Here is a 72,089-nt window from a genome sequence, read left to right as displayed (position 1 = left end):
TTAGCTATGCCCGATGCGTGCGCCTGATGCTAGGGTCCGTGAGTTCCGTCTCGCCTGATCCCTAAACAGCCTCGGTTGCGCCCGACACATGCGTCCGACGCTAGGATCCACGAGCTCCGTCTCACCCGATCCCTAAACTGTCTTGGCTGCGCTCGACGCTAGGATCCACGAGCTCTATCTTGCCCGATCCCTAAACTGCCTCGGCTACGCCCGACGCGTGCACTCGATGCCAAGATCTGTGAGCTCCGTCTCGCCCGATCCCTAAACTGCCTCTGTTGCGCATGATGGGTCCATGAGTCCACCTCAACTGATCCCTTGGCTATGCCCGATGCTAGGATCCATGAGCTCCATCTCTCCTGATCCCTAAATTGCCTTAGCTATGCATGATGGGTCCACGAGTCTGCCTCGACCGATCCCTTAGCTATGCCCGACGCCAGGATTCGCGAGCTCTGTCTCGCCCGATCCATAAAAAACCACCTCGGCTGCGCACGACACCTTGGTTGACGGCTCTGTCTTGACTAAAATGCATGCACACACGCCCGCTGACAAAACCCCCCAGGTGATCCTACCCGAATCACCTGGGGGCTCAGGGGCTACACCCGCGGTTGCGCTCGTGCGCACCCGCTGACGAAACGAAACTTCTCCCACTGGCAACACGAAAAACCCCTAGACGATTCTACTCGAATCGCCCAGGGTTTTGGGGGCTACACCCATGGGTGCGCTCGTGTGCACCCACTGTTAAGACAAAAATCCCCTAGATGATTCTTCCTGAATCGCCTGGGGGCTTAGGAGCTCCTATCGGGTTCATAAACCTAGGGTCCCTTGTGGACCAGCTTCACCAGTAAAGGCTCGGCCCAGTAGACAATGTTGCAAACGACGAGCAACTCAAGGGCCGGCCTAAATACCTAAATGACAGACCAGAAGGGTGATCCAAATCTCCAACCGAAAGGCCTAGCCGAGGAGGAATGTCACCCGCTTCCGACTCCGATAGGAAGGTCTCACTAAGAGGAACAGCGCTCGCTTCTGACTCCGGCCCGCCTCCGGACGACCTCTATGACCGGAAAGCCTAGCCAAACACCACTTTCGACTCCAACCCATGTCTCCGACCAGGGATGCGTCGAACCCCTACTTATAGCTCCTCTTTGACTAGCGCAATTAGAGCCGACTGGGACCAACCGACTAGGGACGCCCGCTCAGTAAGGACCAGGAAACGTACGAAGCAAATAAGGTAAGGCACTCAAGTCAACCGCAAGACCGAGGACCATACCCTATACACCTATAGGACAGTACCGATAGGACATGTCGAAAGAGTGCCCTACAACCTTCCAGGCATGTCAGAATAGTGTTGTGGGCGTTGATATTTTGCCCTATAGTATTGTGGGTGCTCGCAACAACTGCCAGACCGGACGAGCATGGTAAAACCCCTTGCATGCCTCTGGGCATCAACAGTATGGCAGGCGCCAACATCTGCCATACCAGGAGAAGACGACGTAACTTCCCACGTGCATCTAACATTAAACAGTATTGTGGGAGCCTACCATTATCTGGTATCCACCGGTGTGGGCAACAAGACTTAGCATACGTACACACTCTCTCTCTTGTAAGGCCATCCCCTTCATCTATAAATGGGGATGCGCTCTCTCCCAATAGATAGATCGATCCGTTCACTTACATTGATTCACCCTCTGTAACTTTAGACACTCTAAAGTTATACAGAGCGCATGCTCAAACACTTAGCACATAGTAGAGCTCCCGTCACTCTCGGCCCTTCAGACTAGAGTCCGACCGGACCTCTTGTACCCCCCATTTTTCTCTCTTCCGTTTGTAACCCCACAGCAAACTTCGAGCACCTGGACTCAGGAATAAAGTCACCGACTGACTCAAAATGGATGTAGGGCACGTCGCCTGAACCGGTATAAACCCTATGTCATTGAGTGCTAGGCCACCTCCGATCACAACGTACAGCAAAATTACAAATATTTATGTGTTGGTCACTTTCTGCACCGACACTTTTTGTGAAATGATTAAACAATTATCTAATGAGAGTACAAGAATCAAATGAGACTGGTCTATGTCTGATCAGGCTGTATACTACTATTAATTTTGCTTTACTGAATAGGAGTACGCTATCATTTTATTTGGAGAAATTGAAATTTTCTAATACCATAGACGCAGGGGAAGAGTTTACTGCCTACAAGCCACATCAGCTACACCTACTGCTGTAGCTTCTAAACTACGAATATGATAAAAGAACTTTGTTGCAGCTACAACCACTACTACAAAATCCATTTTTAGAGCCATCTTTCTTTTTGGTAGAGGTAGCTTTATCAAAATCTATATCTGACAATGGTTTTTGAGCCGCTTCGCCTCTAGAAATCAGTTTGTAGAAGTGGCTCTAGCCATCTCTAGAAATGCCCATAATTTTTAGAGACAGTTGACAAGACGATCCACCTCTATAAATGTTATTTTCCGAGATGGCTCGGCTTCCTAGCCGTCTTTACTATGGTATTCAAAACCATAAAGTTTGTTAGTGGTTTAGAAAACTTTATCTGTCATTCATATGCAAATCAATTCTTCATCTTGATACACATAAGCAAGCTCAATGGTTTAGAATGAAGTTTTCAAAAACCATGGTGAAAGCATCTAGGCCCCTAGTTGAGTTTTGGTGATTAATGACAATACATGATTACTGTGACTAACATGTGTTTTGCAGAGGCAATTAAGTTAGGTCATGGTAATGGCAATTGATTGGACAATCATGGTTCTCATGCCCCTATGATGGAAATTGTTTCAGTTTTCAAAGGATGGACGACAAGGTTAAGGATGGACTAGTTCTAAGTGTCGTTTGGTGTTGAGGAGACACTTAGAGTAAGTTTAGGACTTTGTTTTTCCTTTGGCCGTACTATTAAGGGGGTATGGATGGGTAGCTTGACCTAGGTGAGTCTAGTGGGTTAGGTGTGGTACACACTTGTCAAAACTAGCACTAGGTTGCTCCTAAATAGCCCTTAGATCAATTGGAGCAAACTTCATTCACATATGATTGAGAGTTGGAAGTGAATGGAGGGTCAAATGTTGATCGAACGCTGGTTCTGGTGTGACCAGATGCTGGCGTAGAGTCCGGTCACTACATTTGATCAAGGTGAACTCGTCTGGATACGACCGGACGTTGAGTGAAATGCGACCGGACCCTGGGTGCCAGCGTCTAGTCAACTCCAGTAAGGTTCTAGAGAGGGAGAATCCTGATCGGACGTGTCCGGTCAGTGCTGACCGGATGCTGGTCAGGTTCTGGCTACTGACCGGACGCTGAGCAACAAAGTGACCGAACGCTGGGTGCCAGCATCCGGTCAACATCAGTAAGGTTCTAGAGGGTAGTTTTTGTGACTGAACGTGTCCAGTCAGTGCTGACCGAACACTGGTCAGAGTCCAATCGCAACTTAAATGCTCGATGGCAGGGAGAACTGACCAGAGCATCCAGTCACCTTGACAGGAGCGTCCGGTCATCCCGCAGTGGCACATAATGATTCGTTTTGAATGAGGGTGTATTAATACTTCCTCTATTCACTTGAGGGGTCACTTTTGCTCATTCCAACAGTTGAGAAACACCCTTGAGAGTGCCAAGAAGAGAAAGGTCCTAGTGAGGTGATTGAGATTTGAGAATCCAAGAGAGAGACCGCATTACTGAAAGCAAGAGTAGCAAAGTGTGCATCCACCCTTCTCTTTAGGCTTGTCGTGGTCAAGTGAGAGTTCGTGCTTGTTACTCTTGGTGATCGCTATCACCTAGATGGCTTGGTGGTGATTGGGAGCTTGGTGATCATCCGGCGGAGCTTGTGGATGACCCAACTTAAGTTGTGAGCGGTTGTGGGTGATTCACCGCGACAGAGTGTCAAAGAATCAACCCGTACAGAGCACTTGATCCTTGCGCGGATCAAGGGGGAGCTACACCCTTGCGTAGGTGCTCCAACGAGGACTAGTGGGGAGTGGCGACTCTCCGATACCTCGGCAAAACATCGTCGTGTTCCTCCTCTCTTTACTTTGAGCATTTACTTTGAGCAATTCAATTATTGTCTTTACATTAATAGAATTGCCATGCTAGAGTAGGATTGGAATATAGGGTGCAAAACTTTTGTGTGGAAACACTTTCTAGGCACAAGGGGTGAAGTGGGCTAACCGCAGGGTTTAATTATTGTAAAAGAATTTTAGAATTAGCCCAATTCACCCCTCCCCCCCTCTTGGGCATCTTGATCCTTTCAATTGGTATGAGAGCCTCGTGCTCACATATTTAGGCTTAACTGCCTAGAGAAAGATGTCTCACGGGGATGGACCTCCTCCTATCTTTGAAGGGGTGATTTTCCTTGTTGGAAAATCCGCATGGATGCGTATTTAGAAGCTCTATATGTCAGAATACTTAGAGCCGCCTCACAAGGATTTCCAAAACCTCGGGATCCCACGCACCTTCAAGGCGATGAGGTGAACTATGAGAAATGGAATGCAAAGGCTCAAAACACCATCTTTAAAGGCCTTTGCAAAGATATGTTTAACCGGATGAGAAACCACAAGGACACCCATGCACTATGGTCAGACATTTGTGCGCTCCATGAGGGTACTAAGAGCGAGCATGAGGAATGCTATCATCTCATTATGAAAAAGCTTAATTCTTTTGAGATGCTTCCTAAAGAGAGTGCTAATGAAATGTACTCATGCTTGAATGTTCTTATAGAGGAAGTCAATGGGATTGGACTCACTCAAATGCAACCATCCAATGTTGTAAGAAAGATCTTGAGTGTCCTCCCCATTGACAAATATGGGCATATTATGATCGTGCTTCATCAAGGTGATCTTTCCACCGCTACACCAACTCAAATCTTGGGAAAGATCAATGCTCATGAGATGTACATGCACATCACACCACAAGATGGCTCATCCTCTACCAAGAAGAAAGACAAAGACTAAGTATTCAAGGCTAGACAAGAGAAGGGCAAAGCAAGAATGCAGTATGAGAGCTCAAGTGATGATGAAGTTGATGATGCAAGTCTTGCTCTCATGGTGAGAAGAACCGCCAAGATGCTAAAGAAGCTCAACAAGAGTGGCATCAAGTTCGATGGCAAGAAAAAGAAGTTCTTCACTAGCACTAGAAGGAAGCCAATCTCTGAGATGAATTGCTACAATTGTGGAGAACTTGGTCATCTAGCACATCAATGCATCATGCCCAAGAAAGACAAGTACAAGAAGAAGAACAAGGGCAAGAAAGATGACTCAAGTGATGAAGATGAAGATGAGAAGAAGAAAAACAAGCCATACAAGAAGAAAGATGACAAGAAGGACTTCCACAAGAAGAAAAATGGGAAGGCATACATCGTCGGTGATTGGCTCATGGACATTGATTCATCTAGTTGCTCATCCGATGATGATAGTGATGATGAGAAGGTGGCCGTGTAACACCCTAAAATTTGCACTCTTTTAAAATAGCTAAATTGATTTATTTACGCAATTATGTGTGCATACAAATGTAGGAAAATAATAATTTTATAAAACTAAAATCAAATATAAGATTAGCTACAAGTGATGCATACATGCTGTTGCATACTATTTTGTGAATGTTTGGAATTTATTAAAGATTTCAAAGAGAATTGAAATTGGATTTAAAAATGGATTTGGAAAATTGTTAAAAAAAGAAATACTTTTCCCTCTCCTCCCTTCCTCGTTTCGGCCCGCAGGCCCTTTCCTCCCCGCAACCCGCTCGCTTTTCCCCTCTTCCCCTTCTTGGGCCAGCCCAGCCGAGCCGAGTTGTTTTCCTCCGCGCGGCCCATCTTCGGCCAGCAACCGTTGCTGCGCCCTCTCTCTCCCTGCAGCTGATGGCTCGAGCCCGCGTGTCAGCGCCACCCTCGACCTCCCGCCCCGCGCGCGCCTGGCGCAACCGCCGCCGCGCCCACGCCTTCGATCGTGGGAGCGCCCCTCCCCGCTCCTCGGCCTCGATTTAAAGGAGCCGACCCCCCCCCCCCCCGTGCGTTCCTCTGTTGCTCCCGGCTCCATTTTCGCACTCGCCGTGCACCAAGGAAGCCACAGCAACCGTCGCACCGAGGTCGCCGATTCCGCCGTCCGCGTCGCCGTCTTCCCCGAGCCATCTCCGACCCCGATTTTCCCCGCTGTGAGCCTCCCCATGCTCCCCTCTCTCTCCCCAACCTTTTCCCTTGGCATTTGGTGGCCTGTATGGCCATTATTGCTTGCGCCCGCGAGCTTCAGCCGCTGGCCATGGTGGCCACCGCGCCAACCGCGTCCACCGGCCCCGTTCTTGGCCTGTACGGGTTCGCGAGAACCCCCTCCATCTCCTGGTGCCTTCGGTTCTTCGAACCATGGCCCGTAGGCGTCTATCCATGCGTGCCAGTGACCTCCACACCGCCGGCCATGGAGTTTGCCACCGGCGTCACTGTGCCGGCCAGGTCTCCCTTCTCTTCTCTCCCCCAGATTTGATTCTAGCCGCCCATTTTCAGATCTGCGGTCAAGATTAGAAGTTACCCCTTCGCGGGTAAATTAGCTTAAGAGACCCTCGGTTTCGGATGAATAGAACCCGCAGTCCAAAGCGCATTTCCCTGATTATGCATTCTCGATTTGAAAGCGTATAGTTCACTGCTTTAGTCTAAAATACATTTTCAGTATTTACAGAAATGTCATTTGAACTGTTTTGCTTATAAAATTGTTGTTTTAGCTCCGAATTGATCCGTTCAAATCGCGTTAGCTTCGTAATTTCATAATCTACATGTTGGAACCACTGTTCGTCAAGTTTAGAACTTTTTAATTTCATGGTTAGATTTAATTAAATATGTTGCTATAGGAAATCCCATTTAAATCATAAGTTTTGCATTTTAGCTCCGTTTTTCGTGAACTTCGCGTTGACGTGATCGTAGCGGGACGTAGATTATTTTCACAAACATCTTATTTTGTTTTCTATACTGTTGGTGTACTGTTCTAATGATAGGAATGTTTGCTTTGCATGAATGCTTTTTGGAATGTTGTATGTTGTCGTGTTGGTCGCGTTCAGACGGTGAGGAGAACGTTGGAGACCAAGAATTCTTCGATGACCAGCAGGACCAGCAAGAGTTTGTGAACCAAGGCAAGTATAGCATGGGCCTACCTTGATGTCCTATTCACCATTATTAATTACTCATTTGCATGTGTCTAATTTTGAAACCCGTAAGGACATCCTAGTGATTGATTATCCTGTTCCTTGTCTCCTATGGGTTATTTGCATATGGGTAGACTGCTAGTGCTCTAACTGAACATGATCTACATGATGATGAATGATTCTATGGAACTAAAAGTATAACATGATTTATAACAACTGTTCTATAGGGCAAAGGTGCAAATGACCTTTGATCATGTTGCTCCCGGCCCTCCATAAGGACTTATCTGTCGGCAAAAGCTGGGACTGACAGTGCAACCAGGAGAGTCATATGGCTCTGACTTTAGCTCAGTAATAGGATCTTTTCTAGCTAGTTAGAGGTTACCTTTTTGGCGCAAATGGGGCTTGCCACATTGGGTATAGGGTTGCCTCTGTTCCTATGAGTATAGCCACGATGGATATGTGCCATAGGAAAGGGGGGTTCCTACATCTGCCTGCCAAGGAAACCTAGCGGCCCTAACTTGTTAGAGAAACCTATGAAATGGCTTCATAGTGTACCCTGCCCGCTCACATTGGCAGTGACATGGGAGTAATTAACCCGGGCATATGGGAATCACGACTCACGGTGAATGTGCACCACCTCTGCAGAGGGTAACAAACTGTTATAACAGTCGTGCTCACGGTCACGAGCGGCCTGGAAAACTCACAGAATTACTGGATACTTGTTGATGATCATTTAAGATGTTCTATGATGTTATATGATACACTTGACCCTGATATCTATTCATATGGGATTAAATGGGAGCTTAAGCATAATTTGATAATACCTGAGAATAAAAGCTTGACTTACTAAAAATGCTAACTGCAGTAAACCAGAGTCAACCTTTTTGAGCTTCATAACCCCATGTTAACTTGTTAAGTACGGGATGTACTTACGCTTGTTTATTTTCTTTATTTGGATAAAAATCTCGGATGGGTAACAGATGACAACGGGTATGAGAAATTCCTGAAGGATTTTTAGGCTTGTGATCAACCAGTTGACCTTCCCTGTGATGAAGCCCACGAGAGTTTTATTATCTTTTTATTTTTCCACTGTGTGATGTAAGACTAAGTTGTATTATGGATCTGATGTAAGGACACTGTGATGATACTTTATGTAATTTGTCAGCTTGTGTGTGTGATGGATCCCTGGGCACACACGAGTTTTGTGCATTCAATTTTATCCTTAAAATTGGGTGTGATAGGCCGCCATTGTGATTGACTCTTCATCATCTTCACCGACACCACCGCCATCATCCTCTACACACCTATGCCTTATGGCCAAGGGTGAACGGAAGGTACCAAATGATGATGATAGTAGTGGTGATGATCATGCTAACAATGATGATAGTGATAGTGATAGTGATGATGATGAATATGAATCGACTTCATATGATGATCTTGTTAAATTGCTAAATCAATATACTAAGATCATTAGAAAGACTAGAGCTAAGAATGACAAGCTAGAAGCTAAGAATGATTCTCTTTTAGCTAAATGTGATATAGCCGAAAAGGCTAGTGTTGAGCTTAGAGAAGCAAATGATGCTATGTCATCCAAACTCAAGGAGCTCAAATCTTCTAAGACAGAGCTTAAAGAAAAACATGATAAACTTGAGAGGATACATAATGAGCTCATCACTAGCCACAATATGCTAAAAGAAGAATATACAACTCTCAAGATCAATCATGATAATCTTGTTATTGCTCAAGAATTTTTATCCAATGAGCCACATGATGCTACTAACGATGTTGTTAAGATTGATATAGCTACATCATGTGATAATTTAATTGAGAGCATTGAGCAAGGATCTAGTGGCAAAGGCAAGAAAGTGGCTGAGTTCGATGACTATGATGAGTATGTCAAGATCAAGAATGAGAATGAGAAGCTAACGAAAGATCTTGAGAAGCTATCAACCACCAATACCATTATGTTAGAGAATCTTGATCATGATTGTGATTTGATACTTGAAAATGAGAGGCTCAAAGAAGAGAACAAGAAACTCAAGGAAGAGAAAAATGATGATGCACTCAAGAAAGAGAACAAGAAGCTCAAGATGGAGAAAGAACATCTCAAGATTGGATTGAGCAAGTTCACAAGAGGCAAGCATCTTTAAAGTGAGCTACTAATGAACACCATCATGAAGATGGATAGAAGTGGCATTGGGTATTTGGCAAACCAAGAGAAAAAGGCTCAAGCTCAACAACAACAACACAAGTCAAAGCCAAAGCCAAAGAGGTGTTTTGAGTGTGGATAAGAAGGTCACTTTGCCCATGAGTGTCAAACTCCACCACCACAACCCTTGCCCAAGCATGCTAGACCCTTTGCTTTCAATACTCATTACATGCTTAGAAATGACTCTAGTGGAAAGATGAAAGTTATGTTTTTAGGACCTCCCAACAAGAATAGGCCTAAGAAAATTTGGGTAGCAAAGTCACTTGTTGAGAAAGTCAAGGGCCATCAACAAGTTTGGGTTCCTAAAACTTGATCTCTTGTATGTAGGTGAACTACAAGATCGGTGGAAGTCATTGGGTAATTGATAGTGGTTGCACACAACATATGACCGGTGATCCTCGTATGTTCACCTCACTAGATGAAGAAGTAGATGGACAAGAAAGAATCACATTTGAAGATAATTCAAAGGGTAAAGTAAAAGGACTGGGCAAAGTGGCAATATCAAATGATCATTCAATCTCAAATGTGTTATATGTTGCTTCATTGAGCTTCAACTTGCTATCTGTTGGACAATTGTGTGATCTTGGCTTCCAATGCTTATTCACTAAGAAGGAAGTGGTTGTATCCAAGAAAGATGATGATCAAGTGATATTCAAGGGATTTAGATGAAACATATATCTAGTGGACTTCACCTCCAAAGATGCTAACTTGAAGACTTGCCTATTCACCAAAACAACACTTGGGTGGCTATGGCATAGAAGACTTACTCATGTTGGGATGAGCTCACTCAAGAAGCTAATGAAGAATGAATTGGTGAGAGGGTTGAAGGATGTGAAGTTTGAGAAGGACAAGCTTTGTAGTGCATATCAAGCCGGCAAACAAGTTGCAAACACTCATCCTATAAAAGCTTTCATGCCAACCACAAGAGTGCTAGAGCTCTTTCACATGGACTTATTTGGATCAACAACATACAAGAGTTTGGGAGGAAATCTTTATTGTCTTGTGATTGTTGATGACTACTCAAGATACACATGGGTGTTCTTCCTTCATGACAAATCTAAAGTTGCATCATGCTTCAAGAAGTTTATCAAGAGAGCACAAAATGAGTTTGAGGTGAAGCTTAAGAAGATTAGAAGCGACAATGGGAAAGAATTTGACAACATAAACATTGAAGCCTATTGTGATGAAGTTGGGATCAAGCATGAGGTCTCCACAACATATACTCCTCAACAAAATGGTGTAGTTGAGAGAAAGAACCAGACATTAATCATACTAGCAAGAACAATGCTTGATGAGTACAACATCCCCGAAGCTCTATGGGCAGAAGCTATCAACACCGCATGCTATGCATCCAACCGCCTATTCCTTCAAAAGTTTCTTGACAAGACACCTTATGAGTTGCTCAATGGGAAGAAGCCGGACATCTCCTTCTTTAGGGTGTTTGGTTGCAAATGGTACATCTACAAGAAGCAACAACACCTAGGGAAGTTTCAAAGATGTTGTGATATTGGTTTTCTTGTTGGTTACTCATCAAAGTCCAAAGCATATCGAGTATTTAATCATGTCACCGATTGGGTTGAAGAAACATATGATGTGGAATTTGATCAATCTAACAGCTCCCAAGGAGCACATGAGAATCTTGATGATGTAGGTGATGAACCATTGAGGGAGGCCATGAAGAACATTCCAGTTGGAGACATCAAGCCTAATGATGATGAAGATGATGTACAAGTGATCAATCCACCTTCTTCATCAAATGTGCCACAAGATGATGATAAAGATGGGAGAGTAGAAAATGAAGATACCCATGTCTCCCATGAGCAAATGGTGACACAAGCACAAGATGTTGATGCTCCACAACCTCCCTCTCAAGTGGTTGATAGAAGAAACTCACCTCTACTACAAGCTCATCCACAAGATCTCATCATAGGGAGTCCATCTAAGGGTGTAATGACTCGATCTCAAAAGCTTACTTCATTTATTGAACATCACTCTTTTGTCTCTTCCTTTGAGCCTACTAAGGTATAAGAAGCTCTTCAAGATCCAGATTAGATAAACACCATGCATGAAGAATTGAACAACTTCACCCGCAATGAAGTTTGAAAAACTTCACCATCTAAGGTGCAAGAGTCATTGAAACAAAGTGGGTGTTCCACAACAAGCAAGATGATCAAGGCATTGTTGTGAGGAACAAGGCAAGACTAGTTGTAAAGGGGTTCTCTCAAGTTGAAGAGTTGGACTTTGGAGAGACCTTTGCACCGGTTGCAAGACTAGAAGCCATTCGTATCCTCCTTGCATATGCATCAACTCATGAAATGAAACTATATCAAATGGATGTGAAAAGTGCATTTTTAAATGGCTTTATAAATGAACTAGTCTATGTTGATCAACCTCCCGGGTTTAAAGACCCTAGATATCCTAATCATGTTTATAGGTTGTCCAAGGCGCTATATGGGCTTAAGCAAGCCTCAAGAGCTTGGTATGAGCGCCTTTGGGATTTCCTTATTGAGAAGGGCTTCACCATTGATAAGGTCGATACCACACTATTCACCTAGAAGCTTGATGGAGAGATCTTCATTTGTCAAGTATATGTTGATGATATCATCTTTGGATCATCAAATGAAGATTCTTGCAAAGAGTTTGGTGAATTGATGTCGAAGTAGTTCGAGATGTCAATGATTGGAGAGCTTACATTCTTTCTTGGTTTTCAAGTCAAGCAAATGAGAGAAGGGATTTTCATCTCTCAAGAAAAGTACACCAAGGATCTTCTCAAGAGGTTCAATATGGATGAATGTAAGCCAATCAAGACACCAATGTTATCTAATGGACATCTCGACCTAGATGAGGGAGGTAAAATGGTTGATCAAACTTTCTACCGCTCTATAATTGGTAGCTTGTTATATTTAACCGCATCTAGACCCGACATCATGTTTAGTGTGTGTATGTGTGCTAGATTTCAAACTAATCCTAAGGAAGCTCATTTAATTACCATTAAAAGAATCCTTAGGTATCTTAAGCACACACCAAGCATTGGCCTTTGGTATCCCAAAGGAGCTATATTTGAATTGGTTGGCTATTCTGATTCGGATTATGCCGGTTGCAAAGTTGATAGAAAAAGCACATCCGGAGGGTGCCATTTGCTTGGTAGATCACTTGTGTCTTGGTCCTCCAAGAAGTAAAATAGTGTGGCTTTGTCCACTGCCAAAGCGGAATACATTGCCGCGGGTGCTTGTTGTGCATAAATACTTTACATGAAATAAACCTTGCTAGACTATGGTGTAGTTCTAGATAAAGTACCTCTTTTGTGTGACAATGAGAGTGCGGTAAAACTTGCTAATAATCCGGTTCAACACTCTCGCACCAAGCACATAGATATCCGTCATCGCTTTCTTAGAGATCATGTTGCTAAGAATGATATATCATTAGAAGGTGTAAGGACCGAGGATCAATTGGCGGATATCTTCACTAAATTGCTAGATGAGGCAACATTTTGTCGGTTGAGGAATGAGCTCAATGTGCTTGATTTTAGCAACTTCACTGAGCTTGTGTTGTCCCTTGCATTGCATTGTAATATACAACATGTTTACTTTGTGGTAATGCACTTAGGGCTTGTCTAACATGGTTAAGATAACCGCCGAAAAGCGTGTGAAGAAGCTTAACCTTGGATCAAGCTTGACAAGCAACTAGAATTACTTTCAAGTATTGCATTGAATATGCATGAATGTTGTTTTGTCATTTCTCTTCAATCACCCTTTTATTGCCTATTTTCTTAAAAAGGATTATAGCCTAAGGCAAAATATTTTGAAATTTTTGAGGGTTTGAGAGAGGTCACCCACATCAGTCCTAATTGGTGTTTATTTGGGTATTATTTAAGTTGGGACTTGATTGGGAATACGCAGCGCGAAGGAACTTTGAAGATTTGCTGAAGAAGAGTGACCGGACGCTGGACCAGACTCTGCTCCCCTATGTTCGGTCAGTTCACAGGAGGTGAACCACGCTGCGAAGGACTAACCAGACGCTAGAACAGTGTTCTCCATGCGTCCGGTCAGAAGGTGATCCTACGTCTGGTCAAGCGGAGAAGACGAAGTCAGGATCGACCGGACTCTAGCTGCGTCCGGTCAGTTATGATCGAACGCATCCGATAGCGACTCCAGAGGATTTGGACCTCTCTAGAGTCGACTGGACTCTAGGTGGCAGCGTCCGGTCATTGCCACCAGAGTGTCCAATCAGTAGAAATCATATGGGATTCCAACTCTTTTTCATTTCCTTTTCTATTCCATCACGGGGCCACCATATAACCCAAATCAAGCCGCGCCGTGACCTAATCCGCCTGCACTCGCGCTAACATCACCGCATCACCGCCGCGACCTCGCCATCTTGAGACGCCGTGCCGCACCCCGCGTCTCCCCGTGCCTACGCACCGCTGCTCACCCTGCGACGCTCTGCTTTCGCGCCCATGCATTAATGCCATCGCGCCATCCTCTGCCAAGCCCGCACATCGCCATGCCACTTCCATACCACCATGCCACTCCCGCACAGCCGCGTCCGCACCGCTCACGCGCAACCGTGTGCCCTAGCACCGCCCACAGCAACTCAGCGCTGTCGTGCCACCTTCCTGCACCGTCTCCCTGCACCAGCAACAGCCTCACCAGTGACTTAGCCGCAATCCATCATGCCCCCTCATCGTATTGCTCAGCCATAGCACCACCTTGCATCTAACCCTAATTGTCATCCCAGTGGCCCTCCGTGATTCGTTCCTCTGCTTTTTTGGATCGCCGGTTAGTCAGGTAGCAAGCCCTCGTTTTCAAATTCGTATCTATTGCTTGCTCTCTTAGGGTTTCGTATCTCTAGATGTATATTTAAATTATTCATATATACGATCTATTCTCACATGCAGTTAGTCGGTGTTGTTGAGGACTCATTAGCAGTTGTCAGTCAACTCGGGGCCAAGCCTCGGAAGTGTCAGTGACAGTTGTTTCTTGTCTATGCAGTAGATCATTCTAGATGGCATGTGTCAAGAACACCAGAGGTGGTCCAGGTGATGAGGATCTAAGGCCTCCACCTCGCTTGCCCACTGATGTGAAGGGCAAGGCGACAAAGAAGATCACGTTGAAGAAGCAAAAGTATGCAGATACAGATACAGCGAGAGCAGCCGCAGTTGTAGCCACCGCAAAGCATGCAGAGAGAGGAGGTGCTAGGAGTGGAGTCTAGATTGCAGATCAGCTTTCACCAGCACAGAGGATAGCTATAGAGCAGGTTGAGTGTTGTCATGGTAGTCGAGCTGGGACTGTCATACTTGAGGGACGCCGTGTTGCTTTTGAAGGAGACTTAGCCTCAGTGGGAGCCACAGCAGCAGATAGAGCAGACACAGGAGGCAGAGGAGATAGAGCAGGCACCTCAGCTTCACCGCTCTAGTCATACCCGTACCTAGGTGACATCGAGGGCAGAGACACAGCGGAGGGGTTCTCGTCCGCCTCCTAGACCATAGGGTCCGCCTCCAGTGACTCATCTAGATTTGAGGGCCACCACGGCCAAACAGGTGCAGCAGCTTAGATTTGTGCAATTTGAGGATTGGTTCCCACCTAGGAGGGATGAGCGTGCTTCTGAGGGGTTCTATACATCACTGCAGGAAGATTTTTATAATGCATATCTTAACAGTGGGGTTGCATTCAGGTCTCAGAGGGTTTGTTCTATAGAGGCCATAGTAGTAGCAGCTGGAGAACAGATTCATCCTCACCTTTCTTATCTACCAGGGCTGATAGATCTACTTAGATGAACAGGCAGATATGTCCCATCTTGGGTTCAAGAGTTCTATGCTACACTGTGGATTGACCTAGCTCATAGGTTCATTCACTTTGCATTTAGAGGCCAAGATTATAGGCTGATGAGCTTCAGGGTCAGGGAGATACTCAGACTATAGGATTCACCCATCTATATACACGAGGTTTGCTATGGACATATAGAGCCTCCTAGACACCCTCATGGCGGTCTTGTGCCTCCTACAAATCTGGTTCGCCCTTGCTTCATAGAGCCATTCGGCGAGGGGTCGAGTAGGACACCTAGGGATCTCACTCCTACAGCCAGACTACTAGATGCTATCATGAGAAGGACCCTGCTACTGAGTATGGGATATCGCGAGGGCTTGCCTCGCATTTAGTTTTGGCTACTGAATGCCCTAATGCAGTAGACAGTCTTTGATGTATGGGATGTCATCCTTTCTGAGATAGAGGATGCCCTTGCAGAGGGATTCAGATGACATAGACAGCTGCCTTATATTCACTAGATTACATTTCTGATTCACAGGGCAGTTACAGTGAGACCTCCAAAGATGTTGGCAGAGTATTCTGGTGCTACTACCGAGTTCCCTGCATATAACTTGACCTAGATGCTCCGTCACAGTAGGCTGAGTGCACCTAGCTAGCCGCGCCGTCGCCTAGAGGTGCTAGAGACTGCAGCCTAGTATGATAAGATTATCAGGTGCATTGCAACTATAGAGGAGGAGCAGTTAGATGCTCAGCAGGAGGGTATGGTAGAGAGTGACCCCAGTGATAGTTTAGATGATGACTACCAGGATATCCCTCATATGCCTCCTCGATGACATGATCATGAGGCCGATAGCTCTAGTTTAGCTCCACCTGCACTGTAGATAGACCCCACTCTCCTTACTATACTTGAGCGGATGAGACAGGATTAGGCTCGCTAGGCCCAGGAGACAGCAACTGCTCTAGCATAGGTTTAGGCTAGACATGATGAGTTCCAGCGATAGCAGCAGGCTATACAGCAGCAGCAGCAGGTGAAAGCTCTAGTTTGGTTTTGGTGAATTGATGAAACCCTAAGTGCTAACCTAGTTTATCAAGTGATCATGACATAGGTAGCACATTCCAAGTGGTGAAGCAAATGAAGATCATGACATGATGATGGTGATGCCATGGTGATGATCAAGTGCTTGGACTTGAAAAGAAGAAAGAGAAAAACAAAAGGCTCAAGGCAAAGGTATAAATGGTAGGAGCTAATTTTTTTTGGTGATCAAGACACTTAGAGAGTGTGATCACATTTAGGTTTGATAGCCGTACTATTAAGAGGGGTGAAACTCATATCAAAATGTGGTTATCAAAGTGCCACTAAATGCTCTAACTCAATGCATATGCATTTAGGATCTAGTGGAGTGCTAACACCCTTGAAAATGTTTGTGAAAATATGCTAACACATGTGCACAAGGTGATACACTTGGTGGTTTGCACATTTGAGCAAGGGTTAGGAACTTCACTGGCAGAGTGTTCGCCCGTAGAGTGCGGACAGTTCGACGGTGCCATTGGCGCCCTAGACAGAAAAGATGGAGGTCACTATAAGTGATCGGACGCTAGTCTCTATAGGACCGGCGCTTCCAATCAGTAGCAGCTGAAGAAGCATAGCGTCGGTTATCGACCGAACACTGGCACTGAAATGACCGGACGCTGGCTGGCTGTATCCGGTCACACTGACATGGTCATGCACAGAGGAGTCGCTGAGTAACCGGACGCTGGGTGTATCCGGTCGAGCATGACCGGACGCAACCGGTCGAAGAAATTCGTTTCTGGAACCTTACTGGAAATGGCTCAGCGTCTGGTCACTTATGACGCAGCGTCTGGTCGACTGTTGACCGTTGAGATCAAGCGAACAGTATTCAAAGAGAGGGGACACGTGACGTGTATCACGTGACCAGACGCTGAGGGCCAGCGTCCGGTCGATCCGATCGGAGCGTCCGGTCACCCCGAGTTGTGACCAGTGAAGGGGTATAACGGCTTTATTTTGTGGGGGCTTCTATTTAAGCCCCATAGCCGGCTCAAGCTCACTCTCTTGGCCATTTGCATTGACATAGCAACCTTTTGAGCTTAGCCAAAGCCCTACCACTCATCTCCATCATTGATTCATCATCTTTGTGATATTGGGAGAGAATCCAAGTGCATTGCTTGAGTGTTTGCATCTAGGGGCACTTGGTGTTCGTGTTTTGCTGCAGGATTCGCTTGTTACTCTTGGTGGTTGCCACCACCTAGATGGCTTGGAGCAGCGAGGATCGTTGAGCGGAGGGTAGTGATTGTCTCTGGCTCCGATCGTGATGATTGTGAGGGGTTCTTGACCTTTCCCTAGCGGAGAGCCAAAAGGTACTGTAGTGGATTGCTCGTGGCTTGTGTGATCCTCATCTTATGTTGGTTGTGTGGCACCCTATCGAGGGTTTGGCGTGTGATGCCAATTTGCGCGTGAACCTCCAAGTGAGTGAATCGCCACAACGAGGAGTAGCTTGCCCATAAGCAAGTGAACCTCGGTAAAAAATTATTGTGTTCATCATTTGATTCCGAGGTGATTGGTCTTTATTGGTATTCATTCTTGTGATTGATTGGCTCCTTCCTTGACATTGCAGTATAAACAAATTGCTCACTCTCTTTACTTTACCGCCAACTAGTTGTCAAGCTCTTTAGTGTATCTAGTTGTGAGAGCTTGTTAGTTTGGTTAGTGTGGCTCTTTAGTTAGCCTTTGAGAGCACATTAACTTAGTGTAGTGTTATAGCTTTTGTGTGGATAGAAACTATATAAACTAGAATTGTGGTAGGTGGCTTGCTTTTTTAGTAGGCTAGCGCAACACTTGCTTCGCCTCATAATTATCTAACCGGTTTATTAAGTGTTGTTGTAGAAATTTTTAATAGGCTATTCATCCCCCCTCTAGCCATTAGGACCTTTCAAGTGGTATTAGAGATGAGGTTACCGTGATTTGAGGCTTAACAACCTTCGGTGTAAAAATAGCTCAAATCAACATCACCAAGAAGTCACCCCAATTTGATGGCTCAAATTATCCCTATTGGAAAGCTAAGATGACAACTTATATCAAGTCAATCAATAGGAAGGTTTGGAAGGTGGTAGAGACAAAGATTGAGATTAAAGATGAAGAGGCTCCCACCGCCGCCGAAGAAATACTACTTCAAAATAATGACATTGCTCTTAGTGCCATCCATGATGCTTTGGATGAGAGAATATTTGAGTAAATCAAGAACATTGAGAGAGCTCATGAGGCATGGAAGAAGTTGGAGGAATCATTTGAGGGCACTCAAGCCGTGAAGGGTGCAAAGGCATACATTCTTAAAGAGAAGTTTGCAAGCTTCAAGATGAAGGAGGATGAGAGTGTGCCGGACATGTTCCATCGGATGGAAGTGCTTGTCAATGATCTTAAAGCACTTGGTGAGAAGATAGAGGACAAGGACTTCTCTAATAAGTTCTTGAGATGCTTACCCGCAAGATTTGGAATGTTGGTCACCTTGCTAGTGAGGACCGGTTTGGACACAATGACACCAAACCAAATCTTGGGAGATATTATGACCGATGATGCTTATAGAGATAATGATGATAAGAAGGAAGAAAAGAGAGAGAAGAAGGATGAGAAGAGGGATGACAAGAAGAAGAGCATGGCATTCAAGGCCACATCATCCAAGGGCAAAGCTAAGCAAGAAACAACAAGTGAAGATGATGATTCATGGGATGATGATAATGATGAGAAGATGGCTCTCTTTGTCAAGAGATTTGGCAAGTTCATGGTGAAGAAGGGCTACCGTGCTAGAAGAAAGAAGTCTTCATCCAAGAATAAAGAAGAGTCAAGAAGGTGCTTCAAGTGTGGAAGCAAAGATCATCTTGTTGCTCAACGTCCATACAATAGCGACAATGATGATGATAACAAGAAAAACAAGAAGGACAAGAAGGAAAAGAAAGAGAAGAAGGACAAGATGACCTTCAAGAAGAAGAATGGTGGTTCATATGTGGTCACTTGGGATAGTGATGCTTCCTCAAGTGATGATGATGATAGTGATGATGACAAGACCACCAAGAAGAAGGCATTTGCTAGCATTGCAATCAATGAAAAGCCTTCTCTCTTTGACACTCCATCATGCTTCATGGCTAAGGCCACTAAGGTACAAACTTGTGATGATGGAAGTGAAAATGAACATGATAGTGAAAATGATAGTGATAGTGATAATGATGAACCTACTAAAGATGAATTATTTGACATGCTAGAGGATGCTAAAGAACATTTTGATATTAAGAGAAGGGAATGCAAGAGCTTGAATAAGGAGGTAAAAGCCCTTAAGGAAGCCCTTGATGAGCTCAAAGCAACTCATGAGAGGCTAGAGGAAGCCCATGAGAAGCTTGGCAAGGCTCACAAAAAGCTTGAGAAGGCTCATTCCTCTTTGCTTAATGAGCAAATTAAAAAGAAGCATGTTGAGACTTGTGATGTAGGTTTAACTTGTGATATAATTGATGAATCACTATCTTTCCCTATCATTGTTCCTCCCACTAACCCTTCTTCTAGTATTTCAACTTTCACCTCATCTAGTAGTGATGGTCTCACTTGTGATGCCTCACTAGTGGTTGAGAATGAGAATCTCAAGAAGGAGGTTAACAAGCTCACTCACACTTTGGCTAAGGCCTATGGTGGTGAGGACCGCTTGCTTATGTGCTTGGGTAGCCAAAGAGCTTCTCTCTATAAAGAGGGATTGGGCTATACCCCCAAGAAAGGCAAGGCAGCCTTTGCTCCTCACAAGACTAGTTTTGTGAAGAACAATGGTCGATTTTGCACTAGTTGCAAGCAAATTGGTCATAAAGAGCATGAATGCAAAAATAAGAGCAAAAATGCTAATGTATCCTCAATTAAGCTTGATTCTTTCTATATGCTTACCAAGGGTGTAAATGGTGTAAAGGCTAAGTTCATTGGTAAACCATGGATGAGCTCAAAGAAGAAAGCCATTTGGGTACCAAAGAGCTTAGTAACTAACCTTCAAGGACCCAAGCAAGTTTGGGTACCTAAAAAGAATTGATCTTCTTTTGTAGGTCAATTATAAAGCCGGAGGAAGGCATTGGGTTCTTGATAGTGGGTGCACTCAACACATGACCTGTGATGCAAAAATGTTCAACTCAATCAACACCAATGGCAATGATGGTTATGATAGTATTACATTTGGTGATAATGGCAAAGGCAAGTTCAAAGGACTTGGTAAGATTGCAATATTCAATGACATGAGCATATCCAATGTGTTGCTAGTAGAGAGCTTGAACTTCAATTTGCTATACGTGGCTCAATTGTGTGATCTTGAATTCAAATGCATATTTGGGGTAGATGATGTAGAGATTATAAGTGTAGATGGCTCTAACTTGATCTTCAAAGGCTTTAGATATGAGAATCTATACTTGGTTGATTTCAATGCTAGTGAAGCTAAATTATCTACATGCTTGTTCACTAAGTCTAGCATGGGTTGGTTATGGCATAGAAGGCTTGGTCATGTTGGAATGAAACAATTAGATTGGTTAAGCATGACTTGGTTAGAGGCTTGAAAGATGTTGTGTTTGAAAAAGATAAGCTTTGTAGCTCTTGTCAAGCCAGAAAACAAGTTGGAAACACCCATCCCAAGAAAAGCATGATGAGCACTAGTAAAGCATTTGAGTTATTGCACATGGATTTGTTTGGGCCAACACAATACACTAGCATCGGTAGTAACAAATATGGCTTTGTGATAGTGGATGATTACACTAGATATACATGGGTATTCTGTCTAGTGGATAAAAGTGATGTGTTTGCAACATTCAAATCATTTGTCAAGGGCATTCACAATGAGTTTGAAACAACCATCAAGAGAGTTAGAAGTGACAATGGTAGTGAGTTCAAGAACACTAGAATTGATGAGTTGTGTGATGAATTTGAAATTAGACATCAATTCTCGGCCAAGTACACTCCATAATCAAATGGCCTTGTTGAAAGGAAGAATAGAACACTCATTGATATGGCAAGGTCTATGCTTAGTGAGTACAATGTGAGTCAATCTTTTTGGGCCGAAGCTATCAACACGGCTTGCTATTGTAGCAACCGCCTCTATTGTCACCGATTGAAAGAGAAGACACCATATGAGCTCTTGAAGGGTAGAAAGCCCAACATTGCATATTTTTGAGTCTTTGGTTGCAAATGCTATATCTTGAAGAAAGGCACTAGATTGGGCAAGTTTGATAAGAAATGTGATGAAGGATTCCTACTTAGTTATTCCACTACAAGCAAAGCTTATAGAGTTTGGAATTTAGATAGTGGTACTCTTGAGGAAGTTCATGATGTTGAATTTGATGAAACCAAGGGTTCACAAGAAGAGAATGAGAACTTAGAAGATGTTGAAGGCATTCAACTTTCAAATGCCATGAAGAACATGGATGTTGGTGAATTGAGGCCTAGGCAAGTGAATGATGAAGAAGATGATCAAGTGCAAGTGCTCTCTAACTCAAATGTCCCAGATGATACAAATTAAGTTAGTGCAAGTGGATCTCATGATAATGAACAAGATCAAGTGGCTAGTACATCATCTCAATCAAATGATCAAGCAAGTGCAAGCAATCAAGTTCCAATGCTCCAACCAACCAATAATGCAAGAGATCATCCTTTGGACACTATCATTGGTGATATTTCAAGAGGTGTACAAACAAGATCAAGATTGGCTTCATTTTGTGAGCATTTCTCATTTGTGTCATCCATTGAACCAAAGAAGATAGATGAAGCATTGAAGGATGTTGATTGGGTGAATGTTATGCATGAAGAATTGAATAATTTCACAAGAAATCAAGTATGGGAATTAGTAGAGAGACCAAAGGGACACAATGTGATTGGAACCAAACAGGTCTTTAGAAACAAGCAAGATCAAGATGGGATAGTAGTAAGGAACAAAGCAAGATTGGTAGCACAAGGCTATATACAACTTGAAGGTCTTGACTTTGGAGAAACATATGCCCCGGTTGCTAGATTGGAAGCAATTAGAATCTTGCTAGCCTATGCTTGTGCCCACAACATCAAGCTCTATCAAATGGATGTTAAGAGTGCATTTCTCAATGGCTACATCAATGAAGAAGTATATGTTGAGCAACCTCTCAGTTTTAAAGATGATAAGAAACCCAACCATGTATACAAGTTGAAGAAAGCATTGTATGGCTTGAGGCAAGCACCTAGAGCATGGTATGAGAGATTGAGGGACTTCCTACTCTCTAAAGGGTTCACAATGGGCAAGGTTGACACCACTCTTTTCATCAAGAAGATTGGAAAAGATCTATTTGTATTGCAAATATATGTTGATGATATCATATTTGGATTAACCAATCAAGACTTTTGTGATGAGTTTGGAAAGATGATGGCTAATGAGTTTGAAATGTCTATGATTGGAGAGTTGAGTTACTTCCTTGGTCTTTAAATCAAGCAATTGAAGAATGGTACATTTGTAAGTCAAGGTAAGTACATCAAGGACATGATCAAGAAGTTTGGCATGAATGATAGCAAAGCCATTAGTACACCAATGGAAACAAATGTCAACTTGGATAGTGATGCAAGTGGCAATATGGTGGATCAAAAATTGTATCGGTCTATGATTGGAAGCCTACTCTATGTGACCGCATCAAGGCCGGATGTCATGTTTAGTGTATGCATGTGTGCAAGAATTCAAGCCTCACCAAGAGAAAGTTATTTGAAGGCTACAAAGAGAATATTGAGGTACTTGAAGCATACACCAAATATTGGTTTGTGGTATCCCAAATGAGCAAAGTTTGAGCTAGTTGGTTACTCTGACTCGGATTATGCGGGATGCAAGGTTGAAAGGAAGAGCACCTCAGGCACATATCAATTGTTTGGAAGATCACTTGTTTCATGGTCATCAAAGAAGCAAAATAGTGTTGCATTATCAACCACCGAAGCCGAATACATATCCACCGGTAGTTATTGTGCACAAGTACTTTGGATGAAGGCCACTTTGAGTGATTTTGGAATCAAGTTCAAGAAAGTGCCATTGCTATGTGACAATGAGAGTGCAATCAAGTTGACCAACAATCCGGTTCAACATACAAGAACAAAGCACATTGATGTCCGCCACCATTTCATAAGAGATCACCAACAAAAAGGGGACATTTGCATTGAGAGTGTTGGCACCGAAGATCAACTTACCGATATATTCACCAAGCCATTGGATGAGAAAAGGTTTTGCAAGCTAAGGAATGAGTTGAACATATTGGATTTCTCAAATATGTGTTGATGCACCCCCCCCCACTCATATGACATGCCTCTCCTTTGAGCAATCCAAGGTAAAAGTTGATTGGCATGGCATACATCCTTGCTAAGGACATAATTAGTGCATCTAGTCATCTCTCAATTTAATAGGCTCATTCATGAAAATCAAATAAATTTGATGATTATATGGTACCACTATTGCTTCTATGCTTATTTTGATCTAGTGATAGTATATGACATGTTTATGGGCTTGTAAACCTAGTGTTTAATCTAGAAAATGAGCTCTAAGTGTTTAACTCAATATGATACAAGATAACCCTTATTTGGAGGTGTGAAGAAGCTTGTCCTTGGATCAAACCGAGTTAAATATCTTTAACAAATGATCTAGAATGGACCAAATTTGGAAATATGATCATCACACCATTGATTGACATTGATAATCTCAACCTATCTATAATTTAAGCCTTTGTGGTCATTGATGACAAAGGGGGAGAAATAGTGCACAAAGATAGTGAAAAGACAACACAAAGGGGAAGAGAAATAAAGATACAAGTGATAGGGGGAGAACTTGACATAAGGGGAGGAATATGACAAAGGAAAGGGATCAATTAAAATTTTGAGCACACAAGTAGGGGGAGCAAGCTCATGAACTTGTATGGTGCATTTCATATGTTTGCTTGCATGGCACAAGTTTTAAATTTCAATATCCATGCTTGTGTGGTGTATGGTAGTTGTAGGTTTGAATGATAAAATGAAAAACTAGCATGCATAGGATATCTAATGATTTCATTTCCAAGTATTTCCAAGTGGTATCAAGCTAACCATGGTGCTAAGGATGGTATAATGGTGCACTCCGATTGGTATCATGCTTCAAAGGTCCATCTTTTATACCTTAGCATCATTTGGTAGACATTGTCTCCTATATTTCCTATCTAAGCATATGTGCAAGCTACAATCCAAGCTCTTAGCACATAGGTAGGGGGAGCAATTGCTACCATATGGGGTTCATGAAACTTGTCCATATCATTTTACACATGGTAAATATGCTTGGGCAAGCAACATAGATTCAATTGAATTTTAATTCATATCTTTGTGAAATGGTTGTCATCAATTACCAAAAAGGGGGAGATTGAAAGCTCTAGTTTGGTTTTGGTGAATTGATGAAACCCTAAGTGCTAACCTAGTTTATCAAGTGATCATGACATAGGTAGCACATTCCAAGTGGTGAAGCAAATAAAGATCATGACATGATGATGGTGATGCCATGGTGATGATCAAGTGTTTGGACTTGAAAAGAAGAAAGAGAAAAACAAAAGGCTCAAGGCAAAGGTATAAATGGTAGGAGCTATTTTGTTTTGGTGATCAAGACACTTAGAGAGTGTAATCACATTTAGGTTTAATAGACGTACTATTAAGAGGGGTGAAACTCGTATCGAAATGCGGTTATCAAAGTGCCACTAGATGCTCTAACTCATTGCATATGCATTTAGGATATAGTGGAGTGCTAACACCCTTGAAAATGTTTGTGAAAATATGCTAACACATGTGCACAAGGTGATACATTTGGTGGTTGGCACATTTGAGCAAGGGTTAGGAACTTCACCGGTGGAGTGTCCGCCTGTAGAGTGTGGACAGTCCGACGGTGCCATCGGCGCCCTAGACAGAAAAGATGGAGGTCACTGTAAGTGACCGGACGCTGGTCTCTATAGGACCGGCGTGTCCGGTCAGTAGCAGCTGAAGAAGCGCTGCATCGGTCATCGACCGGATGCTGGCGCTGAAGCAATCGGATGTTGGCTGGCTGTGTCCGGTCACACTGACATGGTCATAAACAGAGCAGTCGCTGAGTGACCGAACGCTGGGTGTGTCCGGTCGAGCATGACCAGACATGTCCGGTCGAAGAAATTTGTTTCTAGAACCTTACTGGAAATGATCGGACGCTAGAAGCTCAGCGTCCGGTCACTTATGCCGCAGCGTCCGGTCGACTGTTGACCGTTGAGATCGAGCAAATAGTATTCAAAGAGAGGGGACACATGGCGTGTATCATGTGACCGGACGCTGAGGGCCAGCGTCTAGTCGATCCGACCAGAGCGTCCGATCACCCCGAGTTGTGCCTAGTGAAGGGGTATAACGGCTCTATTTCGTGGGGGCTTCTATTTAAGCCCTATAGCTGGCTCAAGCTCACTCTCTTGGCCATTTGCATTGACATAGCAATCTTGTGAGCTTAGCCAAAGCCCTCCCACTCATCTCCATCATTGATTCATCATCTTTGTGAGATTGGGAGAGAATCCAAGTGCATTGCTTGAGTGTTTGCATCTAGAGGCACTTGGTGTTCGTGTTTCGCTGCGGGGTTCGCTTGTTACTCTTGGTGGTTGCCACCACCTCGATGGCTTGGAGCAGCGAGGATCGTCGAGCGGAGGGTGGTGATTGTCTCCAGCTCCGATCATGGTGATTGTGAGGGGTTCTTGACCTTTCCCCGGCAAAGAGCCAAAAGGTACTCTAGTGGATTGCTCGTGGCTTGTGTGATCCTCATCTTGTGTTGGTTGTGCGGCACCCTATCGAGGGTTTGGCGTGTGATGCCAATTAGCGCGTGAACCTCCATGTGAGTGAATCGCCACAACGAGGAGTAGCTTGTCGGTAAGCAAGTGAACCTCGGTAAAAAATCATTGTGTTCATCATTTGATTCCGAGGTGATTGGTCTTCATTGGTATTCATTCTTGTGATTGATTGGCTTCTTTCTTGACACGGCGGTATAAACAAATTGCTCACTCTCTTTACTTTACCGCAAACTAGTTGTCAAGCTCTTTAGTGTATCTAGTTGTGAGAGCTTGTTAGTTTGGTTAGTGTGGCTGTTTAGTTAGCCTTTGAGAGCACATTAACTTAGTGTAGTGTCATAGCTTTTGTGTGGATGGAAACTATATAAACTAGAATTGTGGTAGGTGGCTTGCTTTTTTAGTAGGCTAGCGTAACACTTGCTTCGCCTCATAATTATCTAACCGGTTTATTAAGTGTTGTTGTAGAAATTTTTAATAGGCTATTCACCCCCCTCTAGCCATTAGGACCTTTTAGCAGGTCATGCCGCAGCAGTAGCTTCTCATGCAGTAGTAGTTACTTGTATTCATGCAACATGTAGTCACTGCCATTGGGGCTCCTCCGCCACAGCCTTCACCCTAGATCAGCTAGCCTGCCACCACTTTTATGACTCTAGCTTTACAGCCTAGTGGGCTTTAGAGTCAGGGATAGCCAGCAGCACAGTTCCTTCACCTATAGAGCAGGAGTCCTAGTGGTTTGCCTCGCCAGTGCTAGCCCCACAGTACACACCTCTTCAGACGGGCTTCACATCGGCTCATACTTCCTTGCTGCTTGTGCCAGATACCTCAGTATCCAGGAGCCTTGGTGCTACATTCAGTGAGTTGATAGGGCAGTCTACTCCGCCATATCTACATGTCCCTAGTCCTTCCACAGTTACTCATATTACTGGGACTATAGAGACGCTCCCTTCTTCAGTTGTATCATCAGAGCCGCCTGCTACAGTCATACCTATAGAGTCACAGGCCGCACCAGTCCCTGATCCGACCCAGATCGCTTCAATGTCGCTTCCAGCCACAGAGAGGTCATACTGCTTAGAGCTCAGGATCAGATGATGATGGCACACAGTTTTAGATCGCTCAACGCACCTCAGCGCCCGACTCGTCTGCTGCAGCCCTACCGACCGACCCTTAGGTTTTGGTGTTTGATGCTAAAGGGGGAGAGGGATCGAGTATGATAGACTTAGGGAGGGGCGATACATTTAGGGGGAGCTAAGCTTATCTATTACATTTGGATCTTTATGTGTGATACATTTTTATGCATTCATGTTTACTATTATGCATTGAACTACATAAGTGTGATCGTAATCGTGATATCTATATGATATGTGACATGTGTGCTCTCTACTTGAATTATTTATATGTCATGTCACTTGGTTATGCTCATTTGCTTTGCTTCCACGCTTTACTCCGATGCAAATGAGCTTTGTCTTGTACTCATGCTTATTTCATATCTATTGAGTACATCATGTAGGCTTGGGTCATATAAGCTTGTCTAACTCTTTTGTTCTTATTGTCAAAAGCTTATATGACTCAAACATGTTGAAAACCTCATGTCTTTTACATACTCGAGATTGTATTGTCATCAATCACCAAAAAGGGGGAGATTAAAAGCATCTAGGCTCCTAGTTGAGTTTCGGTGATTAATGACAATACGTGATTACTGTGACTAACGTGTGTTTTGCAGAGGCAATTAAGTTAGGCCACGATAATGGCAATTGATTGGACAATCATGGTTGTCATGCCCCTACGATGGAAATCATTTCGGTTTTCAAAGGATGGACGACAAGGTCAAGGACGAACTAGTTCTAAGTGTCGTTTGGTGTTGAGGAGACACTTAGAGTAAGTTTAGGACTTTGTTTTCCTTTGGCCGTACTATTAAGGGGGTATGGACAGGTAGCTTGACTTAGGTGAGTCTTGTGGGTTAGGTGTGGTGCACACTTGTCAAATCCAGCACTAGGTTGCTCCTAAATAGCCCTTAGATCAATTGAAGCAAACTTCATTCACATATGATTGAGAGTTGGAAGTGAATGGAGGGTCAAATGTTGACCGGACGCTGGTTCCAGTGTGACCGGACGCTGGCGCAGAGTCCGGTCAGTACATTTGATCAAGGTGAAGTCGTCTGGATATGACCGGACGTTGAGTGAAATGCGACCGGATGCTGGGTGCCAGCGTTCGGTCAACTCCAGTAAGGTTCCAGAGAGGAAGAATCCTGATCGGACGTGTCCGGTCAGTGCTGACCGGACGCTGGTCAGGTTCCGGCTACTGACTGGACGCTGAGCAGCAAAGTGGCCGGACGTTGGGTGCCAGCGTCCGGTCAACAACAGTAAGGTTTCAGAGGGCAATTTTTGTGACCGAACGTGTCCGGTCAGTGCTGATTGGATGCTGGTCAGAGTCTGGTCATAATTTAACTGCTCGGTGGTGGGGAGAACTGACTGGAGCGTCCGGTCATCCCGCAGTGGCACATAACGGTTCGTTTTGAATGAGGGTGTATTAATAGTTCCTCTATTCACTTGAGGGATCACTTTTGCTCATTCCAACAGCTGAGAAACACCCTTGCGAGTGCCAAGAAGAGAAATGTCCTAGTGAGGTGATTGAGGTTTGAGAATCTAAGAGAGAGACCTCATTAGTGAAAGCAAGAGTAGCAAAGTATGCATCCACCCTTCTCTTTAGGCTTGTCGTGGTCAAGTGAGAGTTCATGCTTGTTACTCTTGGTGATCGCTATCACCTAGACGGCTTGGTGGTGATTGAGAGCTTGGTGATCATCCGGTGGAGCTTGTGGATGACCCAACTCAAGTTGTAAGCGGTTGTGGGTGATTCACCGCGACGGAGTGTCAAAGAATCAACCCGTACAGAACACTTGATCCTTGCGCGGATCAAGGGGGAGCTACACCCTTGCGCGGGTGCTTCAACGAGGACTAGTGGGGAGTGGCGACTCTCCGATATCTCGGCAAAACATCGTCGCGTTCCTCCTTCTCTCTTTACTTTGAGCATTTACTTTGAGCAATTCAATTATTGTCTTTACATTCGTAGAATTGCCATGCTAGAGTAGGATTGAAACATAGAGTGCAAAACTTTTGTGCGGTAGAATAATAGAAACACTTTCTAGACACAAGGGGTGAAGTAGGCTAATCGTAGGGTTTAATTAGGGCTCGTTTGGATTGAAGGAATTTCACAGGAAAATTGAAGGAATTATAAACGGAGGAAAAGAAACCGATTCGAGCGTTTGGAACGAAGGATTCGCTCAAACCCTTTCCTTCGGAATACTGTAGCCAGCAAGCAACTTCACAGGAAAGAAAAAAATCTAATCCGATCCATTGTTTTGTTTTCCTTTGCGGAAGCCCGAGGCAGCGCGAGTGAGAAGAGGAGGAAAAAAACGAGTTGTTAAGGCGAGAAGACCTTCGACCATCGCTGCCGCCATGGCTCTCTCGTCGATCTCCCGCCATAGCTCCTCGTCGGTGCTTCTCTGCGACGGACGGAGGTACGCGCTGCCATCCCCTGTGCTCGCCGCGTGCTCGCTCACCTGTTCTTGATGCTCAGATTCACTTCCACTTGCGAGCATAACGAGGATACGATAGAGATGAGAACGAGCAGAAAGGAGCGACTGGATAAGAACGTTGAGAGAAGAAAGAAGAACCATATATTGCAATAATTATGGGACCCACAGCTTGTGTGCCATGTTATCCTAAAATAGTACTAGTTATTAATACACGTATACGGAATGGATGAGAGTAAAATATACTAGTTAACATAGGATTGCAATAATTATCTCACCTTTAATTGTTGATCATCTTAATTTGACATTACTAATATATAGTCAGTACTCATATTTGCCTAAATCTTATGATTCCTATGTTATGAATTCCTGCGTTCCAAACAGTCTAAACTTTTTAATCCTGTGTTTTGAAATCATGTAGTTTTTCGCTTTTCATTCTATCTTATTCCTGTGTTTTTTCCTATTCCTCTATTTTGAATTCATTTGTTCCAAACAGGCCCTTATTACAAAAAAAAAAAATAGAATTAGCCCAATTCACCCTCCTCTTGAGCATCTTGATCCTTTCACATGGTTTAGAAATCGTAGCGTTTTCAAAACCATAGTGTTTTAATCAAGAAAAAGAAGTTTAGAGTGAAGTTTTCAAAAACCATGGTTTAGAACCCACTTGGTTTTGAAGTCTTTTTTAGTTTTCAGAAGTTCAATCTACACCTTTTCTTTTTCTAAACCATGGTTTCGCATATTAATGGGTTCTAAAACTGTAGTTTCTTAGTACTACCACATACAAAGCAAGGTCTTGGTGTTGTGGCTAATCTATAAACTTCGGAAAAGTTTGCACTCTCTTGAGAGTAAATGTAGTGATCACCTGAGAGTAATAATAATAATAATAATAATAACAATATATAAAAGGGAATTGCTATATATCCGTTTGACAGATTTTAGGATTCTGAACCGCTAGATGTAAAAGCAACCATCGGATTTCCTTCTCCAACCTCTCTTCCATCTTCCCCCAGGAATCGTGCTCCCAATCCGCCCCATCCGCCGCCGGCACCACCATGCTCCTTCTTCACCAAGTGGGAGGCGACAGATCCGTCTTCTAGCTCTTGCGGCACCGTGCAAGGAGCCGGCCGGCGAGGAGCGCGGCTCCGGTGGCCCCAGAAGTGGAAGGGGCGCGGGCTCCGGCGGTCCGACGTGTGGAAGGCGAGCGCGTCTCCGGGCTGAGGACACCGAAGGCCGAGCGCACCGGAGGCCAGTAACCTGCAGCGGCGTACGGAGCTCTTATCTCGGCACAATCCACCCCTCCCGACGGGATAGAATCCGTGGGATAAGAGGTCCGAATTTCCCTTTCCCCTAAGTATGGTCGCAAATTCTTTCCATTGCTGTTTCTGATCTAATTAATTTGATCAACCGTAGGAGCAATACCCTTTTGTTTGTCTGCTAAATTTGAGTACACAAGTACTTAAGCTGCTGGATTTGTAGTGGTAAACACGGTGGATTAGAGGTGTGGGGAAATGTACCGTGGGGGCCTTGACCGCTTCAAGAAGGCACAGACCTTGGAGCCCTTCTCAGTGAAGGAGTCAGGCACCAAGAACGCAGCTGCAGCTGCAGGAACAGCTAAAGCACCACCGGCTCCGTTGACACTGCCACATAATTCTAATTTTGTGCCGGGTCAGAATCACCAAAGTCCGCAAGGCACCAGCTCAAGGGTGGCTGGGCAAGATGGTGTTGCTCCTGGCCATGTTGGGACACAGGTCGGTGGAGGGCAGTCGACGTGGCAACCTCCGGACTGGGCGATTGAGCCGCGCCCTGGTGTCTACTATCTTGATGTGGTGAAAGATGGGGAGGCCATTGACAGGATCAATCTGGACAACAAGAGGCATCTATTCGGGAGGCAGGTTCCTGCTTGTGACTTCGTGTTGGACCACCAGTCTGTGTCGCGTCAGCATGCTGCTGTTATCCCACACAGGAATGGAAGGTTAGGACCCTCATGTCTGATCACTTGCAATTCTATTCTATGTTCTTATGTATCCCATGTTTAGTAAGGCACATTTCTTTAGACTTTATTTATTCCCTGAATGACAAATTTTCTAGCATCTCATGATTAACTTCTTTTGTGAGTACCACCAGGCTGATAGATGTGCCTGCTTTTTATAGTTTGACGGGTTCGTGCATCATACCACATATGAAGATACCTTGTTATCATAGGCAAAATCATTTTCAGTGGAGTACCACTGAATGCACACATGTAAAATGAAATGCATCTTAGTAGTCTGATCATTGCCCGTGTGTTGCAACGGGAGAAAAAAAATCAACATGGAAACATGCTGGTTTGAGATCACCAAACACTATAACCCACCTAATGCGTTAGCAACATGCTATTTCTAGATACATTGAAATACATGAGCATCATCTTACATATCGATATCTAATCAAGCATAAATAAAGAACACTAAAATACATAATTCTAGTCAAAGGAAGCAAGTATTTTCAGCAGGGTCGAGGACCAATGTTTTTCTTGTTAAGTGACGTATGATGTATCACACCCCATACACAAACTTCTCTCAGGTATGGTTTATTTGAGAACAAGCAATGGCAATGTATATTCCAGTGTAGAAGCAACAGTGTTGTGTAATTTACAAGGAACTAAGAAAGGGAACAATATCTACAAGCCTGACATACCCACATTGCCAAAAATCTAAGTTTGCTGGTTTTGCTTAATGCTTACTACTACTAATGGCAAAACTGGCTGTGCTTACCACCCAGCCTCATGTGTTTATTGAGCTGATCAAATTCACATCAATTTGCATGTACACCCGCCTGCTTGCCATCTAACTTGCCATTAATTATGCTGCATTGCTTCTTGTCTCCCCGCAAAATGTTATGGTAACCACCAGTATCGCCATCTGCTCAACCACCCTAATCTCTTCAGATAAGATGATAGAGCTAAATCTGCAAGTTTATCTATACATGCTTATTACCATCCGTTAATTTGGCAATTCCATTTCCTTGGAACTCTGAACTCAGCAAGGATAATCAACAAAAGATGCATCACTGAATCAAAGCACATCAGAGCAGCAGCATCCCATCTCCTCACTGAATTGTCCTTGTGAGTCTGGACTTGGAGATGAAGAGGGTGTCAGTGCAGTTGAGGTGGCACAGCTTGAGCAGCTCCCACGCTTTCTGCTTCAGCTCTGGTGCACAGCCACTTTGGATGACAAGTAGAAGCTTCATGGTCAACCCAGCCTCCACGGCAGCAGGTGCACACTCTTCAGGAGCCATCCGACACACCGTCCACAACATTGACAGCGCCCGTCGCATTCATGCCTCTGAAACTCTCATCAGCATGCGGACAACATTGGGTATCGTCTGTGGACAATCCTTAAGAGCCGTCCTCCCCTCTGGAACTGCAGACAGGGCATCCAAGATGTCCAAGGCCGGCTCGACACACTCCGTTGCTGACTCCGGCAATAATTCCACCAGCTGCGGTACCACACCTACGCTAACAATCATACTCCTTGCTGGCCTGTGGACCGCACAGATTGAATTCAGCAGCTCAAGCCCCGCGACCACACCATCTGGATGCTGCTTGTCCCGGATGAGGCGCTTGAAACAAACCAAGACTCTCGAGCTCGCGGTGCTGTGGGGGGCCACCTATACGGATCCGTCCTCCACCTCTGCAAACGCCGCGGCAGCCATGTCTGGGGCAGGAGGGGTGCCAACTGGGTAAAGCGGGGAGGGGTGGGGAGGTAATGGGGCAAAGGTGGGACGGTGTGGTTTTTCTTTCGTTTGTGGGGAAAAAAACGGGTGTGGAGGGGCGGACGAGCCAGAGAGGCACGCCGAAGGGGTGTGTGGACGTAAGCGCTCTGCGGTTTTTAGGACTAGAGATATCTTTGTTCTCTTGCCTTCGGTTATTTTATAGACACAGGCGTGTTTCCTTGGAACTTTTCTGCCAAAGAAATGCATGTCACGCTGGAAGATGGTTTCTATTGTCTTTCTTTACCATTGTGACTTAGGTGTATAATTATCTGCTACTCTATACTTGCATTTATGTCTCAGAAACATTTTCCAGTTATTGTTGGTTCTTATATCACTTTATCAGCTTTTTTTAACCAAAAACTCATTCCATGAAAATTAACTAACAAAGAGGGTATTATATTCTGTATTCTTTTTTTTAATCTGTAATGAACTATGGTGCTCCTAGATGTTCATGACATTGGTTCTGTATCCCATGAAGTTTTAATTATTTGTAAAATTAATTTACTTTAGGTTGAAATTTGGAATGAATTCCATAATTCCTGTGCTCCATTTGAATAACTTCGTTGGTTTGTGCATTTGTAGACCCATAAGGAATACCATGTGAACTTTTTTTTGTCAGAAATCATCCCCTGAACTTCTTTTTGTCTTACTGTACATTATTGTATTAGACTGCTAGGTTTACTACTAACCGCATGTCCTTGCTTTTCTATTTTAGCATCTATGTTATCGACTTGGGATCAGTTCATGGCACGTTTGTTGCGAATGAGAGATTAACAAAAGACAACCCTGTTGAACTTGAGGTTGGACAGTCACTTCGCTTTGCTGCATCAACCAGAACCTATATCCTGCGAAAGAACACAGCTACTCTATTCCCAACTCCTAGCCTTCCATCAGATGTCAGTTTGCCATCTCCTCCAGATCCCAATGATGAAGATGGTGTTGTGGCATACAATACAGTACTTAACCGCTATGGTATTAGTAAATCTGACATATTATCCAGTTCCAAAGATTCTTCAGGAGGTGCCTCTAGAGCAAATGATGATAAACATGCAGTTGAAAGGCCCTTGAAGAGAAGTAAAAAGCACAGAGTGTCATTTAGAGATCAGGTTGGAGGAGAACTTATCCAAGTGGTTGGGATTTCAGATGGTGCAGATGTTGGAACTGAACCGGGCCCTATAGGTGTGAAGGAAGGTAGTCTTGTTGGGAAGTATGAATCTCTTGTACAGGTTACTGTCATACCGAAGGGAAAGGAGCAAGCATCACCAAAAGAATGTACCTCTACCTCAACGAGTGGGGTAACGGATAAGCTACAAGAGGTGCTTAAAAAAATAAAGAGCACAACAAGACCTGGAATTTACGATGACCTTTATGGGGATTCTGTTCCAGCAAAAGTGGGCTCATCTTGGGCATACAAATCAGATGATCTGTCAGATAAAGCCCAACCTGTTGAGGAGAAGACACATAGCATGAATTTAAACACGAATTCAGCCGATGACAGTGATGACTTGTTTGGTGACTCGTGATTCAGAATTGTCAGTGGATACAAGAAAATGTATTCTTCAGAATTTCATGGCAGAGTTTCATTTGTTAGAGGCCTTTTTTTTGCTTAGTTACACATGATTGTACCCTGCTGCAAATCAAGGTATGTTCTTTTGCCTAATGTTAGCAACTTAAGGACATGCTTTCTTATAGTGATGCTCATGGTGAGTTTAACCTTCCCCCACCCTTCCCTTTTTTTTTCCTATTAATCACGGGCCTAGTGCAAGCGGTAGAGTCTTACCGCCTGTGACCAGAAGGTCCCGGGTTCGAGTCGCGGTCTCCTCGTATTGCACAAGCGAGGGTAAGGCTTGCCACTGACGCCCTTCCCCATACCCCGCACAGAGTGGGAGCTCTCTGCACTGGGTACGCCCTTAATCACTTTGGTGAATTTTGTCCTCCGCTGTTTCTTTTACCCAACCTGCTGTTATAAGTCCTTAGTGTTGTCCATGATACATTTTGAGTTGGTCTGATGTGCTTCCGTCTTTGTGGTGATATCCTTGGCTTGACACGAATTTAAAGCTGAACATGAAGCGCAGGGGATCTACATTTGCATCCTGGGCATTTCCTGTGTTGTTTCTTAATATAGGGAAACTCTCTTGCCTTGTTCATGAGAAAAAGTTGTATGCTTGCATCATGTTCTCGTTGAGTCTTTGGCCAGCCAGGCTTTTGATGGGACTTTTTCACTGGCTTAATCAAAAGCCCTATCAATTTGCCAAATGTGTACACACATGACGACTACTTGCACCATAGGTATCCTCAGACCATATGAGGAAGCTGCAACAAACGCTCACTCCTCACTCAATTGGGCTAACTCGGGCCGCAACACGGTGGCTATACCCATCAGGTGCACTATGGAGGTGCATTGTCTTTTTTTTTTTGAAAACTCCTAAGTATGTATTAGGGGGCTTATCATGAATCCATTAAAGATAAGTTTTGTATAATTAATATTTTTCTTAGATGCTGATGCATTTGTATAAACTTGATCATTAAGAAGTTTGACTTAGGGCAAACTAAAACAAAACACTCTCTCACACACACTGTCTCTCTCTCACATAAACACGTGTAGAGTGAGTATTTTCTGGCTTAGATACATAAGCCGGCTGAAGCTGTTTTGTTGTGAGAGAAAATACTGTAGATTCTAGCTGATAAGCCGGCTGATAAGTTCAAGCGAACAGGGCCTCTATTCCCATGTATCGGGGTCATCGTACTTCGGGTATCTCAAGACACCGAATAGCTAGCCGCATGGGCGGTCCACATAGGCCCAATTAGCGCAGGCCTAGCAGCCGTGGTTCACCAAAGCTACAAACGCCCTGGGCCAAGCACCAAGCCATGAGGTCCATCACGACCTCTCCCACCTCCTTTCGCCACGTGCTGTGCAGCATCGCACGATCTCTCCTCCGTCTCGACCCCTGAAAGGGAGCAGAGAGAGGTCGAGCTTTGATAAGTACAACAGCCCTGACAGGGGCAGGCATGCTCCACTCACTCCGCTAGGACTAAGGGGACAGCTATCCCTCATCTCAGGACAGACGCCATCCCTGTGTCATCCCACACGGACAAGACAAATATGGCCTGACAAGACGGGTGTACGGCCCCACTCGCTACGGGATGGGGCACATAACCCCGCCCTTGACTTTCGAGACCAACAAGCCACCGGGGACCTCGACCTCGCAATCCGAGATTGAGGCCATTGGCACTACGACCAGCAAAGGCGACCGACGACCTGGGGGAGGCTACCTGCTCCCACACTGTCGCCACGACGCCACCAGGAGAACTGGAGATGATGACAAAGGCCACGGCAAGATCACGTCGCACAAGATAGTTGTTGAACCACCACCATGCCAACTGTGCCATCATGGTCGGCTCTGTAGCATCACACCATGCCACGCCGTGACGTGAGAGCAAGACCCCAGCGGAGACCACACCCGAACGTGCGTCGACGCTAAGATAAGACAGGCTTGCTTGCGAGCCAAGCTTACTAGCTTCTCCCTTCCTTAGGCTCACGACCACTCGGGTGGGAGAACCCCTCTCTCTGTATGTAACCTGGCCCTCGGACACTATATAAGGGCGGCCAGGCCTCTCATCCAAGGGGATGGACTCTCGAGACTTCATTCAGGCAGTCGTTCACCTCACTCCTCCTACCTCTTTCCCTTAGGCCGTGTTTAGTTCGCGAAAATTTGGGAATTTGGCTATCGTAGCATTTTTATTTTTATTTGGCAATTAGTGTTCAATCATGGACTAATTAGGCTCAAAACGTTCGTCTCGCGATTTCCAACCAAAATGTGCAATTAGTTTTTTTCGTCTACATTTAATGCTCCATGCACGTATCGCAACATTCAATGTGATGGCTACTGTAGCACTTTTTTAGAAAACTTTTTGGAACTAAACGTGGCCTTAGCTTACACACCTCATTGTAAGAGCATTCAACCGAGGAACATGAACTCGAGCTCTCTCTGAGACTGGACGTAGGGTTTCGGCTTAAACCAATATAATTTCTTGTGTCTTTGGATGTTACCATCGTCTTCCTAGAGCAGCGCGACACACGTATAAATTCACTAGTCGGTTGAGAAAACACCAACACCATGTTTAATATATCACCTTGCGTATAGGCGCATACTTATTTATCAGTTTCGATTATGCTTATATACTCATTTAAAGATACTCTAAATCTTGCTCGAAAGGAGCTCGTATTTTTCAGTATATTGTTATAATGTTATAATACCATAATACTAATATATAAGTATAATCATATACACTATTTTTACTTACATACTTGGCATTTTTATTAATTAATATAATAATATACTCTTTCTTCTTGCGAGTATTTAATTTTGTACATATAATTCGTTGGTCTATATTGTTTCAAAAAAAATCGTTGGTCTATACACCCTTTAAACCTTGAGATACAAGTATACAGTACAACGCTACATCCCTCCGCAAAACGTGGAGTCCAGCACATGGCCTCAGGGTGTTTAGTTCGTGAAATGAAAATTTCTGGATGTCACATCGGATGTTTCGGGGATGTTGGAAGGGGTTTTCGGATACTAATAAAAAAAACTAATTACATAGCTCGTCTGGAAACAGCGAGACGAATTTATTAAGCCTAATTAATCCATCATTAACGAATGTTAGTTACTGTAGCACTTATATCTAATCATGGACTAATTAGTCTTAAAACATTCGTCTCGTGATTTTCAACCAAACTATGTAATTAGTTTTTTTCATCTATATTTAATACTCCATGCACATGCTAAGTTTGGAGTGAAAATTTTTAGGAACTAAGGTCTTGTTTAGATTGTGGTTAGAAATCAGTATTTGGCACTGTAGCATTTTTGTTTGTATTTGATAATTATTGTCCAATCATGGCCTAACTAGACTCAAAAGATTCGTCTCGTAATTTATAATCAAACTGTGTAATTAGTTATTTTTTTATCTACATTTAATACTCCATACATATATCAAAGATTTGATACGATGAAGAGAGAGCGAAAAAACTTACCATCTAAACCAGGCCTAAGCCCGGCCTCAGCCTCACGAGCGGATCTTCACCGTGCCACATGCAGGGCACAGTTCTCCAGAGAGAGACAAAACACAGAGCGTGTTTAGCCTGTGTTTAGCTGCCCTTAAAATTTTCAAAAAGTGCTACAGTATTCATCACATCGAATCTTGCAATACGTACATGGAGCATTAAATGTAGACGAAAAAAACTAATTGCACAGTTTGGTGGGAAATTGCGAGACGAACATTTTGAGCCTAATTAGTCCATGATTGAACACTAATTGCCAAATAAAAACGAAAATGCTACAGTAGCCAAAATTCCAAACTTCTCTCAACTAAACACGCTTGTTCCCACCCCAAAATCCAAAAAAGTGCTACAGTACCCATCACATTGAATCTTGCGATACATGTATGGAGCATTAAATGTAGACGAAAAAAAACTAATTGCACAGTTTGGTTGGAAATTGCGAGACGAACGTTTTGAGCCTAATTAGTCAACGATTGAATACTATTTGCCAAATAAAAACGAAAGTGCTACAGTAGCCCAAATTCCCAAATTTGGACAACTAAACATGCTCACAGAACATGATTGATACATATACACATGATGTGACCGGATAAAGTGAAAGTGTTGTTTAGGCTGTGTTTAGTTTATGAATTTTGGGAATTTGGCTACTGTAGTATTTGCGTTTTTATTTGACAATTAATGTTCAATCATGGACTAATTAGGCTCAAAATGTTTGTCTCGCAATTTCCAACCAAACTATGTAATTGGTTTTTTCGTTTACATTTAATGCTCCATGCACGTATCGCAAGATTTGATGTAATGACTATTGTAGCACTTTCTGAGAAACTTTTTGGAACTAAACAAGCACTTAGTGGAGTGAAAGCGTTTTTAATCCAGGTGCAGATCAAGTTTGAGACCTGTGCTTAACTGAAATATCTCATGATAATAGGTAAACCACAGAAGTTGACAGGCTAGCTAACAGAGGGAGAGACAAAATGTTGTCTTGGAGGAACGCAGGGCAGGGCACACCGCACGGCATATTGGAGATTTGGAGTGTACTCCTATATACTAGTAATCTAGTATATGTTAACATCAACTCATCGTGATCTCCGCAATATATATATTGTTACTACATTCGCAAATCGATTGAGCTCCAAACAGCCAGGTGTGGCCAAATGGATGCCGTGACACTCTCCCTAATCCTCATCTTCCTCCTCGTCATCCGCAAGCTCACCAGGAGCTACTACACCGCCTCACCACCATCGCCCACGCCCGCCAGGTCGAAGGCGGCGGCGGCACTGCGGCTGCCACCGGGGCCATGGCAGCTGCCGCTCATCGGCAGCCTGCACCACCTCCTGCTGTCGCGCTTCAGCGACCTGCCGCACCAGGCGCTGCGCGAGATGTCTGGCACCTACGGCCCGCTCATGCTGCTCCGCTTCGGCTCCGTGCCCACGCTGGTGGCGTCCTCCGCCGAGGCCGCCAGGGAGGTGATGCGGACCCACGACGTGGCCTTCTGCAGCCGGTACCTGAGCGCCACCCTGGACATCATCAGCTGCGGCGGCAGGGACATCCTCTTCTCCCCCTACAACGACCGCTGGCGCGACCTCCGCAAGGTGTGCATGCTGGAGCTCTTCAACCCGCGCCGCGTGCTCTCGTTCCGGACCGTCCGGGAGGAGGAGGTGGCGCGCCTCCTCCGCTCCATCTCGGACCAGTGTGGTGGCCATCATACCGGCGGCGGCGGCGGCATCAACCTCAGCGACGGCATCTGCCGCATGGTGAACGACGTCGTCGTGCGGACCGCCATCGGCGACCGGTGCAAGCACCGTGACGAGTTCCTGCACGAGCTCGACGAGGCCGTGCGGCTCACCGGCGGGTTCAGCCTGGCTGACCTGTACCCGTCGTCGCGGCTCGTGCGCCGGTTCAGCGTTGCCGCCCGAGACATGGGAAGGTGCCAGAAGAACGTGTACCGCATCATCGAGAGCATCATCCATGAGCGCAAGGTGGCCGCCACGCGTGTGCCGGCGGAGCGAGACGACGACGACGACCTCCTCGGCGTCCTCCTCAGGCTGCAGAGGGAAGGTGGCCTGCAGTTCCCTCTCACCAACGAGATAGTCAGCACCGTCATTTTCGTAAGATCGTCAGATCGATGTCATCACCTTGCATTATATTCTTCGCTTTATAATTTCATCAGTCACCTTCTCCTTCATCAACATGACCATATTATACATATATACAAATTAACTGTAGGATATTTTTGCTGCCGGGAGTGAGACGTCATCAACAGTGCTAGCGTGGGCCATGTCAGAGCTTGTGAAGAACCCATGGGTGCTGCACAAGGCGCAATCAGAGGTGAGGGAGACGTTCAAGGGACAGGAGAAGTTAACCGAAGACGACATGTCCAGGTTAAGCTACCTGCACCTGGTGATCAAGGAGGCGTTACGGCTGCACGCGCCGGTGCCATTCCTGCTGCCCCGGCAGTGCCGAGAGGCGTGCCAGGTCATGGGCTACGACGTGCCGAAGGGCACCAAGGTGTTCGTGAACGTCTGGGCGATCGCGAGGGACGACAAGTTTTGGGGCGACGGCGAGGTGTTCAGGCCAGAACGATTTGAAAGTAGCAGTGTCGATTTCAGGGGTAATGACTTCGAGTTCACCCCGTTCGGGGCAGGCAGGAGGATCTGCCCTGGCATCACACACGGGCTGGCCAACATGGAGCTCGTGCTCGCTAGCCTTCTCTATCACTTCGACTGGGAGCAGCCCGGTGGCGCCGGCTCTGGAGACCTTGACATGACAGAGGCCTTTGGTATAACGTTGAGAAGGAAGTCCAAGCTCATGCTCAAGGCCATACCTCATGTTAATTAGTTCATTCATGTCAAAACTAAGTAGTTGTTCTGTGCTATGATGCATGGATAAAAAATAAATGCATTTTTTTCCCACTTGCGCTTCTAGCCGATGGATCAAACATCAAAGTCACTGTCTAGTTGAGTGCAATTGTAGTTTCCACCAATTTGGAACCACCACATGTGTATCGTTTGATATTTCAGTTTTGATGTAATCCATTTTGCTGCAAATGTTCGCCACCTATTTAGTTCGGTTACAAAAACCAGCCTACAGAGTGCATTCTTAACACCAATTCGACATGTTTCGATCTATTTGGACCACAAATGTAGTTTTTTGTCAAAATTATTATATGCTTCTAATAAGACTATAAGGGCCGATGGAAGTGTAAACACGTTGAATTGCAATACAGCCAGCGGTGTGGGTCGTTGATGTGTCTTTGTTGGGTGGGCTGTGTTGATCCGCTTCTTTTTTCATTCGGAACAGTATTTTTCTCTCACAAATTCCTTCAGCATTCCTCCAAACCATCCAAATTCCTCCAAGCGAACAGTCCGATGTCTCAATCTAATCGGTTGGTATAGTCTTTGTAGCTTTTAGTTCTTAGCTCTATTGTTGTTTTGGTTGTTGGAGTTACTTTGACCCCTGGAGATCTCGTCGCTCTATTATATATATTTCTATTGTTTAATCTAATGTGGTTTCATCTTTTTTTAAATGTAGTCGTCACCTGTCCTGCATAATCTGTATTAAAAAAAACTTGACTCGACTAGCTTGGCCTATTATGGCTCTACATCGGTGAAAATAAGCAAAATCAGTTGAGTCATATAGTTGAGGTGTTTTTGTAACAAAACAACCTAGGAGGTCTCTAACTCCAAGTGTCACAAGAGGTGGTTTTTGTAATTTTTTTCTATTTTTTAAACCTTTAAAAATCTTTTTTAATCTTTAAAAGTTTATAACTGATTTATTTTAAACCAGGAAACTACGAAACCAATAAAAACTTGTTCCTAAAAATGTATCTATCTATTGGTGATCAACATAAAGTAGAGTGCAAAAATGATAGTTTAAATACATAACATGGGTGAGTGCAACTAATGAAACACTAGGAACATGGACAAATAAGATCAAAATAACTTCAAATAAAACACCAAGAGATAGATAACCTTTTTCTTTTAAAAAAAATGGTACTAGTTCTGTATAAATTTATTTAAAATAAATTACTTATGAATTTTTAGAGAACGACCTTGAAACCGGTCGTGAGTACCAAATTTGTTTGGTTTTCGATAGTCGGAGGGTGTAAGTTTGAAAATTGAACAAACATACAAGTTAAGAAAGAGGTTGGAAAATATACTTTCATGTTCGGCTGATGGTTTATACGGCTGATAAGCCGGCTAAAGCTAATTTATTGTGAGAGAAACACTATATTATAGCTGATAAGTCAAAGCGAATAAGGTATGTCGATCGATGTCTACAAATCATGCATCTGATTTGTTCCCTGTGTCGATCGATGTCTACTCTGACATGTCGTAATTTAGCCTAATTAATTTATTATCCCCTCCTGGTCCCTGGCTCCTCCACAACCACAACGACAATGCATAAAACAACCGAAACCAAAATATCAAGATTCGCATGCTGATACTCCGGGCAAGGACAAGTGTACTGTTACATACGACCACCACGTCAGCGTCGTCCTTGCACGCAACAGACATGATGCAACAGCGCTGCACGTACGCACTAGTGGGCACTAGCCAACAATTTTTTTTTAAAATAGAATTAGTATTAACTAAATTTCAGCGAAACGAACATGGCCAAAACAGCGAGAAGGACGAGGCATCAGCATTTCTGCTTAATACCTTGGCTTCTATTTTATATATATATATATATATATATATATATATATATATATATATATATAGTGTTCTACAGTCAACTGTTCACGACTTGACGTGCCGATCGACGTCCGCCCCTGCTCGCGCTACAGCCTGCTGGGCTGGCAACAGTCCACATTCAGCAACCGTCTGTGTCATCTTCGTGGTCTCGTGGATTATTGGAACGAGATGGGCTTCTAATCCATGCAGGCCTGGTATATACGGTAACAGGCCTAGGGCCGAATTAGAGTCCATTTTACATACTTGAACTTGAATTATCGCTAGAGTTAAGGTTTTCTTCTTTTCAAATTCTAACAACTTGCCTCCCTCGACACATAAAATCGCTCCTCTTATAAGCACACTCTGAAAAAAAAATCATTTATATTAGCTACCTAGCTTCCCGCCCAGGTTACACAGGTGGTTTTCATGACGATTTCATCCTCTTTAGTTCAATATAACAATTTCATTAAATACCCGATAAGTTTTTACAAATATATATATATATATATATATATATATATATATATATATATATATATATATATATATATATATATATATATATATATTCACTTTTTGGAAAGTTACAAAATCATACTCATAAGTCATGACTTTTGTGCATAACATTTTACTGTAGAAAACCTATCACCGCAACTTCTTATCATAACTTTTAATATAGTTTTCTTATGTAATTTGATAGACAATTTTTTTATGAAAACTTTTCTAAATTACCTTTGCATCCCATTTGTTCATAATTGTCAACGGGCAAACACAATTTCTCAACATAAATTTTCTAATAAACTTTTATATAATAAAATTTACAAATAACGTAATATATGCATGTAAAAAAATATAGATAACTTATCCAACATATTTTTTATGTAATTTGTTCCAAACAATGTTCTCGATTATATAGAATAAAAATTGGATATGTTAATATAAAAAATAAAAATAAATAAAAGACAAATTAAAGAAAACAATATAAAAACAAAAAATAAATTTGTTTGGTTTCGATAGTTGGAAGGCATCTGAACTGATTCATAGTTTATGGTTAAAAATCAAACCGACGGGTAAGCTGCAGATTGAAAAATGGGTATAAATAAATCATACATTTCATCTGTTCTCCATATGACACTGTGTACTTTGCCATGTCCTAATTTGATGTAATTAATTAAAACGGGTCTAGGTTCTTTGATTCTTGGACACGGCGAGAAGGGTAATGTGAGTGGCCGCAACCGTCCAAGGGCTGGGTACCACCATGACACAAGCTGACAGACGTATTGTTCCTGTACATTGTTGTTGAGCCAATTCGCATGGTGCCAATTTATCCTCTGCTGAGGAGGCCAGGCCCTTGGGCCTTGCAAAGAGTGTCTACCGCCTACTGTTCACGCGCCGACGTGCTGCAGCCTGCTCGGCTGGCAGGAGGCTACATTCCCACAGCAACCGTCTCCGTGTCATCTTCGTGGAAAATCACGAGCGATGCTAGGAAATCTTGGAGGAGCGCATGAGAACTCGCACAGGTGGCCAGACAATCTCTCATCTCTCACGACTAGGATGGACATCGTTTTCATGCGACAATTGTCTCGCATCGTCGGTCTGCCTCATCCTGCGATACCGCGAGTCATTCCCTCGCACCCCCACACGCTGTCATTCCATCAATCACGCACCCGGCGTCCCGGCCTCCACCGCGTGACCGTTTCCTAGAAAGACGACGATCTCCTCCGCGATCCCGGCGATCCGTACAATCGATCGATCCATCATTCTCGCGGAAATCCTCACTCTGCTCTCGCTCTAAGCCTCGCGAAAAACCACGAGCCGTCCCTACGTCGCCGCACGACTCCAACGCCGCCATGTGCGACATCCCTATGCCGCCGCAACCGCGTCGACCGGTGACGTCGCCACAAGGCCGCGCCGTCGCCGGAAACATTTTAATCTAGATCTCTAGCTCAAGACGTGGGGGAGCCACTGGATCCTGCGCTGTACTGACATCAACCGCGCCGGCCAAGCCATCGCTACCGCCAGACGCTCCCTGGGGAAGCTCGTCGTGGTATTATTTGTTCCCGTTGCAACGCACGGGCATAATCCTAGATGGCTGAAGCGTCCACGAAAAAGAGCAAACATTCTAAGGAGGCTGAATGCTTAGTGGTTCAAACAGGCACACCTCAACACATACAAACTCAGAACAAATCCTCGCAAGTCCATGCCAATCAAGAGCCTGAAGAGTTTTGGACAGTTGAGGTCATGAAAGACATGCCAATGAACAAGAAAGAGATGCCTAAGTTACCGTGTGATTATGATGATAACCATCATCTATGTCTAATGCTTTGCAGGAGGCCTTGCGTTAAAGGTTTTCATCCCTCCATGATTGCGCTAAGTGTCAAGAACCTGCAAGAGTTGTTAATGAACCATCGAGGTATCTCTGAGAACTATTTCAACTTAGATGTCTGCTTTCAGGCAGTTCGAGAGTACAGAACACTGAAAAAATACAATAGTAGCATCACATGGACCTGAGCTTCTGTGTAAGCACATTTTTATAATTATTATCATGATATATTATATTGTCTTATTTCTTATTCTAATTATATAAAACAGGCCAAGTTATACTAATCCTGACTCTCGATATCCTTCTCTCCCAGAAAATATGTGCTTTAATAAAAAGCTCATAATACCATAAAAGATACAGTGCGAAAGAAATGGCTGCTATGATTGGTGTATGTAAGAATATGGAATACAACTTACCACAATGTAGATACATAAGTTGCTTGTTCCTGCTTTTATTACTTGCTTCCTATATATTATTCTAATTGTTATCATATTTGCAGTTTCTTTTGTTATGGCTACACATTAGAAAATAATGCTTTATATTTTTTACCAGCAGAAGAAGACGCTTATCATGATTGACTCTAGACCTGTTGAAAAGTGGTGTAAAGACACACCAGCGCTGATATGCCAGGCAAACTCTTGGACTTAACTTGCAATACACGGCCACATTCAATGTACATATTCCTGGATGGAACGATGATATCTTCAAATGAAAATTCATCCATGAAAAAAACATTACAGATGACATAGATGGGTAACTAACTCAGAGTCACCGTGGCTTGCAATAATAATATCTCTGATTTAACTATTTCTATATATTACTTACGGTGAATCTTGCCACATACACTTAAGTGAATACCTTATTCTATAGTATATGCCTACGTGGAATAGACCTAAAGATACATATATTTATACGATGAGTATAACATACTTTGTTTTAAGATTTTGTGAGAGATTTTTCAAGACACACGGTATCACCCATATGACAGGCACTAATATTTACATATATATTCGAACTTGTGTACAGGATGGTATGGAGACGCGGCGAAACTTATTAGTGAATTTATTGGCGCACGAAAGAAATGGATATCGGAGATTTCTTCCTGCCGATATAAAATATATCTTAACCGCATCACGGAAAGGTCTATACAGTAGAGTTTGTAAGCCTATGACCCCGTGCTCTCCGTGATATTAATTTCACGATTTTTTTTATTAAATGTCACTTTAACATCGGTATTTAATTTTATAGTATTGTTATCTTATCGTGCGATCCGTATATTTTTAGTATAAAAGTTTAGCTATCCCATAACAACACACGGGCAAGAACAAAAAAACATTTCGTTGCTTCTCGTTAGTTCATCCACAACTGAACTGCCGCTCGCTCATGCTTGCCGCATGTTTGGATGCGGAAGGAGGCGCATCGTTGTTCATGCTTCCCGCCGACTTCCTTGTTGGGAAGATGCGCCTGGAATGGAGTCCAGTGGTGCGCCGAATGGCAGACGAGTCTCCATGGCACATGCTGCACGGCATCATCAACGTCATCACCCGATAGATTAGATGGAGCGGTAAGGTCTATTCTCAACGAGTAGCAAGAATCACGGGCACATGCGTACGATTCCCTAGCATCACTCTGGATGTTCAATCGAACCAGAACATAGAATCAAGAGTACTGGTGTAGCAAATGCGTTTGATTTCTCACCGGCCAACAATTGTGGATCTGACTTCTAAGTTGTCTTCCATGGATGGATGAGAGGAGAACAAAAGGAACAGAGCTACGTGTGCGAGGAAGAAGAGACGAGTCATCACACCAGCGGAGAACAAACTTTCGATTTTTAACTTTAGTCCCAGCCAGAATTTGGCCGAGAGTAATAGAAGATTTAGTTCCGGTTGAAACCACCAATCAGGACTAAAATCCCCTGTCCAATGGATAGTGTAGTAGGCTTTTGCAGTAGGGACCTTTAGTCCCGGTCTGTGATACAAATCGGGACTAAAGGTCGTCTTTCAATCCCGGTTGAAACCACTAACCGGGACCAAAGGTCCCGCTGGCCTTTTATACTGGGTTTTGGCTCCAAACGGGATTAGAGGTTGATCCTTTAGTCCCGGTAGGCTACATCAACCGAGACTAAATGTCCCATCTATATATACCTGCTTCCAGTGTCCCCCCAGTCTAAGACACAGGCGGTCAAATCTTTGGTCTTTGCTTGTGCGCGTGTGTTCATCCATGTTCTTGCTTGGGGGAGCAAGTTCTTGCTCTCGGCCACCGGCTTCATCTTCAATCTTATAAAAGTTAGCAACTTCATCTACTAATCTTTTATTGCTAATAATGTAGATCATTTCATGGTTTAGTAATAAGCATAGAAATATGTGGTTTTTTAGATTAGGAATAATAATGATGGATTTTATTTTTATTTATACATCATTTCTACGCAACCTTAAACATTTATAGTTTTGTAGATCTTTGTTAGCAACATTATTTCTTGATGAGAGTCAATAATTGTTAAAAAATATGTGCAAAATGTTTAAGTTTACTTGCCATGCATATATATATATATATATATATATATATATATATATATATATATTGATGATTTATTTTTTATATGTTTCTCTAATATATATTGTTACATGGTATATTTATATGGAGGTTCTATATTTATTGGGATGTTTTTCATTTTTTTAGTTACGATGAATGGCGGCGGACTTTCCCACTTTTCCAACCATAGGAACTAGGTTTCCACCCTGGCGATCTTCCATTCGCGCCATCGTCAGAGAGGGCCGTTTCGCGTCACCCAGACCCATCAATAGTATGGAATATTTTAAGTTTTGTGTGCTAATATAATTTTTGCATATATACATTCATTCATAACATGATTGTTGCATATGTCACAGACTATAAAACCGATCAAGTGGCTCAACACTATGGTTGCTCGGGGTGTGGGACATCTTCGAGATGACAACAAGTGTGGTCGTGAATGATGAAGGAAGCGAGTTATGGACGTGCAGTCTTGCCTTCGACATCCCCATCAGGTACAATAATAAGGTGCGCCAGGATATCGTACAGACTGGACGACAGTCGCCGACCAAGATAGGCACCCAGATCGATGTTGTGCTGCTTTCTTTGCAGGTAATTGAGCGAATTAGCTACCGTATGCCTGATTTCTCGTCTTGAAGAAAGAAGCTTTACGTCAGCATAGTCTGGATGTGCCGCGAGTAAGAGAGGCATACGACATTCAACCACATGAATGTGGTTGTATGATATGCAAGTAATATTTATTTATTATTATTATTATATGGGCGCTTCCTGATATTTTTTGCTTATTCGTTTGTAGATTTTGCTCTATGATTTCACCTATACTACATGTGGCTTGCAGCCCATTCTCACGCAAGCTATTAAGCGACTGGGGTACGCCTGGGACTTCGAGGAAGCGATGGGCCAGAGGACGACAGCTGGTATCCAGTATTACGTGAGATTTAGGCAGGACCACGCCATCGATAGTTCGTCAGTAGGCTACATCTATAGGATACCATGTCTTCGGCATTGTGAGGTAATGGAGAGTGTTTTAGTGCTGACCTTGCAGTATATAGACAATGACCGTGGTTACATAATTCGAGACATACACTACTTGCATTGGAGACAGACTAGAGTTGCGGCTAGTTTGTAAGGTTCATATGTTAATTAGGTTTATTCGTATTGCTATGTTTAATTAGGTTTATTCGAACGGTTATGTACTTTAATTAGGTTTATTTGTATGGATATTTTAATTATGTTTGTATGCAAGTTAATTATGTTTTATTAGGTTTATTTGTATGGACATCATAATTATGTTTATATGGATTGAAATTTAACTCGTGTAGGATTGAAATGCATATGCAAATAAAAACACAGAGAAATAAAAACAAAAAGTATTTTTATCCGAATAACAATACACCACAACCTTTAAACAGCGATTGATTTGAAGTTGCTGAAAGGGGTGTACAGCAATGTACAGTCCGTTGCTAAAAGTTATAGCGATGGACCCCTTCAGTTGCTAATGAAACTGTTGTTATATGTATACAGCGACGGACATTATCTTTAGCAATAGACCATTCGACGGTCCAACTTTTAGCGACTGACAACATGTTAGAGCTTTTAGCGACCGACAGTTCATCGCAATAAGAACTTTGAGCAACTGACAATCCATCGACCTAAATTAAATAGGTAAAAAAATGAAACCAACTGCATTTGAAACTGTGTAAATTGGACTAAACATTCAGAACCAATACAATATTGAAATTATATTATACAGATTTTGAATGACATACACAAATGGGCACATTAATCATACTCATTCATTTATATCCAATGAGTACATATATAATCATGTCACTAGATAGCTTGTTAACATCAATCAAGCCAACATACAAGCATATGTAGCTGAATACAAAAACTAGCAATTGTCATGAGGTTGTACAGCAAGCAAATAATGTTTGCCTGTTGAGCAAAAGTCATCATCCAAAAGTGATATAACATAATGATCAAAAGATAACACCCTCAGGTTCTTGAGTCCAAGCTAAAACTACAAGGTTGTAGTCCAAAAGCAATGAAAGCTAGCATGTAGTTCACCATAAGATAATTCAATGGCTTACTATCAACAAGTCGCTACCAACAACCTCATGAGAAGATCCTGCAACAAATTTGCTCCTAGCAACTTCAGTGGCTTCCTGTCAACAAGCTAGCACTGCCTAGCGTCTCTGAGACGATCCTGCAGCACCTTGAGAAGATCTCTGAGAAGATCCAGCAACACCTTGAGAAGATCTTATTGGTTGCTGACTGCAGACCTTCAGCTGTCACAAATATCATTAGTTCGAAACTGTAGATACTATGTGGACATTACTCGATTAAATGGCCAAGCAACCGGCATCTTTACAACATCGCCTTGAGTCTTGATTTCAGCATAAGGGCGTGGCACTAATGCTTCACGTTTGAAGACAATATTCACAATAACTTCACAAAATTTCGTTCCAAGAGCCTCACCCGCTAGCTGATTGCTTGGATTAACTGAAACAACAGTTGCCTTAGCCACTTTTTTCATTACTCGACATGGCAAATAATTTCTAGCCTGAGCAGCAAGGGTTGTGTGGCATCAGTACTATACGGGCATGTATCTAGTGTTGAAAAAAACAAGCCCAATTGATGAGGACATGGCACCTTCGGATATGAACAATGATTGTAAGGTGCACTTGTTCCTACATTTGCATAGTGGCTTTGGTTATAATTCACTTGGTTCCACATGTACATGTCACTATTTGATTGTAGGTTCAAATGTGTTTCATAATGAAAGTTCATCAAAGTTGAACTTTCGGTTCGTCGGCAGCCCGATAGTGCCTCATTGGGAAGGCCATAACTCATCCATCCGGAGTGCGATCGAGGTCAATGAGCACTTGATGGAAAGCTTGTTTGATAAGCTTTCAAATAGATCTGGTTCCATCTCAATATCACGTCAACAAGGCCTCCAAATCATCAATATATTCTGTCGCTATTTCTGGCGGGAACTACACTGTCGTCATGGGCTTGTTACACATCCTTGGGACCCAGGCCCAAGTTGGAGCACGCCCCAAGAAGATGGAGAACACCTAAAAGATGGCCTTAGACGTCCTCCTCCTTGGTCACCACCTTAGGAGGCCAGCAAGGACGTCCAAGCCAAGCCAGAGGCCCAGTCCAATCCGAGTTCGAGTCTGCCTCGGCCATCAGGACCAGTCTGCAATAAAACGGACGTCCAGGACGCATCCGAACTCCTGTTTTGACTTCATATGATAAGGTGCACCATTTAGAGGAAGAGTCTGTTGTTATTCCTCCTACTATGCCTAACCTTTTACAGGACAATGTAGAAAAGAGCAAGGATGACGTGACAGAAAATGAGAAGCTCACAGCCTCATGTGAACATTCAGAACCATCAACTATTACCCCTGCTGAACATGAGAGAAAAGGTAATGCCCATGATGCTAAACTCACAGAAGGTGAGAGTTCTCTTGATGTGCTAAATTTTTCCACCAATCATGCTATGATAGAGCAAATTTTAGTAGAGCATTCGCTTGATTTACCTTTGTCACAAGATAATTTGCTTGATGTTTCTTATGACAAAGATGACTTGCATGATGATATTTATGTTATACCCATGCAATCATTGAAGAATGATCATGCTATATGTGTGCTGAAAATGAGCACTTGTGCTGAAAATAGACTTGTTATTCATAATGCTAGTGAAGTTGATGAGCTGAAATTGTTGTCTTCTTTAAATACTTTGGGTTACATTGAATTTGATGTTCCGTGTAATCTTAGTTCTGTAGAGGAGAAACTTTATGCATATGCTGATTTGCCATGGTTCTCTAGACATACATATCATTTTATTGGAAAATATAATTGTAAAGGAGAGTATATGGTGCATCGTGTCTATATTTGTTCAAATCTGAAATCTCCTTATATTGTGCAAAAGTATGATCAACCAAAGGATTGCAATTGCTATAATCTTGTCATGTCAAGTTCCCCTAGTTTTGTTATAAAGAAATATGTTAAATTTCAAAAAGGGGAGCAATGTTGGCTACTATCGACAACTTGTCCACCAGCTAAGCTCAAACCGAGGACGGTTTGTTGTCAAGAAGGGGAGGATGATGAGGACATGGCACCTTCGGATATGAACAATGATTGTAAGGTGCGCTTGTTCCTACATTTGCATAGTGGCTTTGGTTATAATTCACTTGGTTCCACATGTACATGTCACTATTTGATTGTAGGTTCAAATGTGTTTCATAATGAAAGTTCATCAAAGTTGAACTTTCGGTTCGTCGGCAGCCCGATAGTGCCTCATTGGGAAGGCCATAACTCATCCATCCGGAGTGCGATCGAGGTCAATGAGCACTTGATGGAAAGCTTGTTTGATAAGCTTTCAAATAGATCTAGTTCCATCTCAATATCACGTCAACAAGGCCTCCAAATCATCAATATATTCTGTCGCTATTTCTGGCGGGAGCTACACTGTCGTCATGGGCTTGTTAGACATCCTTGGGACCTAGGCCCAAGTTGGAGCACGCCCCAAGAAGATGGAGAACACCTAAAAGATGGCCTTAGACGTCCTCCTCCTTGGCCACCACCTTAGGAGGCCAGCAAGGACGTCCAAGCCAAGCCAGAGGCCCAGTCCAATCCGAGTTCGAGTCTGCCTCGGCCATCAGGACCAGTCTGCAATAAAACGGACGTCCAGGACGCATTCGAACTCCGTTTGTAATGATCCACATATGGATGGAAAGATAATTTGATAAGGAAGCCAATACAAGTGGTTTCACGTCAAAAGCTCTTCGGAATCAACGGGAATCGTCGAAACAAGTTAGCGTCCAGAATCTGCCAGGGTGCTGCGACACCTTCTTTTGGGCTGTTGGGCCTTGTAACGTGTTGGGACACCTTTAGGACGTGAAGAGGGATCCTTGCACGTCCCTTAGGCTATATAATCAGTAGCCACCACCTACTTTAGGGTTTGGGTTTTGCTTAGATTATTCTGTCAAGAAACAGTTTCGCCGTTCTTCGGTTTGTGAGACCCCAACTCGTGAGATTAATCATACATCTGCAATTTGGTTGCGATCTTTCTTGTTCTTGCTTGTGTTCTTCGTTGCGCAGGCAGAGATTAGCCTTCTTGGCGAGGTCAACCTAGTCCGAGACTCGATTGATAACCAGAGGAGCTGTGGTGCTAAGATTGCAGGGTTCGATCTTTCGATCTGAAGCCGGATCGGTGTGTTATTCTCCGCCACAACGATAGTTATCATCACCTGACGGAAGATCGGGATCCCCGTCCCCATTACCAATAGGCAAGTAACTAAAAAAATAGATTAATATTAGTTAATCTTTGCTTGAGACTCAGGAGACCTCCAATATTTGATAAGAGAATCCAATTCATCATCATCTATTCTATGATCATGTAAGTTTTTCAGTTGCTCATCAGTCAACGTTTCATCAAAAATTTGTCGCTTAAGTTTTGCTTTAAACTGCTTCCATTTTGCTCCAGCACTAGCCATAACCCAGTCCAAGGCTGCATCATCTATATCAAATCGTTTTTGGAAAGTCAAGAAAAATAAGCCAATCAGTCCAAGGATGCATAATCTGGACATAAACAACCTATGCATAATCTGGACAGGCAAAATCTCAGGGCTCCAACCAAATGAACTCCAGGCAATGTACAGACAGGGGTCCAGTCTAGGCAATTTTAGCCAGGGTTGCATCAAACAGCCCCGTAAAGCATAATATAGACATAAACAAATTGAGACAGTACATTTATGTCATCCCAAAGTGCCATCTTCTTTTTAGCATCCACAAGCCTCCAATCAGAGTATCCAACTGGCACCATTTTCCATGTTTGAACTCTAATAACACTAGAAAGCTTCCTATAAATATTACCTTTCACAAGTTCCTTCGACCAATAACTTCTTAGTTATGAACGGCAGTTGCTATGATTGTTTTAGATGTCTAGAAAACTTCAAATGCTTGTAGGCACCTCCTTTACCCTAAAAACAGGTGGCTAGTGAAAATGAAACAATTTACACCATGAATCAAAGTGGAGGGGAAGAAAACATGATCAGCTTGAGAGGTCATGCTGATGTTTACCTTTTGCATAATCCTTTCAATGCTGCTGATGCACAAGCAGGATGATTCCTACAAGGTACAGTGTTGGTAACCTGTAACAGCATATAATTTTACATAAGATTCACATGTAATTTTCTGGTATCAAGCGAGTTACTGAAAGATGTAGAAGATTATCAAAGTGGTACTACACTAGCATCCCAAATTCAGATTCAGAGTTCTAATCCTGGGTGTCACAACCAAATGGAAAGGCTCTGCATCCATATTTTAGCAAGCAAAAGCAAAACCCTAGAAGTAGGGCAGTTCAGCAAGCATTATGATGAATTTGCATTTCACCACGGTTGGACTGTCTTCTTGCGCATCCCACCCTTGCAAAGCCTCCATGCGAGCCCTCCATACCCGTCGATTCTTTTCCAAAGGTGGAAAGAACCTCATGGGGGTACGAGCAATGGGCTCTTCATAGATCTGCCAAAGGTGTCGCAAGGCTTTGCGGGCCACAACTTGGTAGGTGTCGACAAAGCGAAACCCGGTTGCTATCACATTCTTGGCTTCAGTGATGTCAGGAAACTCCTCACTCTTTCCAATATTGACGATAACTTCACACCGCTCAATGCCATGTTTTTCATACTCACGGCCCTCATACTCAGGACGATCCTTGACCCTGAGTTTTTGCAGGGTGGCATATAGGATTTTGGGAAAACCCTTAATGTTCAGGCACTAACTGCTAACCCAGGCTCCTAGCATTCCTGGTGGGTGGTTGCAAGGAAGGATTGAACGAAAAGCTTGCTCAAAAGGAAAAGCTAGGCGAGCTGGAGTGCACCGGGTGGTGGTACCAATGGCTAGGCTAGGCTCTGCTTATAATGGCAGAGCGGTCAGTGGTCCTGGCACAGTCCACCCTTGGTTCCAGCGCGGGCCACTACAAATGAATCGACCCAATTTTTCACGCGTTCGAGGCAAGCGATATCCGAGGCCATTAATGACTAATACGGCTGCAGGGCAAGGATCCGACAAGAGAGCAGAAAGAAGTGCGGAGAGACATGGGTCACGCCAGGCGTGAACCATAGGCGAACGCGGTTGCATGAAGTCATGTAAGTGCAATCAAGTCCTATTGTGGGTTTTGGCATTAATGACCACCAAATTAGAGGACTAATGAGGTTTATTGAGATGACAAGCAGGGAATCAAAGAATGAGGATGATGTACAGGTTACAGGTGTCCTAATTAAGAAAGGTGGCTAGACCCAGCTCAAAAGAGGTTTAAATTCTTTTGTGTTTTGAATTTGAGTTTAGGGAAAGCCATACTATTAAGAGGGATTTTAGGACAGTTGGTCAACTGTTGAACCAGATGCTCAAAATCATAGATCTACATTATCTCACCTAGTCAAAACAGCCAACCAAATTTCAGATCATGTTACCTGTTTTGGCTAGGGCGGCAGTGCCGCCCTATTAAGAGCGGCAGTGCCGCCCTTAACTGACCGTTGGACTCGGGGGGTACTTATACCCCTCAGGCCCGACCCACAATGGTCATCTTCTCCACTGAGTCATTTTGCTCGAGAAAAACAGAACCAAAGCTCACCCTCTCTCCATTGTTGCTCCTCCATCCCTCAAGCAAATCCTTGATTCCAACCATCAAAACTTGAGAGAAAAGGCAGCAAAACTCGATTGGAGAGTAGATCCACTGATTCCCAAAGTCTAAAAGCATTTGGTTCATGTTTGGCCGGCGGTTCTAGGGTTTGTTACTCTTGGAGCTTGCTCCTAGCCGGCTAGGCGTCGCTCTTGTGCTTGCCAACTTGTGTGGTAACCTTGGGAGGTTTGTAACCTCATTCGAAAGCTAAGAAATCACCCCTCACTTCAAGAGTTCACTCTCTTGATTTGAGAACGAGGGTAAGGCAAGCCTTTGTGGCAAGCTCAAGCCTTTTGTGGCTTCCTCAATAACGTGGACTTAGGCAAACCTTAGTGGTGAGCTGAACCACGGGATAAATCTTGTGTCTTGCGTGCTTCGTCTTTATTATACTTGTTGTTTACTTTGTTACTAGCTATTGCTAGGGTTTAGTTGCTCGATTCACATTTGTGTGAAGTTTCTGTGGTATCCAGTCTTCGAACTGGATCTTGAAGTTATATTGCAGGATTAAGCAGCCAGTGGGGTCAGGTTCATATCTGTTAAATCTCAACTGTATTAGATTATTTTTTGTAGAGCGACAGTGCTACCCTATAAGGCCGGCAGTGTCGCCCTCTGTTCTAATAGAGTTTTGAGTTGAATTTTTACAGGCATATTCACCCCCCCTCTAGGCCTTCTTTATCTTCCTATAGATCCTACAAGTGGTATCAGAGCGAGGTTGCTTCGCATACGCTTCACCGCGTGAAGTATGGAAGAAGGAGAAGGTTCAAAGAACGTTCGCGTTGCGGACGCAAGTGGTGTGCACGTTGAGGATGTCGGCAGCAGCAGTGAGCTGTCCATGTCCACAGCAAGTGATGCCACCATCAAAGAACCCAAGACCACCGATGCCAAAAGAAGAAAGGCAAGAAAAGAAAGAAAAGCCGCAAAGATCTCGACAAGAGAAGCTAGAGAAAAGAAGAAGGAAGAGCAGCATCTCAAAGACAAGAAGAAGAGAAAAGAAGAAAGAAGAATCACAAGAGAGGCAAGAGCTAAGAGAAGGGCAGCAAGAACTCAAGAGCAAGAGAAGAATGAGTATGATGCATCATCTAGTGAGCTCTCTAGTAGCTCGGACGATGGTGATGATGATGTGTCATACCATGCTTCAAAAGATAGCCAGGAGGTGAAGAGCAAGGACAAAAATAAGGATAACAAGGACAAGGGCAGCAACAACAACAAGAACAAATATGCCGTCGTATCCTTTAATTATTCTTATTTGTCTAACCATAACAAAAGGTCCTTTGTCAATGTACCCGCGGGAAAGTTGCCTCATTTTGATGGGACAAACTTTGCTAAGTGGAAGCACTTGATGAGTGCCTATCTTATAGGTCTTCACCCCAGTCTTTGGGAGATTGTGGTGAATGGATTGCAGCCACCGGAAGATCCTGAAGCGCCAACAAATGAAGAGCTAGCTGCTGTCCATCTAAATGGCCAAGCCACAAGTATTCTCCTTAGTGCCTTGGATGGAAATGAGTACAACCGAGTGATGAATGTAAATGTTGCAAAACAGATTTGGGACACTTTGCATCTAGCACATGAAGGTGTAGATAAAGTGAGGAAAGCAAAGATTGATTTGTTGATGGCCAAGCTCAATAGGTTCGTGATTGTAGATGGAGAAGGGCCACAAGAGATATTTGATAGATTAATGACCTTGGTGGGCAAGATTAGAGGCTATGGGTGTGATGAGCTTGATGATCATAAAGTGGTGAAGGTTATGTTGGAGGCCTACTCACCAAGAAATGAGACCGTAGTCACCTTGATTAGGGATAAGAAGAAGTTTGAGCACTTTACACCTAATGATGTGCTTGGAAGATTGTTGACATTTGACATGCAAAGAGAAGAAGCTAATGAGAGGAGAAGACTTGGTGAGTTGCAAGCCAAGCTAGAAGGCATGAAGATCAAGGAAGTAGCTCTCAAGGCCAACAAATCAAGCAATCAAGGCGTCCCCAACAAGGTAAAGGGCAGCAAGCAAGCATCAACAAGTCAACCCAAGGAAATCAAGTCAACTCCACAAAATGACGATCCAAGTTCATCCTCAAGTGAAGATGAAGATGATGGGGTTGATTATATGAAGATTGATGACATGGCTTTGTTCATGAAGAGCTATCACAAGGGTTGAAAAAGAATGGGTACAAAATAGTGCAAAGAAGGTTCCCAAACAAGAAGAAGAGGACTTGCTACAATTGTGGCAGCACGGAGCACTTCATTACTAAGTGTCCTTATGATAAGAAAGAGAACAAATACAAGAGGGACAACAATGAGGGCAAGCATGAGCACAAAAAGAGATACAAGCAAATGGGAGAGGCACACATTGGGCATGAGTGGGACTCAACTAAAGAGTCAAATGAAGAGGATGTGAAGATTGCAACCGTTGCTATTCAAAAGCTATCCTCTACATCAAGGCTCTTCAACAACATGTCCGATGATGATGACCACCGCTCCACTCACGTTTGTCTTATGGCAAAGGGTGAGAAGGTAAAACAAAAGGCTAAATCTCCTCCACCTCCTAGTGACATCTCTAGTAGTGAACTTAGTGATTCTAGTGATGATGATACTAGTGATGTTGAGAAATATGTTAAATTGACTAAAAAGTTAGATTCTAAAACCAAGCTCTTCATCATGAATCTAATGGAGGAACTAGAAAATGTCAAAGTCGAGCTAGCCGATAGAGATGATTATCTTGAGGAAACCGAAAAGATGTATATTGGTTGCAAGGAAGCTCTTGAGTTAGAGAGAAGTGAGGTGGACTCTTTGAACAAGGCCTTGGCCGAAGAACAAAGAGAACATGCTCTCACAAAGAAGGCAAATATTGCACTCAATGACAAGTATTGTGTCTTAGTTGAAAAGCACAACAAACTTGAGAAGCAATATAACCTTCTATGCGAGAGCACCCCACTTCTCTCCAACACAAATGACATTTCTATTCCCTCCACTAGTCAAGGGTGGGGAAAATGCTATAATCTTGACTTAAAAGTTTATTCCACTAACCTTGCAAACTTGGAGGTCATGAAAAAGGAGATTGCTAGGCTCAATGCTATGTTAGAAAAAAGGGGCATGGAAGGTAAGAAACCTGCTGGTGGCAAAGGCGAAAAACCAAAGAGGCCACAATACAAAGATGGAAGAAATCCACGCATCAAAGATGGGCTTGGGCATACTCATGGAGGTAAAACCAATGGGAGAAAGGTAATAAATGGATATGAGTGTGTTCAGTTCGTGAGCAAAGGGCAGGAAGGTACAGATAGGTCTGCACAGAAGGTGGCACAATGCCAGCCCAGAGCAGCACCGTGGCCTATGGGCGGCAGTGCCACTGTGAAGGGCGGCAGTGCCGCTCCCCACAGAAAAGGGAAGACCACCTCCTACTCCTCTGCTCATGTCAAGCCCAAGAAGAAGGTGTCACTTCTAGAGCAGGTTGTTCAGAAACCAAAGAAATCTATCTAGGTCACTCCAAATAGATATGCATATCAACCAAAGGTAAAAACACCTCCTCAATGTTTGGATTCTAACTTTGTTTTGCAGCACAACAGCAAGGGGGAGATGTTTGCCAAGTTTGTTGGCAATGGTCGAAATGTTTATCATAATGCTTCTATTTGGGTTCCTAAAGTTCTTGTGACTAACATGCAAGGCCCCAAGAATATTTGGGGACCTAAGACTAGGAACTAAACTTGTGTTGCAGGAATACTCCTCCGGTGGGTTAAGTTGGGTGCTTGACAGTGGCTGCACAAATCATATGACCGGAGAAAGGAGTATGTTCTCATCATATTCCCCAACTACAAATTCAGATGAGAATATCATATTTGGTGATAATTCAAAAGGGGGTGTGATTGGACTTGGTAAAGTAGCTATCACACTTGATCATTCAATTACAAATGTCTTACATGTTGATTCCTTGAAGTACAATCTACTATCCGTCTCTCAATTATGTGAGATGGGCTACAATTGTCTCTTCACGAATAAGGGTGTGGAAGTCTCTAAGAGGGAGGATTCCTCAATTGTCTTTACGGGTCACCTCAAGAACAAGCTTTACTTAGTTGATTTCAGCAAAAGTAAAGCTAAGCTTGAGACCTATTTAGTGGCAAAATCTAGCATGGGTTGGCTATGGCATCGCCGACTTGCTCATGTCAGGATGAGGAACTTGGCCAAACTCCTAAAAGACAACCACATTCTTAGACTAACCAATATTCAATTTGAGAAAGATAGGATTTGTAGTGCTTGCCAAGCCGGAAAGCAAGTAGGTGTACCACACCCACCAAAAAGCATCATGACCACCACACAACCACTGGAGTTGATTCACATGGATCTCTTTGGACCGGTCGCCTACATAAGCATAGGGGGTAACAAATATGGTCTAGTTATTGTTGATGATTATTCTCATTTCACTTGGGTGTTCTTTGTTTATGATAAGTCCCAGGTGCAAGAGAAGGTCAAAATATTTGTGAGAAGGTCACAAAGGGAGTTCGGTCTTCCTATCAAGAAGATAAGAAGTGACAATGGGACCGAATTCAAGAACACTCTAGTTGAAGAGTTTCTTGATGAAGAGGGCATCAAGCATGAGTTTTCAACTCCTTACACCCCTCAACAAAATGGTGTAGTAGAGAGGAAGAACCGTACACTTCTTGATATGGCAAGGACAATGCTAGATGAATACAAGACGTCGGACCTCTTTTGGAGTGACGCCGTCAACACCGCTTGCCATGCCATCAACCGTCTCTACTTACACAAGAAACTCAAGAAGACTTCATATGAGCTTCTAACCGGTAACAAACCAAAGGTGTCATACTTTAGAGTGTTTGGGTGCAAGTGTTTTATACTTAACAAAAGACCCAAAACCTCTAAATTTGCACCTAAAGTTGATGAAGGAATTCTTCTTGGCTATGGATCAAATGAGCATGTCTATCGTGTGTTCAACAAAACCATGGGAAGAGTTGAAGTCATGGTAGATGTGACATTTGATGAATCTAATGGCTCTCAAGTGGAGCAAGTTGATTCAAGTGTTGTAGGAAAGGAGGATCCACCATGTGAGGCAATCAAGCAAATGGCTATAGGAGACATTAGGCCACAAGAAGATCGAGCCACTGATGATGAGGATCCCAGGCTGTTGCTGCACAAATTTCCGCTGACGTACTTCATCGACAAGGGCAGCACTCACCTGCTGAACATCAGCAGAGCGGCAGTGCCGCCCCATCCACCTCAGCAACAGCTGCTTCAACTCCTACTCCACCACTTCAAGGGCTCAACCTGGAACCTATTTTTGAACAAGAAGAGACTGAAGGTCCAGAAGAAGAACAAGGAGGTGTTGAGCATCCAAGGCTACGTCAAACTATACAACGGGATCACCCCGTTGACAACATTCTTGGGAGCATTCGAAAGGGGGTAACAACTCGCTCACATTTAGTAAATTTTTGTCAATATTACTCGTTCATTTCCTCTTTGGAACCTCTCAAGGTAGAACAAGCACTTGGAGATCCGGATTGGGTCATGGCCATGCAAGAAGAGCTCAACAACTTCGAGAGAAACCAAGTGTGGAACTTGGTGGAAAGGCCAAATACCAATGTCATTGGTACCAAGTGGGTCTTCCGCAATAAGCAAGATGAAAATGGCATGGTGACAAGGAACAAGGCAAGATTGGTGGCCCAAGGCTTCACTCAAGTAGAGGGCTTGGACTTTGAAGAAACATATGCACCGGTGGCAAGACTTGAAGCAATTCGAATGCTTCTAGCCTTTGCTGCCCATCATGACTTCAAGCTATACCAAATGGATGTCAAGAGTGCATTCCTCAATGGCCCAATACAAGAGTTGGTGTATGTGGAGCAGCCACCGGGGTTTGAAGATCCCAAGTTCCCAAACCATGTCTATAAACTCCAAAAGGCGCTCTATGGGCTTAAGCAAGCACCAAGAGCATGGTATGAATGCCTTAAAGAATTCTTGCTCAAACAAGGCTTTGAAATAGGCAAAGCCGACCCTACACTCTTTACTCACAAAGTTGGAAATGATATATTTGTGTGCCAAATATATGTCGATGACATAATATTTGGTAGTACTAATCATGTGTATTGTGATGAGTTTAGTAGGATTATGACTAAGAGATTTGAGATGTCCATGATGGGTGAGCTGAAGTTCTTCCTTGGATTTCAAATCAAGCAAATGAAGGAAGGGACATTCATTAGCCAAACCAAGTACACCCATGATATGCTTAACAAGTTCGACATGGTGAATGCCAAGCCTATCAAAACTCCCATGCCAACTAATGGACATCTTGATCTAAATGAAGAAGGGAAAGCCATCGACATAAAGGTATATCGTTCCATGATTGGCTCTTTACTTTACTTATGTGCATCTAGACCGGACATAATGTTTAGTGTGTGCATGTGTGCTAGATTTCAAGCTAACCCAAAAGAGTGCCATTTAGTGGCTGTTAAGAGAATCTTGAGATATTTAGTACACACTCCTAACCTTGGCTTGTGGTATCCCAAAGGCTCCAAGTTCAATCTACTTGGCTATTCGGATTCCGATTATGCCGGTTGCAAGGTAGATAGAAAAAGCACTTCAGGGACATGTCAATTCCTTGGACGGTCCCTAGTGTCTTGGAGTTCTAAGAAGCAAAATTGTGTAGCCCTTTCCACCGCTGAGGCCGAGTATGTTGCAGCCGGTGCATGTTGTGCTCAACTACTTTGGATGAAGCAAACCCTTCTTGATTTCGGATGTCAATTTACCAAAATTCCACTTTTATGTGACAATGAAAGTGCCATAAAGCTTGCAAACAATCCCGTAAGCCACTCAAGAACCAAACACATAGACATCCGACATCATTTCTTGAGAGACCACGAAATCAAAGGAGATATCAAAATTTGTCATGTGAGCACCGAAAAACAACTAGCCGATATCTTCACTAAGCCTCTCGATGAGTCAAGGTTTTGTGCTTTGCGTAGTGAGCTAAATATACTTGATTCTCGTAACATGGTTTGAAATATGGCACACCTCTGTTTGACAACCTAGCAATATAGGAAAATGTTTTAAAAAGATATTACATTGTGTTTCAAAATCACTTTTTTTTTAAAAAGGGCCAACTAAGTGTCATGACCATTGTCTGTATTGTTGATTGCTTACTGGTCATGATATTTAGAGAATATATATCCATATCTGAGGTTAAGAAGGTCATAAAGTTTCAGTGTAATCCCTACAAAATTGGCAGGGCGGCAGTGCTGCCCATTATGGCCGGCAGTGCCGCTCTCTGAAAACTGGGCCGCGGGGCCCGTTTTCTTCTACTTATTCCTTCTCTGGCCCCCGACGCAACTCTCTCCTTCTCTCCTAGCCGATGCCGACGCCTGTGCTTCTCTCTTCCTCTCTCACAAGCACACGCCGCCGCCGTTCTTCGCGGACTGCCACCCCGGCAATGCCGCCCCTGCAGCCGGCCGAGACTCTTCTTCGTTGGTCACTGCAGGAGGCTCCTGGCCGAGCCATTTCTTCTCTTCTCCCTCCACTCCAACGGTTTGGAAGCAAGGTGAAACCCTAACCCCTACTTGATCTATGCAATGTGAAGCTCTTGGTCATGGATTTCTGTTTCTAGGGGGAGTATGAAGGATTTAGAAAGGTTTTTGATGGTTGAATCGAGTTGATATTGGATTTCACCGGTTGGATGATTTTGGGGAGAGCGGCAATGCCGCTCTTGGGACCATTAATGGCACCTCTCGCAGATTCTAACTGCTATTCTCAATTTCATATAGCCGATGAAGTTCAGAATGGATTGGATTCACTTATCAAAAATTGTTTTAAAAGTTTTTCATACTCAATCTTTTAAATCCATGGCTAGGGTTTCATGTGTTCTCTGTTTAGACTGTGATTCTGAAATTGTGATGATGAATAGATACTGTTGGAAATAGGATTTAACCAGAACAAGAAAATTGAAGATGAAATAGTGAAGCTACTGAGGGCAGCAGTGCCGGCCTCAGGGGGCGGCAGTGCCACCCTACCATGCTGATTTCAAAACCAGCACAGTTTCCTGTGTCATCTTCAAAGTTCTTTTTCTTGTTAAAACCTGCTTGCAGCTATGTCTAACTCATTATCTCATACAGTTTCTTATCAAGTCTCATTTATATTGCATAGATGGACCAAGGTAAACGGAAGGTGTTGACAACCAAGCAAAAGGTCAAGAGAGGCAGGGGACAGGCGAGCTATACTCCTAGAGATAGAGATCTTGATGAAGACCTTGCTAAAGAGGAAAACATTCAGAGGATGGGAAGAACTATTCGTGTGTGGCCTGATTCTCCTTTGCACATTTCTGAGTTTGATAGCAGCTACATGAGAAATAACACTGATAGGTTCGATCTCATTCCTCCCCAAAACAGTGATGATCATAGAGTTGTTGATTATTCCATGAGTTGGAAGAAGACAGGTGAAGCCAGAGAGATTGATCCCTACTCTTCTGACAGATCAAATGGTATTGATTATAGATTTTGGAATGCTTTCCAATCTGATTTTTATGCTATAGCCATTCTATCTAAGTCCAAGGGCAAGATTAGTAAGATGCAGTACATTGACTTTGGTGACCTAGAGAGCAGGGATGATCATCAGTTTGCTACAGCAATCAAGACCTGTGACCGCTTTGAGATGACAGACATCATGAGTTTCAGGTATGACTGGAACAGGGAGATTCTTGCTCAATTCCATGCTACTTACTATTGGAACAGGGAAGTGGATGAGCTTCATTGGATGACTGATGGGCGACATTATCGCATTGATTTTGTCACCTTCTGTCGAATTCTTGGTTTTGGACACATCCACAGGGCATATGAGAGGATACATAATGAGCGTCGTTTTGAACCAATGGAAGTAAGCTTCATGTGGGAGGATCAAAATCTTGCTGTTCCTGATTGGTCAAGAACAAAGCTCAAGAGTTTTTATTACATCATGAACAATATCTTTAGGATCACTCTAAACCCTAAAGACAACGCAACAGATTTGAATGGCTATATCACTAATGTGTTGTCTAGGTTTCCCAACAGTGAGAAATCTAATTTTCCAAGGTTTATTTGGGTTGAGCTTGCATATGCCATGGATGATGGGAGGAGATCTTTGCCCTATGCTCCTTACCTCATGTTTATGATTGAGAGAGTGACTGGCATGTGGTTCCCTAAGGATTGTGAGCACACTGTTTATAAGATCAAAAAGACCCATGGTGGTTTAGGGGGACTTGGCTTAGCTACTCAGCACACTGGTTCTGGAGGACTTGGAGATAGTGGGGCAGCAGGCGTTCATCCTTCTGGAGCTGAACACAGAGATATTCCTGAGCTGTCCAGGGCTAGGGAACAAAAGAAGAAGTCAAAGTGGGGAAAGATGAGTGCATGGATGAAAGCAATTTTTGCTCAGTGTACATATGCTTCACAGACTGCTTATGAGGATCGAATGGAGAACAGAGAAGCAGTGAGGCATGCTAGGGAGATGGCAGGGCTGCCACCACTTCCACCAGTGCAGCCACCACCTCAGTTTCCTAACTTGCCTCGCCTTTCTTCTTCTGATGAGGAGCAGGATCAGGCAGATGAGCATCATGATGAGCAGCCAGAAGATCAGCAGTATGGGCACTCATATGAGCCATTCAGTCAGTACTATGGGTACCCACAGGGGCAGCATTTTGAGGAGCCCCCAAGGCAGGAGGACCTTGGTGTAGAGATTCACCCTACAGAGGCCGATCCACAGGTTCAGGCAGCTTTGCTTCGCACATATTCCAGGAGACCGCGTCCTTCAACAGATCAGCCAGGGCCTTCTACATCAGCTGGGGCAGTACCTCCACGACGTTCAGCACGCTTCACTTCGCACACCCACGTCGCCGGACGTGCCCGCGTCGACTCCGACAGTGATGAGTGATCTCTCTTCTTTTTCTTCTCTTTTTGGTACTTGATGCCAAAGGGGGAGAAAATTAGAGGGGTCAATAGTCTTTCGACGCCATATGATTCTTCGCTGCTACGCTTATGTTCAGATCCGATGAGAGTAGTTGTCAGGTTGTGAGTTTGAGAGTCGCTCAAAACTATTTTATGAAATTATGCTACTTTGTGACTTTATTTGCTTCGGATATGGACATGTATTCATGGTTACTGTTTTTTTTAGCTTGTCATATTCTGAGTTTAAATTGTTTTATATTCATATGATCTGCTGTAGAAATCTGTCTGCTACCTGACTGACATAGTCAGGACGGCAGTGCCGCCCTCTGCTGCATCAGCCAGAATCGTGTGTGCTTGAACTGATATAACCTGTCATATGCATCATGTTTATTCCTGTGACACTTTGTTCAGCACCCCACAGTAGGCATGGATATAGGGGGAGGTTCCCATCACACCTAAAATGTGAATCATGGCTTTTTATGTTAGTTTGAGAATTCAAATCTCTATTCATAGATTTAGGGGGAGGCTCCTACATTCATGATTCGAAAATCTCAGTTTAGATTTCATATCATATGTAAGCTCTAATTGGGTTGTCATCAATTACCAAAAAGGGGGAGATTGTAAGTGCAATCAAGTCCTATTGTGGGTTTTGGCATTGATGACCACCAAATTAGAGGACTAATGAGGTTTATCAAGATGACAAGCAGGGAATCAAAGAATGAGGATGATGTATAGGTTACAGGTGTCCTAATTAAGAAAGGTGGCTAGACCCAGCTCAAAAGAGGTTTAAATTCTTTTGTGTTTTGAATTTCAGTTTAGGGAAAGCCATACTATTAAGAGGGATTTTAGGACAGTTGGTCAACTGTTGAACCAGATGCTCAAAATCACAGATCTACATCATCTCACCTAGTCAAAACAGCCAACCAAATTTCAGATCATGTTACCTGTTTTGGCTAGGGCGACAGTGCCGCCCTGTTAAGAGCGGCAGTGCCGCCCTTAACTGACCGTTGGACTCAGGGGGTATTTATACCCCTCAGGCCCGGCCCACAACGGTCATCTTCTCCACTGAGTCATTCTGCTCGAGAAAAATAGAACCAAAGCTCACCCTCTCTCCTCCATTGTTGCTCCTCCATCCCTCAAGCAAATCCTTGATTCCAACCATCAAAACTTGAGAGAAAAGGCAGCAAAACTCGATTGGAGAGTAGATCCACTGATTCCCAAAGTCTAAAAGCATTTGGTTCACGTTTGGCCGGTGGTTCTAGGGTTTGTTACTCTTGGAGCTTGCTCCTAGCCGGCTAGGCGTCGCCCTTGTGCTTGCCAACTTGTGTGGCAGCCTTGGGAGGTTTGTAACTTCATTTGAAAGCTAAGAAATCACCCCTCACTTCAAGAGTTCACTCTCTTGATTTGAGAACGAGGGTAAGGCAAGCCTTTGTGGCAAGCTCAAGCCTTTTGTGGCTTCCTCAACAACGTGGACTTAGGCAAACCTTAGTGGTGAGCTGAACCACGGGATAAATCTTGTCTCTTGCGTGCTTCGTCTTTATTATACTTGTTGTTTACTTTGTTACTAGCTGTTGCTAGGGTTTAGTTGCTCGATTCACATTTGTGTGAAGTTTCTGTGGTATCCAGTCTTCGAACTAGATCTTGAAGTTATATTGCAGGATTAAGCAGCCAGTGTGGTCAGGTTCATATTTGTTAAATTTCAACTGTATTAGATTATTTTTTGTAGAGCGGTAGTGCCGCCCTGTAAGGCCGATAGTGCCGCCCTCTGTTCTAACAGAGTTTTGAGTTGAATTTTTACAGGCCTATTCACCCCCCTCTAGGTCTTCTTTATCTTCCTGTAGATCCTACAAGTCACAGTGCAGTAATAACTTCAGAATAAGGACGGGTCAGTTGTGCACAATACGACACGTGTGGCATCTATGAAGGGCACATCTACCAGCAATACGGTCACGGTGACTAAGGCATTACTAGCACGACTGACTTAAAGATCGTATACTATGCGAGAGTCATTCCACTGGAGAGAACCTAGTTAAACCTATTCTGGATGTTTAACTATAGCAATAGGGCTACTTATATACTTCATAGTTAAACGCCCTAACTTTTTGTAAAAATAGGTTGTCAAATTTTTGTTTAGAAAAGTATTTTGAAGCTTTATTTCCTCATTTATACTCTGATACCACCTATGGTAGAACCGCCTAATCTAATGTCTCCCAGGAGTATTTGTCTTCCATTAGACACTAAGTTCCTAAGAGAGGATAGTAAACTACGCAGTTCTGTCGAGCATACCCCAAGGGAGAACTCCAAAATCCACATTTTTCCATCAGGATCATAAATGAAATAATAAAGCTTACAATATTCTTACGTCATTTCTTACATCACTTTATTACAGTACAAGAATATTACCTCAATTTATTATAACAGTGGAATATAACAATGTTATTAGAGTTACAGAGGAAGCAGGATTAATTTAAGGATATGGTGGAGCATTAACATAGTGGACATTTTTATACAAGAGATGCTAGTAGATTTTACATCTTTTCTTATAAAAACATTTTATGAGGGCTATAAATAAACACTACGATCATAGCGTGAAAGGAATCCTCTCTGAGCCCACCAGGAGATTTCCAAACACAAGAGTCAGCTCTAAGTATCCTCCGATCACCTGCAACATGGGAATAAAACCCTAAGTACTCGATTGTACTCAGCAAGACTTACCCAACAGGAGGAAAATAAAAGACTCCAAGGATATGCAAGGCTATCTGGCTTGTGGGTTATTGCATCTATGGAAGCATTACTAAACTTGTGTCCTTATATTCAACTTCATTAGCAGTCAGCATTAGTTCATTAACTAACCATTCTATGTAAGCACCTATGCTACTTTCAAGCAGGTGGTAAGCAATTAGAACCATTTTACCATCTTTCATATTCCAGTTCTTACTATAGTGCTAGACCATAGCCAAGTCATACCATCTCATAGAAACGGCGATTCATGAACCAATGTATCCCAGCTGGGTACCCCAAAACACACGCCCAATTTGTACCCCAGGCACAAACAAGACCAACCCATTCCACTCCTGTCATGGGGTCTAGGTCCCCATCCAAACTTGGACTCCAAGCCCCCACACTTGAGACCCGGTCTCAGTATGGTGCTTAGACCTCCACCTTTCCCCGCCTCCAATCGGTCGGTCCAGAAAGAGCTAGAACCCACAACAAGAGCGTAATGAGCCTTCCCGCTCTCATAAGCAAGTATGTGCTTAGGATATTAAGTCTGTGACCTGACTACCATCCACAACAACGGACGGTCCTCAATCGACACAGGTGGAACAAGTACAATCCGAGCCTCACTCGAATGCCTAACCAAGTCCAGATCCAAAGTACCATTCCGCCCGGTCTTCAATTATCATTCATATATATTCCATGTGATAGTAATATAATAACAACAATAATATCTTTCCTACCTCTCACAAGTGACAGGTAATCACTCAACTTCTATCGGATCCTATAACATAGCAATCTACATGATCCTGACATACTAGTAGGACTCATAGGATAAGGATATATATATGCAAGTGGTTTTCATTCAACTCCTTAAAACTTAATGCACAAGTATAAGATAAAGTGTAGAATAATAGGGGTTATGCACTGGGCTTGCCTGGATAAGATATAACCAAAATTAATCAACGGTAACCATAACTCCTATTATGATATACGTGGATACAACGCAGAGGCACAATTAATCAACGGTAACCGTAACTCTTAAATATACGATTATGCTCCTCAAGCTAACGAGCCAGATTTAATGAGTAACGTACTGGTTTGCGTATCCACGTCATCAAGTAAGGCTTTGTCCTCAGAAAAATGTTCTAGTTTTAAAATCCTAAGGTGCTTTGGTATTTTATTGATTAAATATATATTTTCAAACTAGGGCTCATTTAGCTACCTTAGCAAAGTAATCATTATGGAGCTACAAAAATTATAGTGAACACCTAATAATGTTAGGGATTTACTATAAAAATTTTAGAGCCAACACTATCACCAATTCATCACAAAAATTCCTACAAGTTTATATCTTACAATATTAAGCATCTTAAATTAATTAGATAACTCCTAGAAATATTACAAAACTATGTGAACAAAATATACTAGTAGATAGATCACAATTTTAGGAACCTAACAAAATTTGTTTCAAAATTTTTGGACACCTACATAATTTTAGATTAATTACACAAAACTGATTCTAAAATAAAAATACAAAACCATTTCTAATTCTTTACTAAAAAGATGAACCAAACTGGCCCAACGCGGCCCATGTGCGGAGACGGCCCACGGCGGGGAGCCACGCTGGCATTTTAGCAAAAACGCCCTGGAGCTTCCTACTATTCTTGTAGCCACTATTCATCCTATTTACTCAGTTAGTACTTATGCACGAAAGACCCCGAGAGAAGTTGTCTTCGCATCGAGGAGGTCCCCATGACACCCACGCTCATCGGCGCGGCATGGATCGGTATGGCCCCATTACGCTGGCCAATCGAGACCCTTGCAGACCTAGCTATGGGGCCGATGCTCACCTATGGGACAACGCGCAACGATGGGCGGTGGTTGCACGAACGGAGGTGAAGTAGAGTGGGCTCTCCTCGATGGAGGCAACCGTATTCCGGTGAGCCACATCATGCAATAGATAATAGAAGTGATGGGTAAGCATCAGTGACGCACCACGATCCTACCTGTGGCAGTGGCTTGGCCGGAGATGCCCCGAGCAAGTCTGGCAGTGTGCGCGCAGCGAGCTCGACAGTGAACCATAGCGACACAGCCGTGTCAGCGGCGTGGAGATGGCTATAGGGCTACGACTTAGGTGCACACGACAAAGAGGGGTTCTAGGCAGGGCTAGTGGTACGGTCAATTCGATGTGAGATGGCAAGGTTGGAGCTGGCCATGGTGAGGCAGGTTGGGCCTTAATGGCACGGTGGCGGGAGCAAAGCTCCAAAATTAGAGCTCGGCCTGGCCGTAATCAATGCAGGGTGGGGGCGGTTGATGAGAGGCCGTGAGGATGGAGCTGTGGGTACATGGAATTGATGGGAGACGACCCCTCGCAGGTAGGCACGTTGGCGCGGCTTGGCAGCAGAGAGAAGGAAAGAGAGAGAGGCGGGGTGCGGCCGGTGACTCGACGAGGCGAGCCTTGGCGGGACGTGGTTGACATGACCAGCGCGGCCCATGACCAAACTCTAACTAACAAGCGTCCATGCCCGCGACCTGCATGGCCCATGCGCCGCAGTGCCATAAATGGCATGGCGACGGTGGTCCGGCCTCGTGCGCGCGACATCAAAGCTCGCCAGCGACGCAGCGTGGTGCAGCGGTAGGTGACACAGTGCAAAGCAGCGGGCAGGCACCAGCGCAACATGATGCGACAACAACGACATCGGCTATGTCGTGGAGCGTGGTGGGTCAGTGGCGTGGCAGCACGTGGGGTAGGGGCAGCGCCGCTCAGCCGGACAAGCCACAGCAACGGCGGCTCCTCACGGTTAGGTCAGGGCGACCAGGCGGGCCAAGTGCGGTAGCGCGCATGCACACGTAGAGCGCGCCAACGCCGGCATGCCCCCGCGGCCTAGTGACCGCGCCTAGCCCAGTGGGCTAGCTCGAGAACATGTTGTGCATGGATTTTAATGCAGCGACTACCACTAAACCATTGCCTCTAAATCGAAACCGACTTCACCACGATCAAACTGATACATGAGGCTGGTCAGCCGAGCTAAAGCACCGCATCTCCCTCTAACCCAATCTCTCTAAATAAATTGCTAAACTTAGCAATGTCCAGCTGTACACAAGCTTGAAATTTTCTAAGTTTGTTTTAGTTGAACTCTATTTAAAATTGCATTTCTAAGCTATTGAAAATATTACTAAGCAATATTATTTTTCAACAAGTATTTCATTGTCATCTACAAAGTTTGCACTTCCAACTTTATTTAAGTATCACACACATGTTCTATAGTATTTTTGCTTAATAAAAATTGATTTTAAACCCTACTTGATATACATGAGCTATTGCATCAACATTGATTTAATATTTTTATTGATTATTTTAGGCTACAAGAAATTTGTCAACACCTTCTATCACATGCATTTTTACACAAACACGATGCTCATGACATGATTTAGTAGTTGGTTTAGGGCGTAACACCGAGGGTGTTACATCTTTCATCTCTCCCGTTCATCTCAAAGTACGCTGTAAGCATCAACTTTTCGACTCCTGGACGATTAAGCACTCGTTCAACCCCCTCGCAATGGTGAAATGACACCATGTGCATGTCTGGAAGATGTAGTTGTAAGGACAATATAGAAGGGGACCTCTTGCTCAAATCAAAATAGTATATCCTCCATAAGGCTTCTGGAGGGGTTACCCATCTAGCATCTATGTACTGCTTGATCTCATCGATGTTCCCTTCGTTGTCCTTGTCTGCCTCTCTCACAGCCATAGACGCCCGAACATGACCCTTGTATATGTACTTGACTACCTTGATGCTCCCACATGCCTCAACATTGATGTGGCAGTTGAATAGATGAAGGAGATATGGGTTGTAATGCACGACCTATCTATTGTCAAGCTCATGTCCATGAACCTTTTTTGTTTTGCCCATCTTCACGCCATCTATAAATTGGGTATGAATCCTTGCCCTGTACTGTGGCATCACAAAAAGGATGGG

At 43.6% G+C, this 72,089-nt stretch overlaps 2 protein-coding genes across 2 annotated transcripts; both read left to right on the top strand.

Annotated features, from left to right (window-relative positions):
* The first annotated feature begins 30,415 nt into the window (after nt 1-30,415).
* LOC136523155 (protein phosphatase 1 regulatory inhibitor subunit PPP1R8 homolog) lies at nt 30,416-34,924 on the top strand. Its single transcript, XM_066516938.1, has 3 exons — nt 30,416-30,781; nt 30,864-31,425; nt 33,922-34,924. The coding sequence occupies exons 2-3, from the start codon at nt 30,962-30,964 to the stop codon at nt 34,727-34,729; spliced, it is 1,272 nt and encodes a 423-aa protein (XP_066373035.1). The 5' UTR covers nt 30,416-30,781; nt 30,864-30,961; the 3' UTR covers nt 34,730-34,924.
* Nucleotides 34,925-34,975: 51 nt separating this feature from the next.
* Nucleotides 34,976-41,360, top strand: LOC136523146 (dolabradiene monooxygenase-like). The gene is made up of 3 exons (XM_066516929.1): nt 34,976-35,108; nt 39,197-40,376; nt 40,495-41,360. The coding sequence occupies exons 2-3, from the start codon at nt 39,423-39,425 to the stop codon at nt 41,104-41,106; spliced, it is 1,566 nt and encodes a 521-aa protein (XP_066373026.1). The 5' UTR covers nt 34,976-35,108; nt 39,197-39,422; the 3' UTR covers nt 41,107-41,360.
* The last annotated feature ends 30,729 nt before the right edge of the window (nt 41,361-72,089 follow it).

This window comes from Miscanthus floridulus, chromosome 2 (assembly GCF_019320115.1).
Source record: "Miscanthus floridulus cultivar M001 chromosome 2, ASM1932011v1, whole genome shotgun sequence".
Lineage (NCBI taxonomy): Eukaryota > Viridiplantae > Streptophyta > Magnoliopsida > Poales > Poaceae > Miscanthus > Miscanthus floridulus.
The sequence above is the reverse complement of the archived record's forward strand: the minus strand, read 5'-3'. Positions and strand labels throughout refer to the sequence as shown.

Excerpts from the sequence above, each read along its gene's own strand:
- LOC136523146 (XM_066516929.1), top strand. The coding sequence starts at position 39,423 with ATGGATGCCGTGACACTCTCCCTAATCCTCATCTTCCTCCTCGTCATC. Across the intron at positions 40,377-40,494 it reads TAGTCAGCACCGTCATTTTC|GATATTTTTGCTGCCGGGAG; the intron begins GTAAGATCGTCA and ends AATTAACTGTAG.
- LOC136523155 (XM_066516938.1), top strand. The coding sequence starts at position 30,962 with ATGTACCGTGGGGGCCTTGACCGCTTCAAGAAGGCACAGACCTTGGAG. Across the intron at positions 31,426-33,921 it reads ATCCCACACAGGAATGGAAG|CATCTATGTTATCGACTTGG; the intron begins GTTAGGACCCTC and ends TTTCTATTTTAG.